The following is a 72,089-nucleotide window of genomic DNA, read 5'->3' as shown; positions in this document are numbered from 1 at the left end:
CCCATACCAAACCCGAACCTCTGATGGTATGAGCTAGATACTACACAATTAGATAAGTGCCATTCCTTTTTAATCTGTCTGAGTATGGTATAATAAGATTCAAGACTGTGCTCAATCCTTCACCATTCTAAACTTGTGGCTACAATCTAAAAGTAAGTGCTATCTATATTTCGGTCCAACTGTTAGGATTTACACTAGTTTACTTCAAGCATAACAAAAGACAAAATACAATAAAAGAAAAGATATTGTGAAATTCAGAACAATCCCTTTCCACATGTAGGACACAATATATTTTATTCTGTAACAAAATTGCATCCAGTAACTTAAATAATAAATGAGATACAATATTAAATCTGAACCTCCGATGCTATGAGCTAGCGGCTACAGTCCAACAAAAATGTATGAAACACCCTACGTACATTAAGTCCATATTCGGCACATTTCAAAGTATCTATTAATTTCGTTTCTCATTTTCTTCGAGTCTGAATCTTGTCCCTCCTCTCCTACCAGTTTTGATTTGTTCGATACCAGAAAGGTTTATTTTGCTTCTGACTTTGCTCTCATGGTGCAACCAAAAATGCTTTACAACAGGATTTAAATCATCCTTCCTGATTAAGGCTGATATGTGTTCTTTCTATTTAGTTTTAAAAGCCCTTGTAAAGGAACCTAAACAAAATTTACTAGACACAATAGGTTGAATTACATTTCATGAAACTTGAATTGAAAGCCTTATTTTATTAAAGAAATAATGACATTTTTTACATTTATCCATAACATACAACATGTGTAGGATGCACATTTGTAAAAACCAATACGCGATGCAGGGAACCAATTTCTTTTAATCTGTTTCTGATATCATATTGTGTGACTCAGGATAATCTCACTTGAATGTCGTTTTATAGAAGACATTTTAGGCTTTACCATTATCAATTACTTGATAATAGGGTCTAATTTAATCAAATTCCAATACTTTTTCAAAATATTGGGGAGTTTTCTACTCTCCATCGAAAAGGTTGTTTTAAATTACCTAAGTTGTTCTTTTATTGCACTGGTTCTGAGTTTGTCAATTAGGAAAAATTGCTGTCAATTTTATCTGCTCTACCTTTTGCATCTACAAGCACTTTTTAAGGCTACCCAATGAATTTGTTTTTGTGGATTTGTCTTCATATGTCTCGCTACGGTTGCAATTTGTTTTCATCTGTTTGAAGTTCTCCATATGGAATATTAGTAATTTGGTGACAAGGGTGAAAGGCAGTAGCATGAAACATACAAGCAGTAGGTTTCCCGAAAATCCTACTTTGTAATCGCTCATTTTCTACAAAAAGTTCGATATCAATAAAAATAACAGTTGCATTGTTTTACAGTGTTAATTTGATATTGTAGTCATTGGCATTAAGAAATCCATGATAATCCAATAACTCAGCTGTGGTGCCATTCCATATTAAAAAAATAGTGTCAATATATCATCACCATAGGGCAATGTTCTAATCCATGTAGATCTTCATTCCAAGCATATGTTTTGTAAAAAAAAAATAGAGAAATTTTGCGAATGTAGGGGCAAATTAAGGCCCCATCACCGTTCCTCTATTCTTGTAATCCATTTGTTCTTAAAATAGAAAATAATTTCCTTGTTCATGACTAATAATGGTGTACAGAGCTAATACACCCATAGTAGCTAACACATAATTGGAATTCCAATAAATATATTATATCTTTTTGAATAAATATTTTGTGTCTATTATAAATGAAGGTAACTGCACAAAAGGAGCTAGATATGCGTCAATATATTCTGAGACCGTTTCTGTACTAGACCAGATTTCTGAAATGATGGGCCTATATTGTTGTAATTTCTTTGCTTTGTGAACTTTTGGCAAAAAGTAAATAATCTGAGTTTTTTTATCTTTTACACATAGATATTTATATTCATCATCATCTAACCAGTCTCATACTACTCCTTCAGTTGTCCACAGGTATGCTACTAAAATGTGAACTCCTCTGTTTGGCTACTCTTTCATAATCAGTATCAACACACAATTGTTTCAATGCTTCTTTTTCATGGCCCACAAAGTCCATAAGAACTATGTTAATCTCTTTATCTGCTTTCCAATTGATTACATTATTACCAGCCTTTAAATCACATAAAGATTTCATTTCAAATGTATTCAATGTTATTTCTTTGTTTAGATGGCTCAATATCTTTAGACGCAGCCTCAAATAATTTATCTATGATATCCAATTTCAAAATGGGAATAAAGCAGATTTTTTTTATATTTTTACTCAAAAGAAACAGAATTTTGAATTTCCCAGATCCTGAATGATGTCTTCAACATCAATTATATACCCTTCAGATAAACTGCCAAGCAGTTGAAAGTCCACAAGATCCTGTATTCTGGCATTAGAGGTTTCGAATTCCTTATGAACAGTGAGTGGTTTAGCTGTATTGCTTGAAAATATTTTTTTTTCCTATGAACTTTACGTATAAATGATAGAGTACCAATCAATGTTTTCAAATTAGCTATGTGTTAACTTGGACAAAATGAGAAACCCTTTTGTAGACCATGCATCTCATCATCTGGCAGGAACCTGGAGAATAAATTAATCACTGTTTTCTCTGATCCTCGATGTCTTGTTTTGATTGTGATCATGTCCGCACCCCTTCCTCCTTTTTGTTATTTTAGTTTTTTTCTATCAGTATCTCCTCTTTTTCCCCTTCTTTTGCTAAATCCCATTCCCATTTCCTACTTCTGAATGTCCACGAGTTTCATTTGTTTTAATTCTGCTAAAAGAGATGACGCTAGTCTTTATTTGATATTATCCCCTCCTTCACTACTAGCACCGTTTCTGAGCCTCATACTTCAGACTCAGAAAAAACAGAAGTGATGCTTTCAGATTTTTCGAGCATACAATTAAATTCATCCCTTCCTGTAGTCAAGTTCATCTCTCTTGAATGTATGAATTTTTTTATTTTTCAATTTATCCTGGTATTTAGAAAGAACTTCTTAAATTATATCATAGTTCTTCTCTGTATCCTCTTCATGTTTTAGGTCAGTAATCTACCCTTGTGTTTTATCTAGTTTAGTTTGTAGTTCTTTCATCTGGTCCTTAAAGGACATCATACTTTTTTTGGTAAGTATGAGGAACTGGGATACACTTTATATTCTATTCTCTTGCTAATTGACTAAAACTGATGAATTCCGGTTTTCCTATATCTTAGAGACCCTGTATCCTTAGCAAGGGATTTAAGGACTTTGTGGAGAGATTATCCCGGCCCCTGGAGCTTGAAGACTGTTATGTTTAGGATTCATATAGCGTTTTTACGGAAGTAATTGTTAAGTAAGGGGTCTCTTTGATTATATATCATCTAGTTATGGTCACACTGGGGACATACGTGGTCTACTGTAGCAAGACGTTAAGATAATCTTGTTATAATAATTTTTTTGACTTGTAATGTAAGGTCATAACTTTGGTTGTATGTCCTCTCAGCACAGTCACATATCATGTATGTTGAATCCATTTCTTGTGTTTTTCCTTATTTTGACTTCTGGGTTGCTTACTTTTTACTCTCACTTTTCATGCTACATTTCTCGTTTGACTCACTTCCTCTTTTCACAGGCGAATAAATATTTTATCACACTGTAAGTACTATCCTTTTACAGTGGAAGTAATAATGGACGATACCGACAATGTTTCTATTTGCTAGATAGCTCTTAGACTTGACATTATGGACAAATCTATGGGATAAATTATGGTAACTGAGAATGATAGTTAATAATCGTTAGAAATGGGGGTCTCTAGTTGGCAATGGTATACACCTTTATCCAAATAGGGGCCCTTGCTTCTAGTCAGGGAAAGGGGGGATACACTCCTGAATAACCCCTGCTCACCCCTTGGTAGCTTGGCACGAGCAGACAGGCTTATCTCAGAGGCAGTGTATAAAGCATTTGTGAACACAAATATTAATACAGTGAAAACACTACAAATAGACACCACACCAGTTTAGAAAAATAAGTAATCTTTACTAGACTTAACACAAGACCAAACGACAAAAATCCACAAAACACTATCAAGAATATGACTTTAAAATGGTTGAAATAGCTTAGTTCAATGTAGATGGTAAATGCAACACTTTACTCCCAAAGTACCTTGGATGCGTCACGTAAAACAAACAAAAGGGTTGCAGGGAATGCGATGCGTCAGTTCCTTGCTTCTGGGGAGCTGGTACACCTGTTCCTTACCGCAGCGCAGGGGGGGCGATGCACCTGTTCCTTACCGGAGAGGAGGCAAAGCGTCTGTTTCTTACCGTGATCCAGTGTGATGCGACAAGATGGCACCTCGATGCAACGATCCGGTGTGATGCGACAAAATGGCATCTTGGATGCGATGCGACAACGTTGGATGCGATGCGTGCACGCCCTGCGGCAAAATCGATGAACTTTGGAGCCGCAACAGGCCCTGCGATATGCTTCTCAAGTGGCGGCACGCTTCTTCGGCGATGCAACGGCAACTGCTGTGGAGGCGACACGCTTCTCCTCTTTGCGTCGCGCTTCCAGCTCCCAAAGACACACAGTCTCTCAAAGGGCCCAATCAACAGCAGGCACCTCAATGCATGTAGAATTCCCAGGAAGGGAATTCAGGGGGAGCTGGTGATGAAGTTTTTGTGTCCCTGAGACTTCAGAACAGGAGGCAAGTTCAGCTTCAAGCCCTTGGAGCTCTTCCTCAAGATGGTGAAAGTAAACACAGAGTTCCTTTTCTCCTTTATTTGGCAATAAGTAACCACTGAAGGCCAACCTTCAAACAGTCCCCAGCGCAGGGGCAGTCTCCTCCTTCAGCTTCCTTGGTTTCTCTCCTCAGCAAAGGTTTGTCTTGATTCCCAGAAGTGATCTAAAGTTCTGGGCCCCAATGCTTATACTGCAAAATCCTTTGTTCTCTGAAGGCAGAGAGTGGCTGTACCTAGTCAAAACCAGTTCTGCCCTCCTGGGTGCAGCTTCTTGGCAGGAGGTGGAGACAGCATTGTTTGAGAGCAGACCTGGCCCAGGTAGCTGAAAAGAAACCTCCTCCCCCCTACTCTCTATTTTATGAGGGCTCAGGTCAGTGAAAGGAAATCTCTGCCCCCTACTCTCTATTCTGTGAAGGCTCAGGGCAGTGAAAGAAAATCACCTCCCCCTACTCTCTATTGAATGCGGGTCCTATTCAGCCCAGCCCTGACCCATCAGAATGCTGGAGCCAAGGGCCTCTCCAGCCCCCTGTCACTCACAAACTAGACATGTAATACACAAACCCAGCAGAGACATACTGGATAGATAGACAAGAAAATACCTACTTTCTAAAAGTGGTATTTTCAAACACAGAATGTAAAAATCACCTTCACTATAAGGTGTATTTTAACATTCTGAGTTCAGGCACGCTAAACTCGAATTTCTACCTTGTTCCCTGGGTCAGTTAGGATTATAAGATGTTATAATCAAACTGCCCATTCTGGCCTATGGGTACAGGTAGCCTTGCAATATTGAAAAACAAAATTGGCTGTAATTCACTATCAGGAGAAGCCACCCACATCAGGGCATGTCCTACCTTTTACATACAATGCACCCTGCCCATGGGGGCACCTTGGGCCTACCTTAGGGGCGACTAACATGTAGAAAAGGGTAGGTTTAGAGACTGGAAAGTGTGTGCACTTGCCGTGTAGACATGGCAGTCCCAGACCGCACACAGGCTCTGCAATGGCAGGCCTGAGCAATATTTTATAAGCTACTTCTGTGGGTGGCACAACCAGTGCTGCAAGCCCACCAGCAGCATTTGATTTACAGGCCCTGGGCACACATGGTGCACTGTACTAGGGTCTGGCAAGTAAATCAAAAATTAAACAAAGAGATTCTACCACTTTTCAATATATCCTTCCTTGTGTTGAAAACCTATAATGAAGGTGGTGGGGAGATTGTGTTTGACCCAAGAGATTGTTATGGTAAACACTATGGGCCCTATTACAATTGTCTGCCCGCCACAGTAATGGTGACTGCCAGATGTGTGGTGGTCCCGCTGTGGCCATTAGGATGTCACCGCCACCGTGGCGGTGGCATCCCCCATTCACAACATTGTGGTGGGCGGTGCTCACAGCACCGCCCGCCACAATGCTGTGAATGCACATTGTGCATTGGTATGCACAGGGTGACAGGCACTGCGCGGTGCCTGCCACCTTGCCCATGCCAATGTAGAGGGTACCATGTACCCCCCAAGTGCACCCCCTATCCCTCTAACTCCCTGGGGGCCAGTGCGGGCCCACTAAGGCAGAAACCGCATGCCGGATGGAAAGGAACGTGTCCGCCATCATCATAATATGGATGGCGGTGTCTTGCTGACACCGCCACCATGTTATGCCCCTTTTCCGCCCGGTCGACGAGTCGACCGGCGGAAAAGCAGCGGACGGTCTTTCTGTCTGCCGCTGACCCCCCCAGCCATACTAATATTGCGGGGGGTCTTTCTGGTATGGATGGCGGGAAGATGTCCCCCGCCTGGCCAGTGGTGGCTACCGCCGGCCCGGCGGTGGCGATCTGCCCGCCATCCTAATGGGCCCCTTTGTGTTTTTAAAATACCCCTCACACACTAAGAATCCCTTAGTGTCATGCTTCATCACGGGGTCTTCCTTTCCCTCTACGGGGTGGGGCGTGCTACAACCTAGAGATGTGTGGGAGCACTTGATAAAGTGAAAAAGGCTATGTGTAGTGCAGAAGTAAGAGTGGTAGGGTCAGGAAAAATTAGTGGTGCAATGTTAAAAGTTGCCTGGCTAGTGAAAAAAATAGACGTGATTCAATTCCCTAGCTGGAAACGTTAAAAAACTTGGGGAATCGTAGGGGGTCTACTGTTATGAGTTGCCTCCTACTTAGTTAATATGTTTCAAAAGCCATCCCCCTGGCTTTCTCTTCAGGACCGTGCGTGATCCCTATTTCACTCACATATTATTTATCTGTAATATATGCACCTAATTTTGTTCACCCACAGAACATGCTCAATTAAGCATGCAAAAATATACCTATTTGGTATCTTTTGTGCCTACCTTCCTGACATTGTGGTGGGCGGTGCTGAGTGCACCGCCCGCCACAATGGTAGAAATGCAGGATGGACCGGGCGGTCCCTCTCACCGGTAGGATGACGGGTGGAGAAAGTCCGCCCGTCATCCTAATGGCCCCCATAGTGTTTCCCATAACAATCTCTTGGGTCACACACAATCGCCCCACCACCTTCATTATAGATTTTCAACACAAGGAAGGATATATTGAAAAGTGGTAGAATCTCTTTGTTTAATTAAAGTTTGTATAGGAGGATGATGCTACTCTTACATCTCTCCAATCCCCCTTTTTGATTTTTTTGCTTAAGTAAATCAAATAGCCAATCATGGAGTCACTAATCCATTTCAAAAATTTACAATAGGAAGCACTTGCCCTTGGGCACTGAATAGCAGTGGCAAAGTGCCAAAGCATCTAGACCAGCAAAAACATAGCAAAAACACAGGAGGCAAACGGCAAAAGATGGAAGGGAGACCCACACCAATGGTGCCAAGTCGAACAATAATGATGATGCCTATTCAGTTATCACAATCATCGAATGAATAGTTCTGCTTTTCAATGGTTGACACCAAGTGGTATGCTTATGTGAAGGACATTTGAAGATATTCACTGTTGCATCATGAAAATACATTATCTCCTTATGTGAGGTATCTCTCTGATGATGTCACATGATCTTTTGGAATTTTTTGTCATAGATGTATAGTAATATAGTTTCTAGTTGTTCACAAAGGTGTAGTTACTTGGTTACCTTTTAGACTTTTTATGTATTCTTTAACCTCCTTCGTGTTTCCCTCCTCTTGGTTTGGTAGAGTGTTTGTGAGAATTACATAATTCAACCTAAACAGTGAGCATATCGTTTCTTCTCTTATGATGATCTGTTGCCTCATCTGTATGACTTATAACTATCAATATTGTCGTCATCATTTATCAGAAGAAGTATCTGGATAGGACCACAACAGGGTGGATAATACAAATTACTGTGACTGCACTAAAGGGTTATTTGAACAACAAACTTTATTGTTAATTTGGTTATGTTAATGCCTTAACTGCTTCAAACGTTTCACACCAGTGCAGAACGTTCTAATAAATGGGCGGGGCCACGTCGGCCAACTGACGTGCGCAGCACTACCGTGGTAGTGCTCGCGACGGCCGTTGGCAGACACCCGCAGCGAACGGGTTAATACAATGATTGTGAATGGTTTTATCAAAATATTCTGCTTCCAACATAAATACATAGCCTGATTGAAATTATTTTGTTCATTCTGGTTGTTATAATCGTAAATAATAAAGTACCTATAGATTAGTGTGGTCTGTTTACATACATAAGTACTGGATACATTTTGTCCAGGTTTCTATTTCTCTATCCGCAAAAAGAAGAGTTATGACATGTTTTAAGAAATGTTGTTGTTCTACCTCAATAAGCTTTCTTATAAAGATAACTATGACATGCGTTATCAACATGCAACATGCTGTTTGTTGTATTGTAAGAGAACATTTGGTAGTACTTGGGATGATGTTTTTTCTCTTGTATTTTTTACAGCCTTGAGAATTTGACCAACGTCTCAAAACATTTGTTGGCTGTTCTGATTCTCAACATATAATCTGTTTGTGTATCACACATATGTTATTTCAATGTTATTTTAACAATTCTTGAATTATCAAGTGATAGTTCTGACACTCAGCATATCATTTTTGTGCATCAAATATATGTTAATTCGATGTTGCTTTAACAATTTTTGAAGTATCTGGGGATTACGTGTAAGAGACTTACCTAATATCATTAATTTATATTGAAGTAGTTTATTGATTATGCAAATATGTACCTGTTTGTAATAAATTGCTGAAGACTTAACTAAAAGAAACTGCATTTTGGATTGTAATTTTTGGGGCCTCTTACATTTATTATAAAACTATAAAAATGTAATCAAACACAAATTTGATGGAAATCAATTCATATTTCAACACTGTGAAGAAAGTGATTGCCTGAATTGTTGTAATGTTTATGTATCCTATCAGCCTGTACAAAATATTTCAGGTTATTTCTCCCTCTTGTATTATTCAGCGTCGAACAATAAGATGTCCTACAGTTAATTTATGATTTTGCATCCTAAAAGGGCGCACAAGCCAGCTTTAGAGCACTGACGACTAAGTCTAATGCCCCTTTGCTTCATTGTCATACTAGTCCAAGCAACCTCTATCATGAGTAATTGGTAGTTCGCAAAATATTGCCTAAATTCTATATTTGAGTTTTAGGGGATTACATGGGATTTAATTTGTTCATAATATTGATGGTGCAGCTCATAAATTTCCTTTCACAGATTATAATAGAAAGGATATGGAACCCTATTGAAGGATAATTCTCAGCTGTTCAATAACATCCCATCATTTAGCTTCTGTATAGTTAATTATTTAAAGAGTAGAAGAAAAACCTCTACAATTCTTCCACATCTTCTGACAACAGAGAAGTATGTCCTCAACCATCATTTTATCTGAAAAACGACTTTCCTCCAAGGCTAACAAATGCATCATGGTGAAAAGAAAAAATGTTTAAAAAAAGCCTCCATTTAATTTCCGCCTGGATTAATTAAAATGATCTACACCTACCCAAACCTAAACGTCTTTTGCACTATAGTTAGTTATTGCAGAGCATTCTTAGGCTAATCTTTAGTCCAGGAAAATAAGGTGCCTACTAATTCAATATGGTCACTTTCACTTAAATAACCTCTTCTTGTAAGGAGTTCACTTAGTTATCTTTTAAAACCTGGTTGAATGGAATATCTTCAAATTAGTAATTACATCCAGAGGAATAACTATTAAAAAAATATATGTTTTGGGCTTACAATTTTTAGATATGTATCTGATGTATACCATAATAAAGTAACTCATGCTTATTAAAATGATATTTTAATCCAGTATATAAAGTTGTAACAGTTAAATATTTGCATATGTAATATTATCTATATTATTTTCTCCATTATGGTGATATTCTCATATATATGCTGATACTTGCTTGTAGCCACTTGTTCAATACTTTTTCATCAATTGTTCTGTTGTTCTTATTTCCCCATTCTTCTTTCTCTTCTTTTTCATCTTCTGTCTTTTCTCTTCTCTTTCCTTACTTCTTTATATATGTTTGTTAGGTATATGTGTTGATTACAGAGTCTCATTGAGGATGCATGTCATTGAGTTTGAATATATTTATATGGTACACAAGGCAGCAGAGTTCTGTTGTTTCTTGAGCACTGGCAGGCAGTTTGCATGTTATACATTGAAGCTGTGTTTTGGAGTGTTTGTTACTTGTATTTATTACTGATGCTTAGGGTCGGTCACTGAGGTTGGTTGTTTTTATATGTTGGGCCCTCTGGCACAATTCTATTGTTTGTTGCTCAATGGGTTGCTTGGGTACTTGTGTTGATTACTGATTTTGATGTTGGTGAATATTGGTATCTAGGCCTGGGAATAGGATGTCCACTGCTCAGTAAAATTAGAGCTGATTTTTGTATTGATCATTAATGCATAGTGTAGATATGTGTATTATTACCAAAGACCGAGTGTGTGACTATGTGTGTTTCTTATTAAGGCATTTTGTTGTTGTGGGTTGGTCACAGAGAAGTAATCATAATGACACAACATGACAAAGTAAACACAAGGAGATTAAACTTTTCAGACACTTACCCCCGTCACAGATCTGGGTTGGATCCATCATCGTTCTTTAGCTCACTTCACCGTCCCAGTTCAGACATGGCCATATGCAAATCAGTCTTGACCTCGTGCCTCATGGGAACAGTCCAGCCTGAACTGCCAAGTCATGTCTTCCCTGGACTGGAAACAAGCATCCTGTGACAAGTTTTGGGGTAACACCCCTCATCAGCCAGGCTAGTTTGAACAGGCGAAGCACTAGAATAGTGCGCGCCGCCCTTATGGCGGTCGAGCCCGTCCCCGGGAGAGGGAGGAGGGGGGGTCCACCCCCCCTCCCCCATTTGCCTATAGTAGGGCGGCTACGGCGCGGGGTGAACCGGAAGCACATTAGTGCTTCCGGTTCACACGGGCGCCCAATAGCAGGGACAGACAGACCAGTTCGGACTGGCCAGTGCCCCCCCTGTTAAAAGGGGGTGTGGGGAGCGGAACGTTCTCTTGTTCCCACGCTCCCCACGGATGCAGCACCCGGGCCCCCAGCGGCCCGTAATTTCTTTTCCCCACCCACCATCCCCTAAGGCAGGTAATTTAAACGCATTGGTCAGTGAGGTAATTTTGACGTTTCGCTAAAGAAGTCTATTACAGAGGTCTAGGGTTATAGCATTTGTGTAAGATTGATGATTAGGTACTTGCTAATGATGTCTGTCAGTAACCGGTTTACTATGTTCACTTACAGTTTATTGCAGGTATCTCAGGAGACGGAAGTAATGTACATAGGATATGTTTGCGTTGTTCTTTTACTTCATTACCGGTATCCCAGGAGTTATTCAATGTCAATGCGATGTTTTGGTGAATTTATAATAAAAGTGTCGATATGTTTGAACTTGTCAAGAACAGAATAATTTAGGACGAAGGTATCTACTTGACGTATGTAATGTTGAATAAAAGTCAGTACATGTTATTTGATACCAGTTAAAATGTCGTATTTAGTTCTGTGTCTCCGGTCAGGCGGTAAGGTCATGATTGGTAAGCATAGTCTTCGGTCCTTAGCGGTCAAACATGTAACTCCAGGGGCAGTGACAGCCGGTAGGTAGGCTGTCGGGGTGCGAGGGCCGGGGGAGTCTTTCTTCCCAGTGGGCCTGGGGCCACCCCCGCACGCGCATGCGCATCAGGGGCAAGTATGCAGAGTTTCTGCAGCCCCTGTTATGGAGTTTAAGGCACTGGGCACAGGGGGGGCCGGTGGAAAATATCTGTCCGATAAGCTGTACCCCCTGCGCAAGCCATGCAGAGTTTCTGCAGCCCCCGTTATGGAGTTTAAGGCACAGGGCGTAGGGGGGGCCTGGTGGAAAAAGATCTGTCCGATAAGCTGTACCCCCTGCGCAAGCCGACTCCGGCATAGTAATTTCTCGTAGTTTGCGGGGATCCGGAGGCTGCCCGTCATTGACCTTGCCGTAGGCTCTAGAGGGGACACGCAGAAAGTGTATATATGCATTGTTAGATTTACAATAGGAGTGTCATATGTATTAGAGTTCAGGGTAGCCATGTGACATCATCGGCCTAACAATGTCTCTGCCCTTTCTGCGTAATTGTAAACAATGTTAATTAATAATGTTTTTTAATTTTGTAATAAATACGGCCGGGGGGGGGTTACTCCCCCCCTACTCCAAAAAATTCCTAAATCGGTGTGGTCTCAATACTTCAAAGAGGGAGGGAGACTTCATCCGGGCAAGGGATGGCCGTAGGTAAAACAAGTATAAGAGGGGACTTGGGGGAGTGCCAGGCCATATGAACCCAGTGACAAAGTGCCATTTGGAATTGGCCTAGCTCCATTAACAGTTAGTGCCAACTATATGTCTGCATGGGTTTCGAGCAAGCAAATCCAAAAACAGGATTTGGTTCATCAAGATTTACAGATGGTGTTCTAATATAGTTTCACAGCTTGGACTATGTGGAACACTAACATTCTCATGCTTATAGGGGTGCCAAAACTCATGCCTGAGACCCTCCATTCACGTACTCTCCCAGAGCTTTTCCCAAAGTTCATACGTTCCATCACCTGCTATTATAATACTACCCCCATGTTATTGAAGGTTCTCTCGCTGTCTGCGTGAGTCAAAAATTGAGGTGAAAACTTCAAAGATGTAAGTAGGAGCAAGTTTGTGACAAGGGTTGAGCAATGGTTTATGCTAACGAGGTTGAGCGCAAGAATGTATGCTGGTCACTGATGATGCGCATAAGTGTGTCTGTGAGCATTAGTAGAGAAGTGCCTGTGGGTCACTATGCCAGTTTATTCTGACATCATCACTGTGTGTGTTTTTGTGATTGTTGAGTCACTGACAATGTGTGGTGCACGTTGCGCTGGTCATTGAGAACGTGGGGAAGGGTTTTGTGTTGGTATATGAGGCTGGGCCTTTAAATGAGTGCTGGTCACTGATGCTTTGGGTGTATATGCCCTGGTCAATGGGGCTATGTTTTAGCATGCATTGGTCACTGATACTGTTTTGGTCTCAAGGCTGCATGTTGGTACATACTGCTTTCTGAGGCTTTTGCTGAGACTTGCTCACTGTGGTGGAGTGTTCATCTGAGTCGCTTGTCATATATGATGCACAGTCTTGGGTGCTGTTCACTGAAACTACTTATTGGTACATGCTGCTCACTGAGGCAGAATCTTGGTCCCTAAGGCTGAGTTCTTACTGAGGCTACATGGTGGTGCATTGCATGCTGCTCACAGAGGCCAAGTCATGGGCTTAATATTCTTGACTGAGATTTTGTCACTAATGTGAATTGTTCTTCACTGAAACTACATTTTGCTCACTGAGATCAAGCCATGATCATTGAGGCGCTGTGTCCTTTACCAAAGTCGCATGTTTTGCCTTTTCTATGCCCAGTCCGCTAGGGGGTGTGGTGACTGGCACCACTGACCCCTGCGGCTGAGACAAATCGCTTGGTGACCAGGAGCCCGCCCGCTAAACATAAGGCCGGTTGTCACCTGCTCTGGCTATCTTAGCACCTGGCACACTAATCAGCAGGCATTTACATGAATCACAACACACTGTAAATATGCAGTAAATCCAATCTTGCTGATCCATGGCCCTCTTAATCTGTGTTTGCTGTGGCCAGCATCATGGCCTGGCATCCAGCTCTTTCAGGGCCATTTTTTTAATAGTTTTTTCTAAGATCCCACTAGAGTTGTGTTTTGTGCTGCCTGCTCTTAACACTGCACTTATACTCAATGACAGAGGAATGTATGACGTTATAACGCATACATTTACAATGCATGCACTTACAACACAGTTTTACATCACAACATCCTCTACAACGCATTCCATTACATCGCATGACAATACATTGCATTTTAAAAAACTACCTTTACAACGCATTCCATTACATCACATACTACCTTTACAACACATACCATTACAACTCATACCATTACATTGCATTTAAGGTAAGTATTGGATTGTATAGGGGTAAAAATTACTATTCAAACTGCAGGGGGTGCAATAACAGGGTAAGTGTTGGATAGTGTAGGGGTACTATGCGTTGTAATGGTAGGCGTTGTAATGCCTGGGTTGTAGTGCATTGCAATGTAGTGTCATGTGTTGTAACGGTATGTGTTGTAATGCCTGCGCTATAGTGACATGTGTTGTGAAGGATGTTGCAATGTAATGGCTGTGTTGTAAGTGTAGTGCGATGTAATGACTGCGTTGTAAAGGTTGTTTCCCATGACAGAGCTGTGTACTAACTCATGGTCCCTTAAGTAATGTGTACTCAATGTTGCACTGTTCAATGGTAGTGCATGGTGTTAGTAATGTTGGTTTTGTCATTCAGTGGCTGTGCTGTGTTGACGGCTCCTGTGTTTTTGTCAGAGCTGTGTGCTCTCTGTTCTATTAGTCAGTGGCAGATGCTGTGTAAAGATGGTTCCCTTATGTGATAGTGCTGTGTGCTCCCAGTTCCATTATTCAATAGCTGTGATATTATCTGACAGCTCCATTATTTAAAGCAAGTAGTGCATTCTATGGGGCATATTGACTATTATTTCACACAATGCAGTGCAGCAAGGGAACTTGATTATGTAGGGTTCCCGCGGCATTCCTAATCGCTGGCTAGAAACTTCTGTTTCCAGTGCCGGACAGGCCTTATATTCCACTGGGCACTTCCCCAGTGGGATGGAGCCCTTGGCTGTCCCTTTTCCCAGCTCCTGGAGGTTAATTGCAGCTTGCACATGGGGCTTCAAGAGAGACAGAAAGAGAGTAAGTTTACCTTTGTGAATCAGGCCCTCGGTATTTTGAAAGAGTGAATGTAGAATCCAGTGAATGCAAATTCTAAAGATCTAGGGGCCAAATTAGCAAGAACTTCATTACAATTATCGCCATTTTAGCGGCAGGAAACTGCTGCTAAAACGGCGATAATGGGCTTGCTAAAATGCGTTATAGATTTCCACATCTAACCTGGGCTTCTATTGGAATTCTATAACACATATTAGCAAGCCCATTATCGCCGTTTTAGCGGCAGTTTCCTGCCGCTAAAACTGCGATACTTTTAACGAGGTTCTTGCTAATATGCCCCTAGGTTCCGATATACAATTAGGAGGGGCAGCTCCTCCATTATGACGGAGGAGTGTCACCCCCTGCTGAAAGCCAGCTGAGGCAAATTAAAAAAGATAATCAAACAATTTTTTTAACATTTTCTTTTTTTTTTCTTCTGCAGGCTTCCAGCCGAGCCGAGGGAGCGGCAGGGCCATCCATACTGACACTGCAGCACCAGGGAGGAGGGGGAAGTGATGGGCAAGGCTAAGTGTGCATGAAGGTTTGTCCCGTCGTCTGGAGCGGCCAAACCGTCATGTGCACTTAGCCTTTATTCAACCTGAGCTGTGTTGTACAGCTGGGTCTAGAACCAAGACAGTCGCTGTCTGAGCGCCGAAACAGAGCGCTCAGACCAATCCCGGCGCTGCTCTCATGCTGGCAAAAGTATTCCCAGAATGAGAGAGGTGCTGGGATTGGCATCTGGAAGCCTGCGCTGTGTGCAGCAGTTCCTAGATGTCCAGTAGGCGAGGACCAGGAGCAAGGAGGCAGCCTTCAGAGCAGCAGGTAAGTGTAATTGTATATATTTTTAATTCTGTCTTCCGTGATTTGTTTGGCTTGTATTCCCCCTTCCTCACCACTTCGCAATGTGAGCGGGCACTACTGAAAATTAAAAATCTCTATCTAGTCACAAACTGGTTTGCAACCGCTAAAATACCATGTTTTTTTTTATACTTTTGACAAAAAACAGTGCTGTTGCAGAAACAGCATTGCAACACAAATAAATAGCGCATCGTTATTTTGTCACGTTTCTTGTTTGTGGTTTCCTGAAAAAACATGTTGCAAATAATATGTACTAATGATTTTCATATTGCAACGAGTTGAAAATGTTTAGACCATTTTGCACTTGTAAATTACCATCATGTTTCAAGTGGTACCCAGTTGGAAGGTATAACTAGGATTTCCAATGCAATAGGTCTCGCTTTTGCGAGTGTTTAATCGATTGGCATGGTAAATGACAATGCCTTTTATTTATGTGTTTTAAACGAAACACATATATAAAAGGCACTGTTATTTTTAATGCCAATAGCTCAAACTCTCGCAAACGCGGGAGCACTTTAATGTTGGCCACTCCCAATTATTTAGACGCTTTTCAGGGTATTTAGGTTACAGTGAGCAATGTCTAAATAAAGGGGCACAGACAATATTAAAGTGAAAGCGCATATGGTGCGCTTTCACACAAAGTAAAAATACATTAATTAAGAAACGTTGCGCAGGGTAGCTGAAGTGAAAGTGTCCAGCACTATTAATTAATAAAATAAATAAGCGTGGCCGCTAATGTGAAAGCGGTCGCCTGTAAAATAATTAATTAAATATGCACGGCCGCTAGACTGAAAGCTGACTGCGCCGTAAATTAAATAAGTGAATAAGTGCAGCCGCTATACTAAAAGCGGACCGCGTGTAGTAATTTAAATAAATACAGTAGTAGGCGTGCTGGAAGTCGTGTGTGGAATAGGGAAAGAACATTAAGGAAAATAGTGCTCACCAACTTATAAATCAGGGCACATAACAACACCAGTAAAAGGTCCAGTTCTTATAGGCGGTAACTAAAGGAGACAAGACGGTACAAAGGAGGGACTAACAAGCCTCATAATGAATCGGAGCCAGCGTTCACGAAGGACAATGGCACAAGCCAATTAAAAATATGGGCGGAGAGAGGGCATGGCTTCTAGTGCATACCCTAATACAACATGCCTCAGAGAGCGAGCAGCGCATGCGCGCTGCCTCCATGCTCGATCTAAAAAAAAGGATCCCAGAATGTATTTTCCTTTTCCACGATGGCTGTGCTGTGTGCTATAGTGAGGAGAATGAGGATTTTTGCTGCCCAGGAAATGAGAAGAAGAAAGGATTTTTAGGCTTAGAGTAACACTTTCTGAACAAACTGAGGAAGACATCTTTGCAAAGAAGAGGCTTTGCACTGAGGTTATGTTTTATTTGATCCAAGTAAGATCCACCACTTGGAAAGATACCTCAAAGAAGCCAAGATATAACTACAAGTGCAGGTTTTATGTTCCCTCTACCCACTTCATTCTGGTAGTTTTCATAGCATGTTTGCAGCAGAGGCAGGGGTGTGAAAGAGTGAACGCTTAAGACTGGTTTATAATTTGTGGATGGTATTCTGAGTTTAATTAACAATTCTATATTTTTTCAACGCACTCTTCAGGAATTACAGAATACCCAACTGCAGTTCTACAGAATTACACATTTCCTCCATGTAACAGGCCGTGTAGATGGGACACATGTGCCTAATTGTCCCCCCTCTCTAAGTGGATTTTTGGATAGGAATAGAATAAAATCAAAACAGCCTTAATTTAGAAGTGGTCTGTAATTTCTATTAGAACATTGGAATGTTGGAAGCTCCATTGAAAACAATGGAGTGCTCTGGGCTTATAATGGCTGGTATAAGCCCGGAGCTCCAACATTCCAATGTTTCTTTGAACAAAGGCTTCAGGGGGCCTGAGGGGATTACAATCCCCTCGCGCTCCCTGAAGGCTTTGTTTTATTTGTTAGAACATTCTGCCCTCTAGTGGCAGAATGTTCTAATAGCCTTATAGCCCTTCGTAGCAGGGCTTTATCGGCGTTTAAAGCCCCGCTGCCTTGTTAAAGTCCCTCTAAAGTCTATTTTTGCAAGGTATCCTGGCAGTACACTCCTCAGACATCTTCAGGCAATGAGTACTTAAAATGTGCCTTGCCAGAGGTGACCTTGGAGATGGTTTCTTATTGGGCAAGTGTTATTTAATTACTAAATCTTATATGATCTTTAACACACAATAATTTAATTAATAACTTATGTTAGAATATTTTTTTAAAGGTGACAGCGGCTATGCCATCCGTCCCCGGCTACTTATACTCTATCTTCACACACGCACTCCAAGACAAAGAAGTACAACACTGCACACAAACACACATGCTTAGTTTTATAGATAACTTTTGGAATTCTAAAGGGAAGCTTCAGATGTCTTCACAAACGTGGCGGAGCACTTCCATGTATACCAGAGACACCATGTAAAATAATAGCCTGCTGTGTAATGTTGCACAATTTAGCAATTAGTAAAAAAGCTTACCATCAGTGGTATTGGATGTAGTCTCAGATGATGATGAAAATCCCCTATCATCACCCCAAATTAACTCGAGTCAGGATGCAGTTCGAACTGCAGAGTGTAATGCACGCGGCATAGAAATCACAGACAACTATTTTTAAGGTAAGTTTAATGCTGTAGTAGATAGTTACTTTTTAAATAATACATTATTACAACTTTTGTTCCGTGTTGTTTCCACAGGCTTTCATTTTTCTTTAGAAGAAAAGTAAAGATTCTTTAGAAAAATATAGAAAGACTGGAAAACGCAAAATAAAATTTTCTTTTCTCAAAGAACTTACTTCATGAAATACAATTAAAAAAATCTAAACTTAATGTCTCTTTTTTCCTTTGCATCCAGTAGCAGGTTCAGTAGTAACTGTTCTGAGTCCTTGAACCTCTGAGCTACTGCTACCATTACTGACTTACTACTTCTTGGGCAGAGAAACAATGGAAGTCCTGAAGTGCAGGGACTCTGGGGGTGCAGTGTCACTCTCATCTGCATTTCCTTTTCCTAAAACTCCTCTTACGTCCCTGCTGATGCCACATCTTGTTGTGTTTCTATGTATGAACTTCATTATCCTTATTTTTTTTAATTTAACAATTAGTCATTATTTTTTTATTGGACTTGCAGATGCAGAGAGCGACTTGTTGGGAAACCCGCCATCAAGTGGACCGGTCTTGCAAATGTGAATCAGAGGTGTTACAAGCATGGAGCACTGAGCGGAGAAAAGTAATTGGTGAGTTTTGTGAAGGTCGTTTCGTAGAATATTGTTAAAAACCAGGTAAATTAACGTACAATGCTTGCATTAAGCATATGTTAAGACTATCATTTCAGAAGCTGTGGGTACCATTATAATAGGGAAAAAACACAAAGGAAATCCTTGACATTGTTTTTGTCGCATTGACTTTACAGTAGTATATCATTTTCATGAGTTTTGAAACAGCTGAGGAATCTAACTTACCCCAATGTCCTTCTCATAACCTCACTCATGACATCACGGGTGACATAATGGATGATATCACTCATGACGTATCATGTGACATCACCGTTTATATCAAGGACGTTAACGGTGGCATAATATTTCACCATACTTTTCAAGCATGGTTCAAACGCTGCCTGTCCCCCGGCACTCCATACCACCCCGTGCGTTTTATGACCTGAAGAGATGTAATGCTGCACGTCTATTTTAGAAGGCCTTCCACTAAATCCCAACAGAAACAAGCATTTACACTGTAATAGGTCTCGCACTGACATTATTTTGAGCTATTGACATTGTGAATGACATTGTTTTTTGGTTTTGTTTTTCTTTAGTAAAACATAAATAAAATGCATTGTAATTTAATATGATTTAATTTAACAATGCCAATTGCTCAAAGTCTCGATACTCGCCTGCCAACTCACAGAATTTCTTCCTAGAAGCATACAAAAATTAAATTAAAAAAATCACCTTAAAGATATTGTGAGCCTGTCAACACGTGTTCACAATTCATTATCCCAATATTAGTATTTATTGAGCAAGCAATTGTGAAAGCGGTGGGAACTATTAAATAAAACCCAAACGACCATTATATTTCGCACCCTTGAGCCAAGTGTTTTTCTCTGTAGTCTATATCAAGATTTGGCATGTCAGAAGTTAACCTGAGAAAAACTGACATTTTAAGACGGATTTTCTTTCTGTATTTTTTCATAAATAATATCGGTCTAATCTATTTTAGTATGGCTGTCGCTTAGCAGTACAGAGAAAGATCCTGTAAAGAAGCTTCACCTACGTGAAAATAAAGTGTTAACTGAAACCCTAGAGACAAAAAAGCGCTAGGTATATAAAACAGGTACAAAAATAGTTCTGTCAAAACCATAGCACCTGAAAGCTAACCTCTGATACTAAAGGCATGAAGAAAACATCTGACGCCAAAGTCCCTTCCTATCAAGCCTATTTGTCATAACAACTAAAGCAATTAATAACTGCTTTGAACAAATAACAACTAAAGCAATTAATAACTGCTTTGAACGAAGGCTCTCTTTAGCTACTGACATCCTTCGAAACTCTGACTTAACAATTAGTGCTTTTACACAAAGGAAATTATAAGATCTCCTTATCATTCATGAGTACATATATGATTCCATTCAGATAATTTCATGATTTCGAGACAGACTCGACTTAAGCACTGCAAGGTAGAACGTTTGTCAGTCCTCTCTGTATTACTACTTCTGAAAACAAAACAAGAGAACTAAAGGGGATTTTAAATGTATAAATATAATATTTTATAATGTGACTTCTTATATGTAGTATGCTTTTATGATAATTGTTTTATCGAATAAAGCAAATTTGAAAAATTTGAAAATTTGTATAGATATAATCACATCCATGTGTATAAGAAAGTTCACATTTATTGCAGATTTCAGTGGTGTGTAATTAGACCAGACCTACCATGTTGCTTTTAAAATGTAACCATGTTGAACGATAGGTATAGAATAAAAGCGGGGTCCTGTTGCTCCCTTCTAAATACATAAACGAAAGGACAACATAGCTAAAATGTCTGAAAAGGGATCTCAAAAAAATTGTATAATAAATAGGGACACGCATTTGATTATAGTGATTTGTTTTGGCAGCCAAAGTTTAAATATAGGATGGTATATCAACTGTTTTTACATCAATCTACAGTATGTGTTACATAGGAGAGCAAGGGTTACAAGGTATAGGAGCCACATGTCCTTCGCAGCTCACTGTGCTATATTAAAAGGATTACAATTTAGAGAGTTGCGAATGGCGAAGTTAACCACTTCCTTTAGGTGTCTCTTAAGATTTAATAGTCCTAGAGCATACCCCTAAGTCAGTGCTCATATACCACATCTAATGGGCGCAAGCAAACATCAGAAGCTATGCAGCAAAGTCTGGGAGATGGCGTCGGCCAAAGGGCTGCATAGCGACTGTGCCAACCACGATCTGGATTTAGCACACCTTGGGCAGGATGACTGGTTGGAATCAGTTGCACTCTTTGGTTATCCCGCTCTATCGTTGTGGCAAAGGTGACCTTCGTATCTCAGAGGCCAGGCTGCCCTCCACCCCGCTTCTAGTGTGGCACCCCACCCTTCCCAATCACCCCTCCCCGGATAAATGCCCCCATCTCATTCACAAGAGAAGAAACTCGCCACTCCCAGTGGAGGACATGCGTTGTTGGAACCACGGAAAGGAGGACACAATAGCGCTACAACTCTCTGACAAAAAACACACACACTTGAACATTCAGCGATACACAACAAAACCAAATCTCAGTCATCCATCACATGCACACAAGCCAAGCATCGACTAACACACAAATACTCAAATATTAGACACCCCAGAAACACATGATCCACGGCCACGTCGCAAACACCTAAACACCGACATCTCCACACGCAAACACAGAAAACACACCATCACGTCCCCCAAGGCATAAATAATTAAATAGGCGTGACACCAATCGGCAAGAGCATCCATTGCGTAGGTGCACTTGATTACTGATTACACAGCCACTATTAATACGTAACAACACAAGAAGTGCAGAATCCCACATAGAATATCTTTCAGCGAGCTGTTCTCATCACACACTGAGGAAAGGGAGAGGAGGGACGAGGGAGGGGTGGGAGCAAAGGCATCACTGTAGCGCTCACGCTTGGAGAAGATTAAGATGAGCATGAAGGGAATGAGCGCATCAGCAGGCAAGCGAGAAACGGTGTGGGACCACAGAATGCAAAAAAAAACAAGCAGTCGAGATTTTGCACTGTAAGGCAGAAATGTGTTAATGAGAGACATACTAGGGAACCAGTTTTGCTACTGATTATTGCATCTTTTGAAGGTTAACAATAAATAGAGGGAAGCTTTGACAGATGGGTTAATCCGAGTAGTACTAACCTTGCACGTTTTGAAGTTTGAAGTAGGTTTACCGCCTCAAGTGCTGGGCTTTTCCCGCCTGGCAAATGTAATTTTCAACAGTTGCACTACGCCTGAGAGCAGGATGTGTGAAATCTGTGGGGGCAAAGAAGCCTGAAGTGGAACAAACTAAGCGGGCTTATCAGCTATCGGTGCATAAAATATTTAGGATTTTAGTCTGTTGCATCAAATGTACAGATCAAAGACGAAACCAAGATTGTTTTCCTTTGAGAGGGCGGGGCAGTGCGCTCCTCCACGCTAATTAGAAACAGATGGCTCCATATAGATAAGAATTTGCTTCACAACAGTCGTGAAGCTGACGACCCAGTCCGGATGGGCCGTCCAAAAGGGAGAAAGGGCAGTGGCCAAAAAGCATCCTTTTCAAAGGGAAGCCAGCGTTTAGCATAAACGCTGACGCAACCCAATGGAAAGGATGGGCGGGGCTTCAAGTCCCCTTCTGAAATCTCCTCTCTCACTACATGTCTCGCCGAGTGACAGCGCATGCACTGCAACGCTAGGCAAGACCTAAAAAGAGGTGGGGGGGACTAACATAGATACTGTAGAAGAACCTGGGATGCAAAATTCTAAGAGCTTTACTGCAACAATATAGGAATTGGAAGCCTATATGGAAAATTGCAGTAAAAATATCAATCTATTATTTTTCAATCCGGGAGGAAAATGAATTTACTTCAAAATTTGCAATTGTGTCATGCTAGATTTCTTTCAAAAAGCACTTATGTGCTGGTGTTTTTGGTGCTATCCTTAAAGACCATAATGAAAGAATTAGTGGAACCCCCAAGACGGTCTACAGCTTTATGTAATTTTTCTAAAACAGCTTCTTTTTACTGATATTTTTCATATTTATTGAAAAAGACACAGCTCATTTACTGCACCTTTATTATCCATAGTTTTATGAATGTCGATCGCATGCACAATGTATTCTAAAAGAGCACTCATCGCGCGCTCTACACTGTCGCACTGCGCGAAGTGGGAATCATTCCCGCCAATTTGCTCCATTAATCCAGGTATTCGAATGTAAGCTCTTATATCCATAAACTTTATTGTTCCAATGTAAGTTTCATCCACTATTTATCTTCATCAAAGCGGAGATAGTGTGATTAACACCTTCACTGCGGCGGCTATTCCGCCGCAGTGCTACTGATTTGGGGCGGCCGCGCCGTGGCCGCATGCTGGTGACGGAACCGCTCCGTCACCAGCGTCGGTTGAGCTGTGCTCGTGACGGAGCGGTTCCGTCACGGCCCGCCCCGCTCAATAGAACGCTCAGCGCAGGCGCGGAATTCGCGCCGCGCATGAGCGTTCTATCGATCTGGGCGGGCCATGACGGAACCGCTCCGTCATCAGCACAGCGCACCCGTAGCTGATGACGGAGCGGTTCCGTCATCAGCACCGAAGGGGCTAAATCTGCAATCTTTATTAAATTCTTCTGATACCAACTGCTCGCCACTCCAGGCTTTATACAATGGTACGTACAGGTTAATCACAGGTTTGAAGTTGACACACTGTGTAAATATCCAATGCATTTATAGCCCTCTAGGCTCTTCGTCAGGGATTACTGAAACAAATACAAAATCAGCTTAGCCACATGTTTCAATGTGAATAATATAAAGCTTTTAACGACCCAACATCAATTATAAAAGTGCATAACCTCCTTCGTGTGCAAAACCCCAGTGAAACTAAATTAGACTACTACTGAATGCTACCCCTACATCTCACCTGTGCCTCTCGAGTCCGATTTTCACCCTGAAAGCACTGTGAAAATAACCAAAGGCCTCATGTCAAGCATTCAACAAAAAGCCATTTAACCCCGCTCTTAATCCTCCCTTTTCGTCCAACCCCTTCACTTTCCAATTCACATGTCCTATATCTCACTGTCCCATGTTTTTACCTTATGTGCAAAGCGTTCACCATCCTTGTGTTATTCGCATGCACAAGCCATTTTTTTTAAATAATACATTAACAATTACAGTTAAAATACCATCTATCAAAAGTAGATTCAGTCATTACATGCACTCATATCTGCCTGAAAATCAGTAAGATAATTACTTTTAGTTGTTATCAACAAGTTTCGGCCTACCATTTCTCAGACTTCATAAGGATTATTAATGATATCACTCAATGTCCTTCCCAGTGCATCTTTCTTGACAAATATCCTCGAGATCTGCATTGACAGAGTAGCCATTTTAGAAGAAACTATATTGGAGTGGCGTGGTTATAATCATGAACGACTCACACAGGCTGATGCGTGATGAAGAGCTTTTAGCGACTCAAGTCAGCATTTGAGAAATCATCAGTCCTTTACTTTCTTAGATAGATCTGGGTGTTATTCATGCTTGTTCTACTGGGCAAAGGTCATTCAAAGGTATGCAGGTTTCCAATTTGTATGAAAAGCGTAACTGAAAATTTGCTTTTGATGTGAAGACCAAGGTTTGGGTGTGATATTCTTTTCTCTTAATACGCCTGACCAAATGTCGGCGAAAGGACCTATGTTTTGGGCGTTTCGGTAATGTTTTGACACAACCACAAATGAAAGCATTTAGAGCATGCCTTGAACATCCATCATATAACAACAGAACTATTGACCTCACTATGCCTCTCAACACTGTGCAACCGCAACAAATGATGGACGGAATGCTGAATGATTCAAACATTCTCCCCCAGTCAAGAGATCTGGGTTGAATCCAGCATCGTTCTTTTGCCCACTGCGCCACCCCAGTTTGGACCCAACCATATGCAAATCAGTTGTGACCCTCTGCCTCATAGGAACAGTCCAGACCGACTGCCAAGCCAGGTCCTCCCTGGACCGGAAACAAGCATCCTGGGACCGGTTTTGGGGTATGCCACCCTTCATCAGCCAGGCTAGCTGGAATCCAGTGGCACAGTGAGCAAGGGATCCACATCTGGGCATACCAGTCCCACGTAGGGCGAAAAGTGTAACTGCAACAAATGATGGACGGAATGCTGAATGATTCAAACATTCTCCCCCATTCAAAAGATCTGGGTGAAATCCATCATTCTTTTGACCACTGCGCGACAACACAGCCGTACACCCCAGTTACATATAAAAATGCAAACTCTTAACAAATATATGCGGCTTTGCACTACTGGACCACTCACAAGTTTTAGGAGGACACATCAATCATTATATAGAAACATTCACACAGTGTAGCATAACAGTGTAATAGCATCCAGCTCACCATTTTTCACAAGTGTTGTTAAGTATAAGTAGACTCACTCATTTGTTTCTTTTAAGTGTAGCTTCGTTTTGTTGGCATATAGGTGATCTGGGATGCACAGGATGTTCATTTTGGCTCCAGGATGCTCCATCGATCAGTGTGGGGACATGCATAGTTGGGGCCGATCTTTAGGGCACACTGTTTAATCTGGAAAGGGTGCCGTTCTTAATTTGAGCTGGGGGGTTTCCCTACTCTGCACCAGCACCTAATTGCCAGCACCAGAGTTTATGACAGTCTGCCACTTGGTGGCACTGTCTGGCTAATTTAGGTACGAGCACAACAGCAGCTGTTTATTAGTTCAGTTCACATTTACAATGAGTAACACCTGCCTCCCAAGCCATTCTTTTAGCTTTGGGAGTCTGACTAGAATAAATTGTAACACTTGTAGGAGTGTGATGGTTAGTAGCTGTGTTTATACGGTCATTGGCAGCAGGCAGGGGCAATGTGTGTACTGTAGTGACCTTCCGACGAGAACCCCAGCACTTATTCTTGTACAAATTAAGCACTGAAAGGGTGGAGTCTGTAGAGATTTCCAGGTTGACTAGCTGAGAGCAGTGTTGCCGGAAGAGGATCTGGACTCTGCGATCACCGTCCACACTGGTCTTTAGGGTACTGAGGAGAATCCTGTGTACAGCTGTGAGAAGCGCTGCTGAGTTGAACCACGAATGTGCTTCTTCACCTGTATATGTGTAGTGCTTTAAATGGGCCGGTACTGTCCGGTACGGAGTACCGGCACTTTTTTATTTTGGGAGTGAGAGTACTGGCACTTCTCAAGAGAAATGCTATTCTTTTAATTGGAGAGTACTGGCACTTCTCAGAAACAAGCAGGTACTCTGGTACAGGGTGCCTGCACTTCTATTTTTCCATTTCAAGCACTGGTGAAGAGTATGGTCGCCATCCAGAAATCTGACAATTGCCAGGCTGTACCCTGGAGCATGCTCAAGTTAAGCTCACTTCTTAGTCAATTGAAGGCTCACAGCTTGATTGATTAGTGACATTGATAACAAGCTCAGTGTCATGCAGTCTCTCGACGCAGGTGTTTTTCACCCTTATCATTCATTTCTTCCCCAGTATCTGCACATTCGCCATCTCACTTCCTTAAACATGCCGACGAACAACTTTGCAAGTCCCTCACCTGCCTTCCATCAGAACAGGGTACCAGAGCATCTGTCGGAAAATTGTCTGATATAAGGGGTTTACCATTCAGGGTATTGCATGTGCCTACTCAATTAACCCGTTCGCTGTGGGTGTCGGCCAACGGCCATCGCGAGCACTACCTCGGTAGTGCTGCGCACGTCCCTTGGCCGACGCGGCCCCGCTCGCTCAACAGAACGCTCCGCACTCCGCACTGGCGCGGAACGTTCGAAGCAGCAAATTAATTGTCCGTTGTGTTTATCTGCCTATCTCTAATCAAAATGACTCCAATCTTCAATGGTGTATAATGTACTCTACCAAGTGTATGACTGAGCATAAAATAATAAAAAGATGTTTAATAAAATATGTCTGATATAAATATTGTGTCCTAAATATCATTGACAAAAATACTGCCCTATCAGAGTTAATGATAGAAAATCTATATCCAACGGGACAATATTTTTGTAAGCGATGTTTAGGGCACAATATATATATGTCACATTATAGTTCTCTATACAACATACAACCCAGATAGTATACTACGGGAACATAGAGTTTTAAATATTGTACAGCAAAAATGTCGTAGACATGTTTTTGACAACCTGTACATCATGATCCTAAGAAGATATATGAAACAAAAAGATTTATTATTTTTAACTCCACATCTAAACACCTTGATAATAGGTGTACTGGCCACATACATAGATAGGTTACGTAGAAGTGGAGTTGGGAATAGTCAACCTATACTTCCCTCTATACGTGCCCTAATGATAGTTTGGTTGTCGCTATTTTTGCTTTGTTAATGTAGCACAATATTTATGTAGTTCATAGTCTGATGTTTAACCATCCAGGCACACCTACAGTAAGAGCACTGGAGCTTTAAACACACACCTACAGTAAGAGGGAGGGAGGCTCATACACACACTTAGGAAAAGGTTGTAAGGTTCAGCAGGTCAGAAACTACCATACAGTGTGATAATGGAAGGTTCACACCCCCCCACAGGAAGAGGATGGGAGGTTCAGACACACCCACAGGAAGAGGATGGGGAGGTTCAGACACACCCACAGGAAGATAACAGAAGGTAAATACACAGCCACCATAAAAGAATGTGAGGTTCAGACGCACACAGGAAGAGGATGGAAGGTCCATAGACAACCATCATAAGCGAATAGGAGGTTCAGACACCCACAGGAAGAGGATAGAAGGTCCATACACAACCATCATAAGCAAATAGGAGGTTCAGACACCCACAGGAAGAGGATGGGAGGTTCAGAAACATCCACAGAAAGAGGACGGAAGGTCCATACACAACCATCATAAGCGAATTGAAGGTTCAGACACACACAGTAAGAGGATGGAAGGTCCATACACAACCATCAGAAGAGAATAGGAGGTTCGGACACCACAGGAAGAGGATGGAAGGTTCAGACACACCCACAGGAAGAAGATGGGAGGTTCAGAAACACACAGGAAGAGGAGGGAGGGTCCTTACACGACCACCATAAGAGAATAGGAGGTTCAGACACACACAGAAAGAGGATAGAAGGTCCATACACAACCATCATAAGCGAATGGGAGGTTCAGACACATCCACAGAAAGAGGACGGAAGGTTCATACACAACCATCATAAGAGAATAGGAGGTTCGGACACCCACAGGAAGAGGATGGAAGGTCCATACAGAACTATCGTAAGTGAATAGGAGGTTCGGACACCCACAGGAAGAGGATGGAAGGTTCAGACACACCCACAAGAAGAGGATCGGAGGTTCAGACACATCCACAGAAAGAGGACGGAAGGTCCATACACAACCATCACAAGCGAATGGGAGGTTCAGATACATCCACAGAAAGAGGACGGAAGGTCCATACACAACCATCATAAGCGAATTGGAGGTTCAGACACACACAGTAAGAGGATGGAAGGTCCATACACAACCATCAGAAGAGAATAGGAGGTTCGGACACCACAGGAAGAGGATGGAAGGTTCAGACACACCCACAGGAAGATAACAGAAGGTAAATACACAGCCACCATAAAAGAATGTGAGGTTCAGACGCACACAGGAAGAGGATGGAAGGTCCATACACAACCATCATAAGCGAATAGGAGGTTCAGACACCCACAGGAAGAGGATGGAAGGTCCATACACAACCATCATAAGCAAATAGGAGGTTCGGACACCCACAGGAAGAGGATGGAAGGTCCATACAGAACCATCATAAGCAAATAGGAGGTTCGGACACCACAGGAAGAGGATGGACGGTTCAGACACACCCACAGGAAGAAGATGGGAGGTTCAGAAACACAGAGGAAGAGGAGGGAGGGTCCTTACACGACCACCATAAGAGAATAGGAGGTTCAGACACACACAGGAAGAGGATAGAAGGTCCATACACAATCATCATAAGCGAATGGGAGGTTCAGACACATCCACAGAAAGAGGACGGAAGGTTCATACACAACCATCATAAGAGAATAGGAGGTTCGGACACCCACAGGAAGAGGATGGAAGGTCCATACAGAACTATCATAAGTGAATAGGAGGTTCGGACACCCACAGGAAGAGGATGGAAGGTCCATACACAACCATTACAAGCGAATGGGAGGTTCAGACACATCCACAGAAAGAGGACGGAAGGTTCATACACAACCATCATAAGAGAATAGGAGGTTCGGACACCCACAGGAAGAGGATGGAAGGTCCATACAGAACTATCATAAGTGAATAGGAGGTTCGGACACCCACAGGAAGAGGATGGAAGGTCCATACACAACCATTACAAGCGAATGGGAGGTTCAGATACAGCCACAGAAAGAGGATGGAAGGTCCATACACAACCATCATGAGCGAATAGGAGGTTCAGACACCCACAGGAAGAGGATGGAAGGTCCATACACAACCATCATAAGCAAATAGGAGGTTCGGACACCCACAGGAAGAGGATGGAAGGTTCAGACACACCCACAAGAAGAGGATCGGAGGTTCAGACACATCCACAGAAAGAGGATGGAAGGTCCATACACAACCATCATAAGCGAATGGGAGGTTCAGATACATCCACAGAAAGAGGATGGAAGGTCCATACACAACCATCAGAAGAGAATAGGAGGTTCGGACACCACAGGAAGAGGATGGAAGGTTCAGAGACACCCACAGGAAGAAGATGGGAGGTTCAGAAACACACAGCAAGAGGAGGGAGGGTCCTTACACAACCACCATAAGAGAATAGGAGGTTCAGACACACACAGGAAGAGGATAGAAGGTCCATACACAACCATCATAAGAGAATGGGAGGTTCAGACACATCCACAGAAAGAGGACGGAAGGTTCATACACAACCATCATAAGAGAATAGGAGGCTCGGACACCCACAGGAAGAGGATGGAAGGTCCATACAGAACCATCATAAGTGAATAGGAGGTTCGGACACCCACAGGAAGAGGATGGAAGGTCCATACACAACCATCATAAGCGAATGGGAGGTTCAGATACAGCCACAGAAAGAGGATGGAAGGTTCATACACAACCATCATAAGAGAATAGGAGGTTCGGACACCCACAGGAAGAGGATGGAAGGTCCATACAGAACTATCGTAAGTGAATAGGAGGTTCGGACACCCACAGGAAGAGGATGGAAGGTTCAGACACACCCACAAGAAGAGGATCGGAGGTTCAGACACATCCACAGAAAGAGGACGGAAGGTCCATACACAACCATCACAAGCGAATGGGAGGTTCAGATACATCCACAGAAAGAGGACGGAAGGTCCATACACAACCATCATAAGCGAATTGGAGGTTCAGACACACACAGTAAGAGGATGGAAGGTCCATACACAACCATCAGAAGAGAATAGGAGGTTCGGACACCACAGGAAGAGGATGGAAGGTTCAGACACACCCACAGGAAGATAACAGAAGGTAAATACACAGCCACCATAAAAGAATGTGAGGTTCAGACGCACACAGGAAGAGGATGGAAGGTCCATACACAACCATCATAAGCGAATAGGAGGTTCAGACACCCACAGGAAGAGGATGGAAGGTCCATACACAACCATCATAAGCAAATAGGAGGTTCGGACACCCACAGGAAGAGGATGGAAGGTCCATACAGAACCATCATAAGCAAATAGGAGGTTCGGACACCACAGGAAGAGGATGGACGGTTCAGACACACCCACAGGAAGAAGATGGGAGGTTCAGAAACACAGAGGAAGAGGAGGGAGGGTCCTTACACGACCACCATAAGAGAATAGGAGGTTCAGACACACACAGGAAGAGGATAGAAGGTCCATACACAATCATCATAAGCGAATGGGAGGTTCAGACACATCCACAGAAAGAGGACGGAAGGTTCATACACAACCATCATAAGAGAATAGGAGGTTCGGACACCCACAGGAAGAGGATGGAAGGTCCATACAGAACTATCATAAGTGAATAGGAGGTTCGGACACCCACAGGAAGAGGATGGAAGGTCCATACACAACCATTACAAGCGAATGGGAGGTTCAGACACATCCACAGAAAGAGGACGGAAGGTTCATACACAACCATCATAAGAGAATAGGAGGTTCGGACACCCACAGGAAGAGGATGGAAGGTCCATACAGAACTATCATAAGTGAATAGGAGGTTCGGACACCCACAGGAAGAGGATGGAAGGTCCATACACAACCATTACAAGCGAATGGGAGGTTCAGATACAGCCACAGAAAGAGGATGGAAGGTCCATACACAACCATCATGAGCGAATAGGAGGTTCAGACACCCACAGGAAGAGGATGGAAGGTCCATACACAACCATCATAAGCAAATAGGAGGTTCGGACACCCACAGGAAGAGGATGGAAGGTTCAGACACACCCACAAGAAGAGGATCGGAGGTTCAGACACATCCACAGAAAGAGGATGGAAGGTCCATACACAACCATCATAAGCGAATGGGAGGTTCAGATACATCCACAGAAAGAGGATGGAAGGTCCATACACACCCATCAGAAGAGAATAGGAGGTTCGGACACCACAGGAAGAGGATGGAAGGTTCAGACACACCCACAGGAAGAAGATGGGAGGTTCAGAAACACACAGCAAGAGGAGGGAGGGTCCTTACACAACCACCATAAGAGAATAGGAGGTTCAGACACACACAGGAAGAGGATAGAAGGTCCATACACAACCATCACAAGAGAATGGGAGGTTCAGACACATCCACAGAAAGAGGACGGAAGGTTCATACACAACCATCATAAGAGAATAGGAGGCTCGGACACCCACAGGAAGAGGATGGAAGGTCCATACAGAACCATCATAAGTGAATAGGAGGTTCGGACACCCACAGGAAGAGGATGGAAGGTCCATACACAACCATCATAAGCGAATGGGAGGTTCAGATACAGCCACAGAAAGAGGATGGAAGGTCCATACACAACCATTATAAGCGAATAGGAGGTTCAGAAACCCACAAGAAGAGGATGGAAAATCCATACACAATCATCATAAGAGAATAGGAGGTTCGGACACCCGCATCAAGATAACGGAAGGTCCATACACAACCATCATAAGAGAATAAGAGGTTCGGACACCCACAGGAAGAGGGTGGAAGGTCCATACACAACCATTATAAGCGAATAGGAGGTTCAGACACCCACAAGAAGAGGATCGGAGGTTTAGACACACCCACATGGAGAGGATGGAAGGTTCAGCCACACTCACAGGAAGTGGGTGGGAGGTTCAGACACACCCACAGGAATAAAATGGGTGAATCAGACACATCTGCAGGAAGAGGATGAGAGGTTCAGACCCATGTATAGGAAGAGGGAATTCGGTTCACATAGACTCAGCTTAAGAGAATGGGGGGTTCAGATACACCTACATGAAGAGGATGGGAGGTTTAGGTACGCCCACAGGGAGAGGATGGGAGGTTTAGGCACGCCCACAAGGAGAGGATGGAAGGTTCATACACACCTCAATGAAAAGGATGGGAGGTTCAGACACACCTAGAATAAGAGGACAGGACAGTCACACTGACCTACTGAAAGGTGATGGAAAGGTCAGACACCAATAGAGTAAGAGAACACAAACTTCAGACATGCCTGTAGTAAGAGAAGAAAGAAAGCAGGCATGGCTACATTAAGCGTCAGAAGGGCTTGAAACAAATCCCAGACTAGGATGATGGAAGGGCCAATAAGTCTGTAAAAAGAGGATGAAAAGTACTCAGTTAACAATCCAAAGGACGGCATAACATAGCATAGAATCCCGTCACAACTGATTGCAGAATGGCATAGCTTTGCATAATGTAACATACCAGGGCATAGCACATCACAGCATAGCATAGTATTGCCCAGAGTTGCATAACATGAAAGGTCATGCTTCCAATAGGAGTTTTATAGGTTCTGCCAGAGCTGTAGTCATTGGCTTATGCAAAGCTTATTTTCCAAAGTAAAGTTTTGCATTGTTCCCTATTATGTGCCTTAGAAAACTCTTCAATGTTTCCTGCCTTACCTTTAGCCGTGCTTGATTTACCTGCGCATTGCTAGATAACTTTCAGTGCACTGTGAGATAATTTTCGCTCTAATCAAACCCAGTCAAGGTGGATGATAAGTGCAGACTATTTGTCTGGATGTTTACCTTTTGCTGACGTTTTCTCTGCACAGTGGTATTGGCAGGAGAAGTTGTCTCTGGCCCCGATTACTAGGTGCCATTTAATTTCAATGTGGCCTCTAAAGGCAGTTACACGCCCCATTGGAATTCCAAGGTCTGAAGTAAATCCGAGGCGGGGGCGTAACTCAGTCAGTGAGATTCGGGGGTTGTGAATCTCAAATTTGCCCACTAGAAAAGCAGTGGGCCACTGGAGGAATGTGTGAGGTGACCAAGACTCGGGATGGACTGTTCCCATGAGGACCAGACTTAGGCGCCTATTAGGATGGCGGACGGACCTGCGTCCGCCCGCCACCCCGAGGTGGAGGGACCATCCGCAGGGGCAGCGGCGGTCCCTCCGGTGAAATTAGGATGTGACTGCCACCCTGGCGGTCACATCCTCTATCTTTAACATTGCGGCGGGTGCCGCTTCAAGCAGCACCCGCCGCAATGTTAAAAATGCATGCATTGCATTTGCATGCACAAAGCGGCAGGCACCACACGGTGCCTGCCGCTTGTGCCTGCCGCTTTGTGCATGCAAATGCAGTATATATGGTACCCCCCATGTGCACCCCCCACCTCCCTTCACCCTGGGGGCCCGCAACGGGCCCCTAAAGAAAAGACTGTATGTTTTTCCGTGGCGGCATTGCCGCCACAGAAAGGCATGTCATGTAGCTCATCCTAATATGGCTGGCGGTGTCTGATAGACACCGCCACCATATTAGAACTTTTCCGCCACGGTCGGATGGCGACCGTGGCGGAAAAGCGGCGGACGGTCTTCCCGTCCGCCGATGACCCCCCAGCCATCCTAATGTGGCGGGGGGTCTTTTCATTTACCGTTGCGGTGAATCCGCATCCTCCGGGCCGGCGGAGGCTTCCGCCGGCCCGGAGGATGCGGATTCACCACAATCCTAATATACCCCATAGTACTGATTTGCATTAGGTGGGCCTTTGGCGCTAATTTAGAGTTTTGTCGGACAGGTACTCTTTTGCAACGGAGTTCCACAAACGCACGGTCTGTCTGCCCAAATAAGTAACATTTACTCTGTCATTGTAAAACTTCCTTTGACAGCCCAACGGAGTAGAAGGCTTCGGAAGTAAGCCATCCGGCTGTCCACTCTATATAGAGTGGATGGTCAAATGCCTTTTTTTTATTGTCCATCACCACAAAGTATATACCATGGGAGAAAACTGGTGTAGGGATCATTAGTTTTTTTTTTATAAACAATCTCTGCTTTGGGAGTTTGTTATTGGCAAAAAAAAACTTTGCAAAAGTTTGATGGCCAGCTGTCATGTTTGACCGAGCCATCTGTTAATTTTTTTCTGCAGTGGCAGGAACCACCATGATGAGGGGTTCTGCCATTTTTTAGAGATGTCCGCAGGGCAGGCAGACATCTCTTAATTTGGCGGAAAGAGTAAAGGCAGAAAAGCCCTCCACCCCGTTATCTGCCTTTACTCTGCTAAATCCTAAATGATGCCCTCCGTCTAGAGTGGAGGAGTGTGGCTCAATGGTTAGAGTGGCAGACCCTGATGCAGAGTTCTGGCCAGGGACCAGGGTTCGATTCCCGCCTCGGTGGGGTCTTGGGCTCAATTCCCTCGGACCTGTTAATTCTCACCTCGGTGCCTATTCTAATCACGGGCCCCACGCTGCAACTCTGGGCAATAGCTTGCTTAGCCTCTACACCGGCTCCAACAGTGGTAAGGATGCCTGGCTTCACCCTGGGGGTGCCCAGGAGTGGACACTTCACAGGGAAAGCCAGGAGGGGTTCCACAGCGGTATGAGTATCAGCGCCAGGAAGCCGAATAGGCGACACCGCAAGGTGACCGTCTGGTGACAGTGCGCTCTATAAGTACCATGACATTTACATTTACATTTAGAGTGGTATAGTGGGCAATAGTATAATGGTTTGCAAAACTACCTCGAGGATTTTTAATGGTTAAGCTATTTGAAAACATTCGTCCTGTCACCGTTTGTGGGGTTGATTGCCGGTACTATGCCAAGAAACCTGAGCTTGGCGTAGCTTTCCAGACATACTCCTGCCAATGTTTGTGAACTCTAAAAAGTAGTACATTTGCATCCATTCAATGAGTACTTTTATGCAGTGCTTGAAATGGGAAAATAGAAGTGCAGGTACTCTGAAGCAGAGTACCTGCTTGTTTTTGAGAAGTGCCAGTACTCTCCAATTAAAAGTGTAGCATTTCTCTTGGGAATTGCTGGTACTCCTCCACTCAAAATGAAAAAAGTGCTGGTACTCAGTACCGGACAGTACCGGCCCATTTAAAGCACTGCTTATATGGCAATGGGTGCAGATTTGCTACATTTTGGTAAACTCGTCATTAAGGGGCACATTTACAAAGAAGGGGTGCAACGCAGTGCAGCAAGCAAAGGTGCTGCAATGTGTTGCTTCACCTGAAGGGAGCAGAGCTGCACCATCTCTGCAAAGAAATGGCGCAGTTCCGCTCTGTCCATGCGATGGGGCACTTTGGGCTGCCTAGCGCCATACTGCAAGGGTGTCTGCATTATGGCCAGAATCGTTTTTGTACAGGAAAGAGTGCCTTCCTGAATAAAAAACTATCCTTTTAGGCTCATTCCTCTTTGTACGCATGCTGCATGCAGCACACATGCAAAGAAGATGTTGGGAGGAGAAATAAAGATTTTTCATTTCATTACGCAGCCTCGGGCAGGTGCACAATTTTGGCGCAAACCCATGTTTACAAAGCTTAGTAAATATAGGTTTGCAACAAAATCTATATGCGGATTCATGGGAATGCCGATGTAGCACCAATGGGACGCCCACTTGACGCAAAGTGACGCACCAGCTCAATGCGCGCCATTACTTTTTCTTACAAGGCTACGTAAGTCGACATTTGCGTGGCTTGGTAAATACTAAAAAAGGAGTTTGCATTGGGCTATATCATAAAAGTTACACAACCCTTATGGTAATTCTTTCTAAATCTGTGACTGAATATATTTAAGTTCCTGATCCAAATTTGAACAAGTTAATACCTCTTAGTGAAAACAGGATGACTGGAAAAAACTGGCATAAACATAGCAGACTCGAATCAGGGCCCCAGACCCAACTACCAAGCTAAGAATGCATTTATTTGGGGTGTCAAGCCCAAATATCCCCTCCCCCTGAAGCTATGACCCTGGTCTGAGGATCTGGTAAATTTCACCTTGGGATCTCTGGGTAAAACTCCAGAGGACAGTAAGAAATTACTGCAGGAATCAAACCGGAATTAGTGATTTCCCAAGTAATTCTTCTTTTCCCAGGGGATTTTCAATGTTCCACCTGTAATCCCTGTTAACTCCGCCTTCCTGGAAATACTGGATTTCCCTGGTACCTGAATGATACTCGGAGGGGAGGAGATTGAAGACTCAAAATACATGGACCTTCTAATGAGGTCCTGTTTACAGTGAAGAGCATCTTATGTGGATCTTGTTAGCGTTAATAAAGAAATACGCAACATTAATTATTCAAAACGTAATACATTTCATGTGAAAGTGGGAAAATGAGAGTCTTTGCAACCTTGACAACTTTGCACACACACCTGTAGTTAGAGTTTGCAAGGTTCTGGAATACCTGTAGCAAAAGAGAACAAAATCACAGGTTATCCAAAATTCAGAGCATGCTCTAACTTCAAATCAATTTCGAAGAGGTGTAAACTCTCAGCCAGTCACGTGATGTCCGGGCTCCCGAAGCCTTTACTGGCTCCTCGCCCCTGGAACTCTTTGTCAACCTTTCTGAAAGGATTCAAACTTCTGTTCTCTGATGCGGCTAAACTCTGCCCTGTAATATGCTCTTTCTCTGAACATCTGATTCTTACGATAGCTTTATTATCGATTTTAGAATGAATATATATGTATGTTAATCTTGCTAGCAGGCTTGCATATCCCTGGCAGCACAAGCTTGTGCATGCATGCATCTTTTACTAAGTAAATCTATAAAAGAATAAATAAAGAGTCATACTGGTGAAAAATCTGCAAAGAATTTGGGGAGGAATGCTGCAATAGATGCCAGGAGCGCCGGTGCCAGAACAATCCCAGCCCTGAGAGAGGCAGCAGTCCTTGCAGGAGATGTGACCTCTAGCTCACTCCAGGAATGCCATCCCTGCCCCCTCCTCTTGGCTCGAATCAGGCGAAATCGCTCAACCCTCGGACTCCCTGATAAGGTTCTTCCACTCGCGTGTGATTGGAGGGTTCCCGCCACCTGTCACAGTTGATGATGAGGGTTTTTTTGGACTTGTTCCAGTCATAACACCTGAAAAGCGCCCTGTGCTCACTGTGCTGCTTCACTCTGCTCCTGGCAGGTGGAGTGGTTGAGTATTCGGACACGCCGTCCAGAGGTAAGGTAGAGAGCCCACCTCAGGTGCGTTGAGCGTTGGCCATCGTCAACTCCAATTGGGGCAAGGACCGCTCTGGGACCCCAGAAACAAGCACTCTAGCAGCGATCACTTCAGCAGCGACCACTCCTGCGGCGACCACTTCAGCAGCGACCACTCCTGCGGCGACCACTCCTGCGGCGACCACTCCTGCGGCGACCACTTCAGCAGCGACCACTCCTGCGGCAACCACTCCAGCAGTAACTTCTGCAACAACACCCACTGCCAAACCAGCCCTACCAGCAGTGCCACTGGTACAGCACCCACCTTGCAGCAACCGCTCCAGCGACATCCACCCAAGCAGCAAGCACACCTGGCAGCGACCGTCCCACGGCGACCACCCTGACACTGACTACCTGGCCAGCCGGAAAGAGAGTGAAGAGGGTGAGTCTCACGAAAATAAGGATCACTCACAAGATATTTTTAGGGGGATGATCCATTATTTCTGGCCCTGAAGTCAATGGAAACTTAGTGGGATAAATGTGTTAGGTGGCTCACTTTGTACTTGTGTATCACGTGTCTTCATGGAAGTCACCCATGTCCCTTAAAAATCTAGCCTTAATATGGTGTCTTTGTACACTCTCTCTCAAAATATGACTGTCTTTGCTGCCCTCATGCTACACCCTCATGAGTAGTAGAGATTGTCTTATTCCCTTGCAGCCAAATAACTAGATGAGAAAAGCGTTGCACTTACATATCTTCTGAATACCACAGCTGCATGTGTGCAGAGTTTCTGTGTCAGTGGTTGTATGTCTGTGTGCATGTGATTGCTGTCCTCTGTCTATGTTCAGTGTTTTTCGATAAAGCTTCCCCCTAGGGTTGACTCAATTGACTCCCCTTGGGTGACCACATAGGTTTAAAAGGCGTCCTTCTTTTGTTTTATTTGTTCCCACCGCTCTCGTTCTGTCTGCCTTTAAGAGAGGCTTGCAGTTTGTACAAGTGGATCTTAAACTCAGAGCACGCAGCACCGGAAGCGGAACATACAGCACCGGAAGCAGAGCATGCAGCACCGGAAGCAGAGCATACAGCGCACTCCATCCTGAGGTTCCCCAGGGCGAAAAAATACCAAACGAGCAGCTAACTCTCTTCCTGTGTAACTTCCAGGAGCAGTTGCTACATTTGTGAAAAATTGCTTTGGCTCACTTAGCGCTGTATTTTTTTTTTATTTCACCAAATTCGCCCACACCAAAAAAGAATGCAAAAAAATTGTGAAAAGCAGAAGAAAAATGCACCAAAACAAGGGATTAGCCAGAAAATTAAAGTACTCCCCACTTGAACCATATTTCTAATCACACTAAGCATTATAAAGTGAGCTAACACCGACCCTCTTAGATATAGTTCCTTTCACTTTAATAATCCTTCCATCCTTTTACCCTTCTGTCTGCTCTTCCATTTACCTGTCCATTCCCATCAATATATACCTACATCCATTCACTCGTCCACCTACCAATACAACCATGTAGCCATCTATCCATCCATCCATTCATCCTTTCACTCTTCCCATCTATTCATTTGTAATGCTTCCATCCATTCACCCTTTCATCTATTGATCCTTTCACTCTGCCATGCATCCTGTCATCTTCCATGCATTCAATCTTTGGTCCTCCTTTCTCCCTTTCGTCCCATCTTCCTCCCTTTCTTTCTTATTTCTTTTCATGCTAGTTTCCTCCCACCCTTCTTTTTTCCTCTTTCCGGTCCTTATTCTATCTACACATCTTTTGTCTTGCATCCATACTTTATTCGTTTTTTATCTTTCTCCTGTTAACTCGTTCTATTTGCCTCCTCTCTTTGTTCTCACAATGTCATAATTTCTCTTTCCCCACTTCCTTTGCTGGGTAGGTTACAGTGCTTGATTTGTAAAAATAATATGTGCAGGGCCCTCATCAGTAGACCACTGCAGCTTGCACCACACATTGCCCCTCCCATGCTGCCAATGATAGTAACAACACAAACGCTGACCATCACACTCCTACAAGCATGACAATTCAGACTATTCCAGGCCCCCAAAGCTATGAGAATGGGTTGAGCAACAGAAAATTGTCATTTTCAATGTATATTGAATTGATGAACAAACGTTGTTGACCTCATCTCTAAATTAGGCAGGTAGCGCCACCATTTGGCAACCTGCCAAAAGCGCCAGAGTTGACAGTTAAGTGCCGGTGTTGGGCACCAGAACCACCGCCTCAAATTAAGCACTGGTAGGTTAGCTCACCTCCCATGCACTGGTCCTGGTATTTGCAGCAGTTTTATGAATGAGCGTTTGACTGCAGACAGAAGAGCCTTATCAGTAGCCAACTGAAGTTTTAGTATGACCCAGCTCCCCACCCCATGGGGCCTATTGGAAGCCCCCGCTTAAGATGCTTAAATTGGGGGTTCTCTACACCATTGCATCACAATGTTAAAATAGGGAGAGGAAAACATACAAAGCTAAGCTTTTTCTGTGGGAATTCAGCCAGAAAAAGAAGTGTCTGCAACAGCGATTTCCCATAAAACCTCTTTTTTGTGAATATTTGCCATTCAGCAAAGATTTGCAAAGTTCACAACTTCAGAAAGTTCTGAACTTCAAACAACGTGGTTGACAACATTTTAATTTCACACAACTTCCCCCATGATAGCATAAGGCTTCTCCCACTAAACCCTCCTTGCCTTGTGAGAGAGATCCTTATGAATATAAAGAAACCTAGTCCTACAAAAACCCCTATCTAACAGCAGGCCCAAGAAAAGAGTACCACTGGGGCTCTCCTTATATGTTCCACTCTCCTTTCAATTATGGTGATACCTCCAACATCTCTCTCTTTCTTTTAATCCGCCACATTGCTCAGGATGGTTTTTTTGCCACCCTCACTATAATATTTCTGGTTATGATTTTGCTGGTATTTTTTTTCAAGATAGTTGGTTTATTGCCCATGGGGTATGGATTCTGACATAATACCTTCCAACCCCAGCTGGAGACATTCCTGTTCAAGAAGCATTTTGTCCTCCCTCAGACCCTGTGCTTCTCCTTCACCCCAAAATCATATTTGCGATGGAGCACATCTGTTGTTAGTTATCTTATTTGTTCTTTTATGCCCTATACCTCTTTCTCTATGTTGTTGCACACTTTCTAAAGCCCTACTTCCACGTATCCTTATAATGCTTAGAAAAGAAAATTCTGAAGAGATTCACTTGTCCTGCCTTAAAAAAGAACTTAAGTGAGGTACAGCTAGTCTTGAAATACAGAAAAACCTTGCGGCAGCATCACAGTGCCAAGCCCGCGACATGTTTCGGCCACTTTGCCCTTCTGCAGGAGGAGCAAACAATGTGAAACGCAAACTTTCTGAAAAATATCAATATGTCTTCTACAATAACAAGGCTAGTGCTACTAGTACTAGTACCAATAGCACTAGTGGTTGTGCTACTCCAAAAATGACCACCACTACTGTAGCTACAGTATTGCTACACATAGTAGCCTTACTGGGCAGAAAGGTTATGCCTACCTTCCTATAATACCTATGTTCATTGTTTTTCATTATATTGTTTTTGACCCTGAAGAACTCTTAATAGGCAGCAAAAATCACCAGTGTTTTGTGTTTGGTGCCACCTTGCACCTATGATGTGCAAAATAGGAAGACTGGACAGAGCTAGAAATCAAAAATAGGCGAGAACATAACATTGTGAAAAGCGGTCAAGTCTGCGTAATCTAAGACAGGGTTGGGCAAAGGTGTGGGGTAGGTTATATAAATGTGTATGTGTTGGGGCGGAGGGCTTTAAAAAAATGCAAATGAAGATGAAAACATCTCGCCACAGCTGTCAACAACCATAAACCGTGTTTTACATTCCCCTTGGCTATAGTGAGCAAACACAACTGTTTCGCACCAAAAAAAAAAAAAAATCCTCGAGTTTCTCAAAGTTGCAAGGAAACCAGTAATAAAGTTACCTAGTGATAAGGCGTCACGTCCATGTTCACTGACGCCGTACCTGGGGTGAAATATTGCCAGGGAATAGATATTGAAAATGCAGCAAACTCTGGGGGCCACAGTAGCCACCATGAGGGATCTACGCGAAACTTCCTTCGCGTCATAGAAACTTCGCAACCGGTAGAATGTGGGAGATGTGAGCGTCCAGCTCAGCCCAGCTGTGGTAACAAGCATCTGTGTGTCTGCAGGGTTCTGAACATTTAATTATGCATGGCCCTTCCCTAAAGGGCATGGGACGTGTTAGGAACAATACAACTATTCTGATGTGCTACATTTGGACTCAGTTCTCGCCAGGAATAGGGATGTTGGTTTGTGCATAGCAACCACCTTATCTGCATCGCCTCCTGGGCACGTCTGTCAGTTTTGGTGCCCACGACAATAATTCTCCGTGTATTGCCTGGAGTGAATGTGAAGGGAACCCCGTGAGAGGTCACGGACTCGCAGCCCTGAAGAAGACATGGCGCAATCCTGCGGTTTAGCATTTATAGCGCAATCCTGTGTTTAGTGTTTACATCATTGATTATTTGACTAGGAAATCTGTATTATAATCTGGTTGCCTCGCTCTGTCACAATGTGTGATCCTGGGAAAGTCGCCATATCGCTCTGTGCTCCGATTCTTTCTCTTTCAACAAACTGAGAGTTGTTCAAAGCCGTGGGACCCTAGAAGCTGCTAAGTCTGTGCGTTACAGGTGCCATGGGTTGGAACGTAGAACGAACAGACCTGGGAGACAGATTTACAAGCCCCTTGCGCCACTTTTGCGTCACTTGTTCCCATGTTAAAAATGACGCCAAAGTGGCGCAAGGGGCTTGTAAATCTGCCCCCTGGTATGTGCTCAATCCCGCCTCAGAAGAGTGTGAGCCCTGTGATCTTCGACACATTAACACGCCTCTGCTTCTCTGCCGCGTATCACGGTCCCTATGACCCCTCCCTGGGTGCAAATACTTACAGTAAATGGCTGCAGAGAGGCCCGGAGTGTCACAGCAGCGTCCTCCCCCACCCTCCAAAGCGCCGCACCTGGACCCCGTGCCTGCTGACAGCTGCACGGTTCCCGGCTCGATACCCCGGGGCACCTCGCCAAGTGTGGCACGGGTGAGCCCGGCGCGGCTTGTGCAATGATGCCCGGTGGGGGTCGAAATCCGACCCGACTTCAAAGGGAGCGACCGTGACCGCGGCGGACTGTACAAGATACGCCTGATACGGTATCACTGGGTGCGGGGGCGGGGGCTGGATGCGAGATTGGGAGGATACTATACGGAGAGAGAGAGTGGGGAGGCGGGGGCGCGAGCTGGACGATCCGCGCGGACGCACAAGCCAAGATTAGACACTCACAGAACGCGCAGGTGCCCAAGATCACACGGCCGTCTCCCGGGCAGTCTCCAGTTCTAAGGACTTGCTCGTTGTTAAGACTGGATAGTTTCAAAAGTTGGTTAAAATGTGTAAATTCTGCGGGCTGGCTAGTATAACTGGTCTCTCTCTGCCCCCTGAGAGTTTCAGTTTGAATAACTCATATTTCCGTGACTTTCTGGGCGCTCTGGGCCACTGTTGCAGGGTTAATCTATTCGAACAGGATTTCCATCAATTACACACCCCAGCGGGATTTAAAGAGCGGTATTAGCTTGTATTATCAGATTATGCCAATGAGATTAATGTGGTTCCCGTGGGCAGCTGGGTCAGGCTCGCGCTGCTGTGGCGAGACTGCTCTGAGAACTAATAACCCTGAACGGGAGGTAGATCGGTGGTTGAGCGCCTGCTGCAGAGATCTGAGTGCAATCTGCATATTAAGGTTATGGTCCCCCAAAAGCCCCATCGCTGCCTTTCATCCTTCCGAGGTTTGTTAAATGGGCACTAGTTTCTTACGCAAGTGCAACCAGATAAGCGCTATGTAGTATTTCAGGTCTGGGAATGAAGGGCTACATTTATCAACATCTCGAAACAGGTGGAAAGTGACCAAAAGTGAAGCACAATAGTGCACAATGTGATTAAGGATGTACTTTTAGTGTACACACTTTTTTGGGTTTGGGAAGCTGCCCTAAAATCACGCAAAGCAGCATTTTGTACTACGTTGCGTCAAGGGGAGTCCCGTACACCTCTCTGCGGCAGGAGCAAAGTTGGAGAAAAGTGTTATTATCTCCAAAATGTCAAACTTTACATGTGAGCTGTACAACACCGCACACATATCAAGTAGGATATATTTAAAACTATACTTTAGTGTAGAAATGTGTACTGGACGGACATCCTTCATACAAAACCTATGCGAGTCCCACGCGCGCGCACGCATATATATATATATATAGAGTCAGAGTCAAAATCTTTATTCGATTGTAGGTTTTACAATCATAAAAGTGCAATTTTTAAACACACGATAAAAATAACATTAAAAACAATTCATATCAGTTGGCAAATAGAGACACAGTATACAGTACAATATATTAGGCAGTACGAGCATGGGCAACATATGATTAAAAATATAAATAACTGTAGTATTAAAAACGCCTAAAAGAGATGCAGTGTGATTAGCCATCCATGCTTTTTCTAAAGCTGATGGCTTTTTTAAGAAAGTTACAAACAAATAAAGTGCAATCACTGTTCAGTAGTTGTAAGTAATAAAGTGCAGGTTTAATTTGTGAAAAACTCAGCTTTTTGAGGCACGGTTTAAGGTATAATTTCCGTGGGATCAAATAATAGGGGCAAATAAAAAGGAAGTGTGCCAGATCTTGTGGAGACTTTCCGTCGCAGCCACAAGCTGGCAACACTTCTCCCCGTTGAGCCCCACTAGGGACAGCCAATAAAAGATGGAAGAGGTCGAAGCGGAACCTTATTAACAGAAATCTTTCATAACTGGACATGGGCCAAGTCAGGTAAGGTTCCGTTTGCAAGCAGGTTTTTAATAGAAAATGTTTCCTGACACTGGCCTTCTGCATCTCAACCTCTTCTCTGTCGGTACCTCTTAACAATAATATAGCGTTCTTAACCGAGCTAACATCTGTTTTTGTAATTAAATTTGGGGCATAAAACAGATCCCGTCGGTCAATTGCTGTTAGGCTGTCCTTTATGTACTTCACCCACGGTATTTTGATATATATATATATATATATATATATATATATATATATATACACACACACACACACACACACACACACACACACACACACACACACACACACACACACACACACACACACACACACACACACACACACACACACACACACACACACACACACACACACACACACACACACACACACACACACACACACACACACACACACACACACACACACACACACACACACACACACACACACACACACACACACACACACACACACACACACACACACACACACACACACACACACACACACACACACACACACACACACACACACACACACACACACACACACACACACACACACACACACACACACACACACACACACACACACACACACACACACACACACACACACACACACACACACACACACACTTTTGCACTATGATGCAATGCGTGTGAGGCGCTAGGTAGCCAGAAAACGCTCCATTGCAGGGGAACAGAGTTTAGCAGACATGGCGCTGTCATGCTTTCTTCCATTCAAGCAACTTTGGTGCTTGCACTGCCTGAAAAATAGTACATTTGTCACGAAGTGCTATGAAGCACAGCGCAGCAGATCTATGAGCTATCTGGTGGAGCTGCTGGTTTGTGTCATATTACTGCTGTGTCGTTCACACTGAGGGGTTTCCATCCTGTCTCTCGGCGACAATCCCCGTGGTGCAGCCCTGTGTACTGCTTCCCTCCGACCCTAGTGTTACAGCAGCCATGCCCGGGGCGTGTTCCTGCCGCACCGCCGGCTCATTCTGCCTCCGGCATACAGGCGTAGCTGCCTCCAGGGTGGACCTGCCATGCTGCTGAGTTTATACGACCTGAGACACCTGTGGGACACTCCCGCTGCAAGCATAGCTGTGTAACTAGAGGGATAGCTCTGCTGTCTGACGAACGGGGCTTGAATTATGCAACATCCAAGACAGTCCTCTAGTGCTTCTGAATAAACCGGTAACATCTTTGTAACTTGAGAGATAGTAGGGGTGGCGTGCAAAATGTATGTAATTCGAGGGATAGTTATGCTGTTCAAGGGATGAGTAAACTTGAGTAAGCAGGCTCTGACAAGCATAAGAGGGCGCGCTCTTGTGGGCAGTAATAGGCCTGTAACTTCCGTGTAACTTGAGGGATAGCCATATTGTTTGAGAAATACCATCTATGTAATTTAAGGGATAGTTGTGCTGCTCAAGGAACAAGCCTGCTAGCTCTGTAAAACAACAATGTGTAGAGTTCGGGGATGCAGGCTTGAGCCTGTAACATCTGTGTACCTTGAGGGGTAGCACTGCTGTTAAAAGAACGAGCCTGTAAGTTCTCTGTAACTGAGGCGATATCCCTGCTGAGCTGGGGAGGTCTGTAGAATAACCTGTGTGTGATACAACTATTGAGTAAGGGGCGCCACTTGAGACACAACTCTGGTGTGCAAGGAGTGCGCCTAGAAGCGCTCTGTGCCGTGAGGGCCAGCACTGCAGTGTTTACATTTAGCCTGTAGATTATGTGGCCCCTCAGATGCAGCTGTGCTGTCCAAGGAAGGACCCTGCACACTCTCTATAACTGGGGGGACATCTCTGGCTTGGAAGGAATTATTAGCCTGTAACATGAGGGATAGCTCCGCTGTCGAGCAAGAACGCGTAAGAGGCGTAAACCCTGAAGAATAATGTGTCTTCTGTGGAAAAATATAACCCTGTGGCATCATTTGAGTGACCCAGCCCACAGTCTGGAGGATCTCTGTAACGCGAGGGATAGCACTGCTGTACAAGCCTTCAACCTGTAAAATCTGTACAACCACAGAGCTAATGTTCCTCCTATGTGAACATGTACACCTATATATTATAGGTTATGTATATATTGAAGACAATTGAGTGATCCTTAAGGAGATTCCAAGTGATTCGATGATCACTCATTCACCATAAATGAGGATCTACGTACAGTGCCTCACACATCTACTGTGCTGGTCCCACCCCCACCCCCCATCACAATGACGTATCACGCAGAGCACCCCTTGTTTGTGGGCAGTTCTGCTCGAAAGGTCAGTCATGGCAACTACATAGTCCATGAGGGCCTGGTGTGAGATTCTGACAGCGGCTCACTCTAACCTATAAGGATTGAGCCTGTAAAACTTGAGTAATGTGCGGCCCAGCACCCCTGTCAAAGGTCTGAACCGAGGATGTCTGTGTAATTTAAGAGATAGCTCTGCTGACCAATGACTGAGCCTGTAAAACCTGTGAAAGTACGGCCCAGCACCCCTGTCAAAGGTCTGAACCGAGGATGTCTGTGTAATTTAAGAGATAGCTCTGGTGTCCAAGGACTGAGCCTGTAAAACCTGTGAAAGTACGGCCCAGCACCCCTGTCAAAGGTCTGAACCGAGGATGTCTGTGTAATTTAAGAGATAGCTCTGGTGTCCAAGGACTGAGCCTGTAAAACCTGTGCAATGTGCGGCTCAGCACCCCTGTCAAAGGTCTGAACCGGGGACGTCTGTGTAATTTAAGAGATAGCTCTGCTGTCCACGGACTGAGCCTGCAAAACCTGTGGAAGTGCGGCCCAGCACCCCTGTCAAAGGTCTGAACCGAGGATGTCTGTGTAATTTAAGAGATAGCTCTGCTGGTCACGGACTGAGCCTGTAAAACCCGTGAAAGTGCGGCCCAGCACCCCTGTCAAAGGTCTGAACCGAGGATGTCTGTGTAATTTAAGAGATAGCTCTGCTGACCAATGACTGAGCCTGTAAAACCTGTGAAAGTACGGCCCAGCACCCCTGTCAAAGGTCTGAACCGAGGATGTCTGTGTAATTTAAGAGATAGCTCTGGTGTCCAAGGACTGAGCCTGTAAAACCTGTGAAAGTACGGCCCAGCACCCCTGTCAAAGGTCTGAACCGAGGATGTCTGTGTAATTTAAGAGATAGCTCTGGTGTCCAAGGACTGAGCCTGTAAAACCTGTGCAATGTGCGGCTCAGCACCCCTGTCAAAGGTCTGAACCGGGGACGTCTGTGTAATTTAAGAGATAGCTCTGCTGTCCACGGACTGAGCCTGCAAAACCTGTGGAAGTGCGGCCCAGCACCCCTGTCAAAGGTCTGAACCGAGGATGTCTGTGTAATTTAAGAGATAGCTCTGCTGTCCAAGGACTGTGCCTGTAAAACCTGTGAAAGTGCGGCCCTACACTCCTGTCAAAGGTCTGAACCGAGGATGTCTGTGTAATTTAAGAGATAGCTCTGCTGTCCAAGGACTGAGCCTGTAAACCCTGTGCAATGTGCGGCCCAGCACCCCTGTCAAAGGTCTGAACCGAGGATGTCTGTGTAATTTAAGAGATGGCTCTGCTGGCCACGGGCTGAGCCTGTAAAACCTGTGAAAGTGCGGCCCAGCACCCCTGTCAAAGGTCTGAACCGAGGATGTCTGTGTAATTTAAGAGATAGCTCTGCTGTCCAAGGACTGTGCCTGTAAAACCTGTGAAAGTGCGGCCCTACACTCCTGTCAAAGGTCTGAACCGAGGATGTCTGTGTAATTTAAGAGATAGCTCTGCTGGTCACGGACTGAGCCTGTAAAACCTGTGAAAGTGCGGCCCAGCACCCCTGTCAAAGGTCTGAACCGAGGATGTCTGTGTAATTTAAGAGATAGCTCTGCTGTCCAAGGACTGTGCCTGTAAAACCTGTGAAAGTGCGGCCCTACACTCCTGTCAAAGGTCTGAACCGAGGATGTCTGTGTAATTTAAGAGATAGCTCTGCTGGTCACGGACTGAGCCTGTAAAACCTGTGAAAGTGCGGCCCAGCACCCCTGTCAAAGGTCTGAACCGGGGATGTCTGTGTAATTTAAGAGATAGCTCTGCTGTCCAAGGACTGAGCCTGTAAAACCTGTGCAATGTGCGGCCCAGCACCCCTGTCAAAGGTCTGAACCGAGGATGTCTGTGTAATTTAAGAGATAGCTCTGCTGTCCAAGGACTGAGCCTGTAAAACCTGCGCAATGTGCGGCCCAGGACCCCTGTCAAAGGTCTGAACCGAGGATGTCTGTGTAATTTAAGAGATAGCTCTGCTGTCCAAGGACTGAGCCTGTAAAACCTGTGAAAGTGCGGCCCAGCACCCCTGTCAAAGGTCTGAACCGAGGATGTCTGTGTAATTTAAGAGATAGCTCTGCTGTCCAAGGACTGAGCCTGTAAAACCTGCGCAATGTGCGGCCCAGCACCCCTGTCAAAGGTCTGAACCGAGGATGTCTGTGTAATTTAAGAGATAGCTCTGCTGTCCAAGGACTGAGCCTGTAAAACCTGTGAAAGTGCGGCCCAGCACCCCTGTCAAAGGTCTGAACCGAGGATGTCTGTGTAATTTAAGAGATAGCTCTGCTGTCCAAGGACTGAGCCTGTAAAACCTGTGAAAGTGCGGCCCTACACTCCTGTCAAAGGTCTGAACCGAGGATGTCTGTGTAATTTAAGAGATAGCTCTGCTGTCCAAGGACTGTGCCTGTAAAACCTGTGAAAGTGCGGCCCTACACTCCTGTCAAAGGTCTGAACCGAGGATGTCTGTGTAATTTAAGAGATAGCTCTGCTGGTCACGGACTGAGCCTGTAAAACCTGTGAAAGTGCGGCCCAGCACCCCTGTCAAAGGTCTGAACCGGGGATGTCTGTGTAATTTAAGAGATAGCTCTGCTGTCCAAGGACTGAGCCTGTAAAACCTGTGCAATGTGCGGCCCAGCACCCCTGTCAAAGGTCTGAACCGAGGATATATGTGTAATTTAAGAGATAGCTCTGCTGTCCAAGGACTGAGCCTGTAAAACCTGTGAAAGTGCGGCCCTACACCCCTGTCAAAGGTCTGAACCGAGAATATGTGTGTAATTTAAGAGATAGCTCTGCTGTCCAAGGACTGAGCCTGTAAAACCTGTGCAATGTGCGGCCCAGCACCCTTGTCAAAGGTCTGAACCGAGGATGTCTGTGTAATTTAAGATATGACCCTGTGTTTGAAGAACTGAGATTATATCTGTGTAACCTGAGGGATAACTTTCCAGTCTGTATCCAGAGCCTGTAAGGGCTGCACACATGGAGTGGTAGCTCTGCTGTCCAAGGTAGGAGCTTGTTTGATCTCTCTTACCTGAGAGGTAGTCCTGTTAAGGCCTCAACCTTTAAAATATGGGTACTTTTAAGGAGTTTTCCTGTAGGCTCTGTGTGTCCCGAGGGACAACTATGTAGTTTCGGCCAGAGCCTGTAAGGTCTGTGTAACCTCTCCAGTTTAGGGGTAGAACCTGTAAGAGCTGTGTAGCCTTGGGGCTGCTGTCTTATATGAACATGTAACACCTGTGCCATCTGAGAGACAGCCCTGCTCTCTTAGCTTCGCGTCTTCCTCTGCCTTTAAGGTTCACAGGTTCCACATTTTAAGCCATACCATCTCCCCCTTTCATCATTCGAAAAATATTTGTATTTGTGATTCAATAAATGCACTTCTCTTGTGCAAGGCGCCTGGCACCTCGCCGTTTAAGACACAAGAAAAAAGTAGGTCCCTAAAAGTGAGCAGCAGAAGGACACAAGTAAAGGGACACTACTCAAGGGGAGGGGCAGACACCTTATGGACAAGGAAAGCCATCCAATAAGATGCAAGCTTATGAGAGTGACCGGAAAGCCAATCAGTGGTAAGCAATAGGTAGGCTGCAAGCCCATGTATGTTCTTGGTAAGGCCACAGTATGTCTTGCTTCAGAAGGCCCATGCGCTGCCTATTAGGGTGGACCTAAAAATGGCCCATGGGACAAAATAAATGACCCACACAGTGGACTCACAGCGCTAGATTGCCTGGCAGGCCTGTCAATGCCCCAATTTATGACAGGCGAATATAACATTTTTAGTGCACTGAACAGTGCTTGGAAATCCATGAGAGAAGGGAGCAGAAGTAAGGAAATGATAGAGTTAAGTGGATGTATGTCATTACCACGCATGCTTTTACAACGCATGCCTTTACCACGCAACTTTCACAACGCAAGGCGTTACAACGACTTGCGTTGGGGGGTTCTGGATAGTGAATAGTTCAATTTACAATTCCAACTCCAGTCCCCGTGGATAGTAGGGAAGGTTTTGGATAGTAAATTAACTATTCCCTATCCTAGAGCGCCCCCCAGCGCAAGTCATTGTAACGACTTGCGTTGTAAAAGTTGCGTGGTAAAGGTACTGTGTTGTAAAAGTTACGCTGTAAACGCTGTTCCCGAGTTAAGTATGAAGGGAACACAATAGGACAAGGACAAGAGATAAGGGCCTTGGTATAATATGGAGATTTCAAATTAAAAGGAAGCAGAGTAGAGAAGAACAAAACTTCAAATGTATTTTCCAACTTTCTTTTGTACACGCATTTTATTTTACGTCTTCCTTTCGTCCTGTTCAGAGTGTTTTTTACCCGGAAAAGACAGAGAAGTAGAACATTAATAGCAGAATTTTGGAAAGCAGGTGGAATGGTTTGACTTGTTCCTCATACAGTGGTATTGACTATGGATTGATGGGGTTCTTGTTTGTTCCTCATTGTTTTCATGTATATCCATCTTGCTTCTCCAGGGCACGCCGGATGTCGGACGCAGAGTTTGGCCGCATGTCCATCAAAGATGGCGACTCGGACCACAAGCCGATCTCCAGATGGTCGCACTGGTTCGAGGCGTACGTGCAGCCCTGCATCGCAGAGGTCATCGGCACCACCATGTTCCTCTTCATCGGCATCATGGCGGTGGCGAGCAACACGGACGGCACTGGCAGGCTCCAGCCCGCCCTGGCACACGGCCTGGCCTTGGGGCTAAGCATCGCCGTCCTTGGGGGCATCAGGTAGGCAGCAAGATACCCTTCCGTTACAGTGTTGGATGGCCACAGCGCAGTCCCCTCCACATGAGGTGGGGACATGGGCGTATCTCCAGAGGGGGAGTTTGGGGTGTTACACCCCACTAAAAAATGCATTCTGTAGTAAGTAGTACAGTACAAGGGCTTTCAGGTGGGTAATGTGCAGTATCTGTCAGATTTTTTACATGCCAAGAGTGACAAAAACACACACTCTTGTCTATGTTTAGAAGGCCTTAAAAATTGTTGATTTGTTTGACAAGTATTATGTTTTAAGTACCCCTAACAATCAGCACTCTTTCTTTCCACTCCCCCTTCAGCCCCTCATGTCCCTCTTCTCATTCAGGGGTAAATTATCAAGGACAGCGTTAAAATTATCGCCGGTTTAGCGGCAGAAAACTGCCAGCAGAACATGCACTTCTATTGGAATTCTCAAGGGTCTTGATAATATGCCCCATAATGTTTTAACAAGATATCCCAGCATGACTCTTAGGAAATACCCTTGTCCTTCTCCAATGATCACAGTGCACATGCTGATGCTAGAAACATAAACCTAGTCGACTTTCTATGTTTGCAGTGCAAGATCGCATAATTATTCTTGTGCTGTAATTTATTTCTTTTTTTTAGGTCTGTCCTTTGAGACAGATTTAGATGTCTATTATTTTTAACCCCTTCGATGCATTCCGTCATCAGTCACGGCTGAGCTGTGCTGATGACGGAATGGTTCCGTCACGACCGCACCCTGTTCTGGAATGTCCAGCACAGGGGCGGAATCGGCGCCGCACGGAAGCGGGTAATCATACATACTATACATGTACAGAGTGGCCTTTGGTCAGCAGGCTTCACCTACTGTAAACCACATTTTTCTCCTGCCCACCGCATCATACAGAGTTTGGTATTAAGTCAGCTAACACTATCCATTGGCTTCCTTCAGTTTGAAAGACTGCACAACGCCTTTGCACTTTGTTCACATTCGCCTAAATCGTTCCTTTCCCTTTAGTGATAAAACTAGTTCAAAAAGCACAATTAATTTTTTTTAAATAACTGCTATTCATTTCAACTGCAGTTTGAGTGCCCAGATTAATGGTGGTTTATTGTCCATCCCTTTTTAAAGTTGATGTTATAAAGTGTCTAAATGACTTTGTAACATGCAGCTGCCTGTAATATGATTATTAATAAGAGTAAAACGCATGGCCCACCCGAAACACTTGCAGTTTCAAAAACATTATTAGTAAAAATGAAGATTTTTTTTTAGGTCCAATTCTTGTAATCATATGTCAGCCACATTTAGGTGAAAGGATGTTTTTTCTTTTTGTGGCGTTTGCTTGCACTATATATATATCTATATATAAGGGTTACAGGGACATTGAAGTTGGTAAATAGATTTTTTTAAAAACCTTAGAAATTCACTGAAAAAAGCAAAGGTTACAGGGACGTTTAAGTTAGGCTCAGATTTCACTCGTACAAAACCAGTGAAATGCAGCAGTTAGTTACGTGAGCTAATATAACTTAAGCCCCCGCACTGCGCTGATTATGACCTCACATATTACATCACTCATGACTTGGTCATTGACATCACTCATGACATTACTGATGACATCTCAAATGGCATCACTAATGACATCACTGATGACATCTCAAATGACATCACTGATGACATCATCCAGTGAGTGTAAGTGTTTCATAATAATTTCTGAGACTTTAGGATATATACTAAGCTACAGCATAAGCTAAATTACTATTCTTTCTGTACATGTAATTAGTCATACTATTTCTAACATATCTCATCCGAGTGGCTGTGTGACTGTCTTTATCAGTGTGTGAGTGGATGTCTGAATGGCTGTGTGAGTGAGAATGAGTGTGTGAGTAGCTATATGGTTGTGGTGCTAGTGGGTATGTGAGTAGCTGTATGGGTGAGTGAGTGGCAATGTGAGTGGCTGTATTGGAGAGTGAGTGGCTGCATAAGTGTGTGAGTGGCTATGGTTGACTGAGTGGCTGTATGAGTGAGGGAGTGGGTGTGTGAGTGGCTGTAATTGAGAGTGAATGCCTGTGTGGGTAGCTGTATGGCTGAGTGAGTGGGTGTATGGATGTGTGAAATTATATGTAAGTGATTATGTGGGTGTGTGAGTGGTTGTATGGGTGAGTAAGTGGCTGTGTCAGTGGCTGTATCGGTAAGTGAGTGGATGTGTGAATAGCTGTATTGATGAGTGAGCAACAGTGTGAGTGACTGTATGAGTGAGTGTGTGGGTGTTTGAATACCTGTATGGGTAAGGGGATGTGTGAGTGGCTATAAGGATGTATGAGTGGGTGTGTAAGTGTCTATATGACTGGATGTGTGAGTGGCTGTATTGGTGAGTGAGTGAGGGCATGAGTGGCTATATGGGTGAGTTAGTGGGTGTGTGAGTGGGTGTATGGATGTGTGAATGGGTATGTAAGTGAATCTGTGTGTGTGTGGGTGGTTGTATGTATGGGTGAGTGAGTGGCTGTATGGGAATGTGAGTGGGTGTGTGAGTAGCTGTATTGGTGAGTGAGTGCGGGTGTGAGTGGCTGTATGGGTGTGTGAGTACCTGTATGGGCAAGTGAGTGGCTGTGTCAGTGGCTATACAGATGTATGAGTGGGTGTGTAAGTGTCTGTATGACTGGATGTGTGAGTGGATGTATGGGTGAGTTAGTGTGTGTGTGAGTGGCCGTATGAATGAGTGGATGTATGAGTGACCCTATGGTTAGTGGTTGTAAGAGTACTGGTATGGGTCTGTGAAAGGGTATGTGAGGGGCTGTGTGAGTAGTTCTGTGGATGATGTCATTTGAGATGTCATCATTGATGTCACTGACCATGCCATGACTGATGTAATATGATATGTGAAGTCATAAGCAGTGGATTGCGAGGGCGTAAGTTATAGTTAGCTCAGGTAACTATAACTGCTGAATTTCAATAATCTTGTAAAAGTGAAGTCTGAGCCTAACTAGAACGTCCCTGTAACCTTTGTTTTTTTCAGTGAATATATATATATTACAAAGCAAAGATGATGAACGGAATGCTGAACAGTGTATACTATAAACTCCAGTGCAGGCTGGGACTAGATCCATAGATTTTTTGGTTGCCACACCATTCCAGTTTAGACCCAGCCATTTGCAAATCAACCTTGACCCTACCCCTCATGAGAACAGTCCAGCCCAAACTGCCAGGCCAGGCCAGGAAACAAGCATCCTGGGACCAGTTTCGGGGTATCACCCCTCATCAGAAAGGCTAGGTTGAATACAGTGGCGTAGCGAGCACAGGACCCAAGTCTGGGCATACCCTTGCCACTCAGGGAGAAAATTGTAAAGCAAAGATGATGGATGGAATGCTGAATAGTGTCAAACATTTCCCCCAGTCCAATTTAGGTCTAAATATATCGTTTTTGTATTTGCCACACCATTCCAGTTTGGACCTATCCTTATGCAAATCATTCTTGATTCACATCATCTATGTTTTGCTATGTTTTTTGTTTGTTGCTGGTTTGTTTGTCTTCATTGTTTCACATTAAGTCTCATGTTTTTCAGTGGCGGCCATTTTAACCCGGCAGTGTCACTGGGGGCCACAATCATGGGCGGACTGAATATTTTCATGCTGATTCCATATTGGATCTCGCAGCTGTGTGGAGGGTTGATAGCAGCAGGACTGGCCAAGGTGAGTCACACATATTTTCCATAATTGCCAGAGTACTCACATTGTGGAAGGCAAATTTTAAAAACCTTATTGGGTTGAACTATCTTCAATAAATGAACAAACTATATGCTGCCTGCTCAGCTCTGAGTTCTGTGCTTCTCGTCCCAAACCCATTGTGTTTCGCCTTCCTTTCTTCTGCTTCTGTGTTACACTACTAGGGTTCCCTTGGAGCCCACTTATTTGCCATTGAGGTTCCTTATATTTTGCAAAAATGAGAACTGATTGAGTAAGGGTCTTTACAAAGAGTCAAGGGAATGGGACCCAGCTTGGTTCAGAAAGTTTGATCATTATCCAATATTTCAATTCTTTGGAGTGTTGTAATTAACCCTGAGCAAAGCACTACGCTACACCTGAATAGTTTGCGAAGTTTGCGCTACTTCGCACTACGCGAACTGCACGTAGCACAGTGTAAACACACATAGCGTAGTGTAGCATAGTGCGGCAGTCATTTTTTGCTTGCTCGCGGTCCTCAACATCAAGTTGGCGACCGCGAGCAAGCAAAATGACATCCTGGCGAGACTTTTTCCTCGTTCGTGATCACCAACATCAAGTTGCCGATCGCAAGCGTGGAAAATAAACCTCCCGGCGAGATTCTCAACGTGGGGAGGTCAGGTTTCTCATTGCGAGTGGTCGCGTATGCTCACGACAACTCGCGATGAGAAACTACCAGTCTGCGTTCTGAAAGCTGCAGCTCGAGTAAAAATCTACTCGAGCGGCAGAAAACTACAGCGCGCACTGTGAAGATGCCGTTTTCAATGATTGAGCGAATATCCAAGACCAGGAGGGAAGAAAGACCACAATCAAATCATTCTTTATGGAGGATATATATTCTTTTTATTAAATTGTTTTATTTAGTTTGATGCAATTAGTCATCTTAGCAAGATAATCAGAATATAGTAGGTACAAAAATTCATAAAATCAGCAGTACTGTTAATCATTTCATGGGCGGGAATTCATAGGAAATAATACATGGGAAAATACAGTGTTCCACTCACTCCAGGGGGTAAAGGTGGGGGGCTCAACAGGCACTCACATCTAACACAAATCATTCATGCTTTAAACATATTCAGTCACTTCATACGGGAACTTCACATTTGGCCTGCAACAAGAAAAAATGGAATTATGGTTGCATGGACGCGGGTGCAGCTTGGGAAAGGCAAGAAGTTGGAAAATTGTTGCCGTTCCTGATAGTAACGCCGTAATAACGCCAACGCGCGTTTCGGTGTGAGGCACCTTCGTCAGGGCTGGCAAAGATGAGGGGGGAGGGGAACACACAGGCTGCAATAAAGGAAAATCGTAGATTTAAATAGGAAGGTCCTTTCTCGGGGGTCGTGAGGTCAGAAGGCGAGAGTTCCAGGTAGGGGAGGGAACGGCCACGCTGGGTGGCTAATCAGTGAAGGATCGCCAGCGAGATTTTAGTGGATTTATTCAGGCCGGGTTTTAAGAATGGAGGCTTCCATTAATGGAGAGGCTCTGGAGATGCTAACATGGGAGCATCCTGATATTGCGAGCCCCTTCCTGACTCTATCGTCCCGCGTCGTGGATTCGAACCCTTCAGACAACAACTGAGATCCTGTTATCTGTCTTGAGCCGATATGCACTAAGACTCTAAACGTGTGCCCTGTGACGAGTCTCATGCCACCCTCCTATCCCCTATTTGGCATCGTGAACTTCACTTTCTTTTGAGCCCTCATCTCATTGACCTACCCAGTACTTAGACCTGCTTGTATGTTGGCTCCCTTGCTGATCGAGTATCCAGACGCGGCAGCTCCCATGTTAGCATCTCCAGAGCCTCTCCATTAATGGAAGCCTCCATTCTTAAAACCCGGCCTGAATAAATCCACTAAAATCTCGCTGGCCATCCTTCACTGATTAGCCACCCAGCGTGGCCGTTCCCTCCCCTACCTGGAACTCTCGCCTTCTGACCTCACGACCCCCGAGAAAGGACCTTCCTATTTAAATCTACGATTTTCCTTTATTGCAGCCTGTTTGTTTCCCTCCCCCCTCATCTTTGCCAGCCCTGACGAAGGTGCCTCACACCGAAACGCGCGTTGGCGTTATTACGGCGTTACTATTAGGAACGGCAACAATTTTCCAACTTCTTACCTTTCCCAAGCTGCACCCGCGTCCATGCAACCATAATTCCATTTTTTCTTGTTGCAGGCCAAATGTGAAGTTCCCGTATGAAGTGACTGAATATGTTTAAAGCATGAATGATTTGTGTTAGATGTGAGTGCCTGTTGAGCTGCCCACCTTTACCCCCTGGAGTGAGTGGAACACTGTATTTTCCCATGTATTATTTCCTATGAATTCCCGCCCATGAAATGATTAACAGTACTGCTGATTTTATTAATTTTTGTACCTACTATATTCTGATTATCTTGCTAAGATGACTAATTGCATCAAACTAAATAAAACAATTTAATAAAAAGAATATATATCCTCCATAAAGAATGATTTGATTGTGGTCTTTCTTCCCCCCTGGTCTTGGATATTCACTGGATATTGCTCCCCCCTAATCTGAACTGAATCCCACCTGGGACCACCATTTATCGATTTTGGCAGGGTGATCTTCTCTATTTGCTCTTGTGTTTTTCCCCTTCGTTCCTGCATACATCACACATTCGCCCTGGGGAACCCCCTTCTATTGCATATCGTTTTCAATGATTGCACAGTGCCAGATGCTTGTCTGCACTGTGCAATCATTGAAAACAGCATCTTGCACAGTGCGAGCAGGGTACTACGCAGTTCGCGAAGTGCTACGCGTAGCTCGCGTAGTGCGAAGTGCACTTTGCGTAGCTATGCGTAGCGCTACTTGGCGAACTACGCCCAGGGTTAGTTGTAATCCTGATGTGCATGTTAGAGTGACTCTCATTACCATCTGGTATCATTAGACTTTTAAGCTGCCTCTTGGTCTGTGCTGGCCTGATTTTTAACCAAGTTGTCTCTGCTGCAGGCCATGACCCCAGAAGACCAGTTCAACAATGTCAGTGGAGCTGCCTTCACCACCATCCAATTCGATGAGCAGATAGGCCCTGCTATTGGCGCTGAAATCATCATGACGTTCTATTTGGTGCTCGCGGTCTGCATGGGAGCCATCAATGAAAAGACCAAGACCCCCCTGGCTCCGTTCGCCATCGGCTTCACCGTTACCGTTGGTGTCTTAGCTGGGTAAGACGACTGGAACGACTTTCAGGGCTTTATATCGATTTATCTTGTTTGCTTAAGCCGTCAACAGAAAATGCTCAAGGACTAGGGGTCTCCTAGCCTGGTGTGGAAAGACAGTTCAATGCACACCCTGTACTCAAAACCAAGTCCCGGAGACCTCTTACACTGGAAAACAAGCACACTTAGACAAAGCAGTCAAAACATCTGGTTATACCTTTCTTAAACTTGATCCCCATATTGCTGTGGGCCCAAACTATGTCCAGGTTAGTTAAAATGTGTTTAAAGCTTTCCCCAGAGCAGGTGACTATTCTGGACATGTTAAGTGGTATCACTCTAAAGATATACTGTGAGGCTCTTGAGAAGCAGGCCTCCTCAGCCATGATAGATCAGTAAGGTATTTGTGCTTACTACCCTCTATTATATTATTGGTCCATATTGAAGCCTTCTTGTGTCGGTCTTGTTCATTTCTCTCTTTTCAGTTCATGAAGGTGGGAGTTTAGATTCAGAAAAGTTGTCTTAAAGTTCATACACAGCTGAAATCCTGTATTTGAATGATAATCAGGGCTCCCAAGAATACTGAAGACAGGGATCTCGGAAAGAATTTTACCCAATATTTGCTTGTTCAAAAGGTACTGAAGGAACATATCAGGGCATTGTTTCCTCTTTGTTACTCATTGATGGTCCTGCACTACTGCTTAGGACAACTCCCCATATTGACCCTAGGAGATTTTTTATCACTTTCACTTAAAACAGCCCTTTGATTGTGTGATGGGTTCTCACCATCCTCATGAGCTGTTGGTTGTGTTTCTCTTGTTGGATTGTTCTCAAGTGGCCACTGACCCTGTGCCTCTCCTTCCCTTGCAGCGGAGACGTCTCAGGAGCCTGTATGAATCCTGCACGCGCCTTTGGGCCCGCCGTGGTGGCTGACTACTGGGACTACCACTGGGTGTATTGGGTGGGCCCCATGGTGGCTGGAGTCCTGGTCGGGACCATAATACGGTAAGGCCCTTGGAGCATAACATGCAGATGCTGAGAACCTGGCTCTCTGTGTTGCAGTATAACCCAGGGTAACGCTGATCATAAGGGCACAGCGCAGTGCAGTATTTCCAAGGTGTGAGTGGGTATTCAGAACATTAACGTGTGGCATGGTAGTGTTACTACTGTGAGCCTTTCAAACTGTAGTGCTTTCCCAATATTAACCCCTTTGCTGCGGCGGCTATTCCGCCGCAGTGCTAAGGGGCGGGGGGCCGCGTGGCGCTCCGACGCTTATGACGGAACAGCTCCGTCACGCCCCTCGGGCGGGCTGTGCTTGTGATGGAGCGGTTCCGTCATGGCCCCACCCGCTCAATAGAACGCGCCGCGCAGGCGCAAAATCATCGCCGTGCAGGCGCGGCGAGCGGGCCATGATGGAACCGCTCCGTCACCAGCACAGCCCACCCAAGGGGCGTGATGGAGCGGTTCCGTCATAAGCGCGGGAGGGGTTAAAGCAATGAATCTGACACTTCTCAATACTATTGCTCCATAGTAATGCTGCAAGTCTGGCACATAATAGTGCAGTGCTTGTGGAGTTATGTTTTGGATGTTTTACTGCATAGTGAGGTATTCCAAAAGTAATGTTGAAAAGGTACTGCTCTATAGTGCAGTTCACCTGAAGTAGTGCTGGGGATTTAGTACCTTGTAGTGCAGTATTCCTAAAGTAATGTTGTCAGCCTAGCACTGTATAGTGCAGTATTCCACTCTGTAGTAGTGTAGTAGAGTATTCTCTAAGTAATGTTGTATTACAGCATTGTATAGTGAAGTATTCCCACACTAGCATTGGGGATCTTACACTCTATAGGGCAAAATTTCCAAAGTAATGCTGGGGATCTACTACTCTGCAGTGCAGTATTCCCAAAGTGATGTTGTGAGCCTAGCATTGCACAGTGCAGTATTCACATAGTAACGCAATATCTCTACACACTCAATAGTACAGAATTCCTGAAGTAATGAAGATCTACCAACCTGTAGTGCAGTATTCCCCAAGTCATGCTGTTAATCTAGCACTGTATAGTGCAGTATTCCCGAAGTAATGCTAGTAATCTATCACTCTGTAGTGCAGTATTCCCAAAGTAATGCTGGATATCTACTAATCTATAGTGCAGTGTTCCCAAAGTAATGTTGTGAGCATAGCATTTTATGGTGCAGATGCTGGGATGGAAAAATCCCCTCCTTGGTAATGTACGTGCAGCCCTGCCCTGAGTGTCAGCTGTACTGATGTCTGGATTCGTAATGCTGATTTTTGGTGTCATAGGTAAACATGAATCATGTTTATGCACCATGACGTAGGCCTGTCTCACGGATTGTGTTCTATTGGACCTGGAGGGGAGCTTAAAGCAATAATCTCATAGTGGTGGAAGTCATCTGCCTTCGCCGGGAGGTAGGCAGCATGGGCACGGTGGTGACAGCATACCATGTAGTGATCAGGTCCTTCTTACCCTGTGCCACTGGAATGAGGCCTACAGGCTGCTGGAGGCTTAACTCTCCACTTGACCTTCATTGGTTTGGTGTCAAATGCTGAGCTGTGTGTGTGTGTGTGCTTGTGTATTGTATAATATACTGGATAATGCAGTACTGTGCAGTGTGTACACGTTAAATGCATGTGCCGGGTGTATGTGCACCTGTGTGGTACAGTACATGAAGGATATAGTGCTGTACAATGTGTGCATGTTGAATGCATGTGCTGGGTGTTTGTGTGCCTGTGAGTGGTACAAAACATGAAGGATGTAGTGCTGTGCATGTTAAATGCATGTACTGGGTGTTATTGTGCATGTGAGTGGTACAGTACTTGATGGATACAGTGCTCTGCAGTGCATGTATATTAAATACATGTGCTTGGGTGTATGTGTGCTTGTGAGTGGCACAGTACATGAAGGATACAGTGCTGTGCAGTGCGGTATATGAAATGCATGTGCTGGGTGTATGTGTGTTTGTGGATGGTACAGTACATAGCAGACTATGGGTTCCATTTTGGGAGACCCAGGCCTGTCTGGTGAAACAGGAAGTGGAGGTAGAGAGATTCCCCAGGAGAGATTTGTGTATTGCATCATTCCTGTAAGCTGGGTGAGACAACCACTGGGGAGGGGAGGATCAGGCATCCACTGTACACTTTAAAGGGTGCTTTTTGATTCCGAGAGAGGCCACAAGCAAGGGGCCTAGACACATCTCAGGAAGGTGATGGGGCTGAGAAGAAAATCTTAAAGGGTAAGGCTGGGAGCCTGGGCTAACCTTTTGGCACACACAACACTGTCACTGGCATTCAGGCGTGAACTCTAGTCACTCCCATGGCCTATCATGTGGTTATCAGCTTTGGGGTTGCTCCTGCTGTGACAGACTGCTTTCGAGAGGAAGAGATGGAAGAGGAGTGGGTTCTTCAAAAGGAAGAAATCCCACCCCTAATGTAAACTTCAAAGACTCAGACTCTAATTCACATTTGATTTCTGGAACTGGACTTTAAGACAGGGAGCTTCAGACCCCAAAAACTGTCATCTGCCAAGCAGCCAGACGGGTTGTGTGAGGAGGAGGAGCTCTGGCGAGTTTCCCCTCTATAGCGCAGTATTCCTAATGTAATGCCGGGGATCTGCCACTCCGTAGTGCAGCATTGCTACAGCAACGATGGGGATATGGCTCTCCTTACTGCAGCATTCAGTAAAATAATGCTGTGGACCAAGTGCATTGCAGTGTGCTATCCCTGCACTCATGTTTTGAGTGCAGCACCCCCTTGTTCAGTATTCCTAAAATAATGCTATGCTCTAGCATGCTTTATGGCAGTATACCTACAAGAAAGCTGTGGCTCTAAGTCAGTATTCTCGTGTGAAAGCTGTGGGAGGGGCACATTTTGGTGCACTAACCCTCTTTGAATGGTGTGGGGCTGATGCACTATACTGACAAATTGCAGTGAGGGTGGGTTGGGGACAAAGATGGAGGGGAAGAGAGAGACCAGATGAGAGAGAAAGATGGATGGATTGAGGGGGAGGGAGAGCTGGACGGGGAGAGTGAGAGCAGTAGAGCTGTTACACATTTTTCTTGTGCTTCACGTATCGTGTCAGGCCTTGAAGCACTGTGTTCATGAGGTTTGATGTGTAGAGTGCTATGGGTGAGTGGTGATATGTTATGGAAGTGTAAAATATGTCAATCTAGGTTGCCTTTGCTGATCATTTGGGTTATTTCTCGAATTTACTACCCTGCATTCATTCCTTAGCTTTCAAACTAAAATTCGGATTTGCTGTAGCACTTATTTATTCATTCGTAGGGTTTGTGGTTTTGTTTTTGTTAGCGCAATTTGGATATACGTGTATATGTATTAAATTTGCATACTATTTAGTATGATATAATGAATCTCATAAATGATAATAAAAAAGTATTAAAAAAAAATCTATAAATAGTTTGGCTATAAACCCCCCAAAAGGTAGCGGATGCGGCCTCTGGGGGAAGTAGGGTCGGCAGACCAGTCTTCCCCCAGGGTGTTCGCGCGAGACCAGGGACAGGGCTGAGTTAGGGTTAGGGGGTTGGGTTAGGGGTGGGGTTAGGAGTAGGGTATAAGGAGGGCAGGGCAGGAGTTTTCAGCCTCTTCCTGTCCTCAGGGTCACAGTTTAAAATGTATCCACCCTCCCACCCTACATGTTACAGGAGTGGGAACCGGGTTAAGGTCCCGGAATAGCATGCCAGTTTTAGGAAGGGTTGAAGTTGGGTTAGCAGGACTGTGGAGGGGTGGGGGGTCTATGACGGGCATACTCACCCCCCCTGGGGAGGGGGATACAGTTGCATGATGGGGGTGCGGGATGCAAGAGTGGGATGGCTGGAGATGCTGGAGGAGGTTCAAAGATAAGTGTGGAAGGACTGGAGGAAGGGAGGAGATCGCTGAGTGAAGCGGGAGAGAGTAACTGGAGTATGGGAATGGATGATGGATGAAAGACATGACGTTGGGGATTGTTGATAAGTTATTGATGTTTTGGTTAATTGTTGTTGTCAACCCTGTCCTAATAAATGGCCTTTTACGCTAACATTTAGCGTTGGAGTGGTTATTGCGCGAAGGTTACCATCTAAAAATACATTCTTGACGGCTAATCCTGAACTCTTGTCTATGCAGGCTCCTCATTGGCGACCGAAAAACGCGCCTATTCTTGAAGGGAACCTAACTGGCGCCCGAAGATGAGTCCACGCGCCCCAAATAATGGACTTTGCATAGTTCGCTGAGAGCGTGGCTGCTGCGGACATGACCCGCAATAAGTAAGGAGACTCGAGCCAGAAGGAAACTCCTCCAGACTCCCTGGCGCTGGCGGGCTGTAATATCCCATAATCCACTGCCGTTCGGTGGGCACCTGACGTCATCACTAAAGGAAAACCAAAGGTGATGATGGACGGAGCGTTGACACTAAAGGACTCTGGGAAGGAACACGACCCCCTCGTGGCGAGGTTAGAACGTCCACGAGGCTGCAAAGTGAACCTACCGACAAAATGGCGCCCAAACACAACAAACAGCATTTACTCGCACTGGCCTCTCACGAGAGGCCCTTCGGTCATGTTCCTGCTAACTAGTTTTCAGGTAAAAAAAAATGACCTTTGACTAGAATGGGGAGAGTCGGTGTTATCGTATAGGTGCAGATATAGGCGAGGATGGAGAGGAGAGCAGACGTAGAATGGCGGGAGGAATGGATGGGGGCAGGGGGTTGGAGAAGAAGAAAAGAAGGAAAAGTAGGGAGGGGAGGTAAGAAGAAAGGCTTGAATTAATCAATGCGTTAAGAATAGAAATCAGGGAGGGAAGGGGAAGAAAGGTGGATGGAAGAATTGAACCGAATAAGGAAGGGAGGAACGCAAGTGACGAGGGAAGGGAGAGGGAGGGGGCGATGGAAGGAGGGGGAAGCAAGTGACGAGGAAAAGGGTGGGTGACTGAATGAAAGGAGGGAGTGGAAGAAGGAAAGAAAGATGGGATGGATGGAAGGGGTATGGTTTGAGGGAAGCAGAAAGTATAAGGAAAGAAGTGGTGAAGGCAGGAAGATAGGTATTTACGATAAGACTTTCTTCACAGAGGAGGATAAAATGCTGAAATAATGCATTAAGAGATCAGAGGAAGTAATGGGGAAGGAAGGGAGAGGGAAGACATGGAATAAAGGTAGAACAGCCCGTCCAATCTAACTCAAACCTGACAACCTTTAAAGAACACCTGTAGGCTCGAGCCCACGGCCAGAATTGCTTCATTACAAAGAACCTCCTCTTCTGTGGCTAAATATAAGTATGACTGGATATGACAAATGACAAACGCCCGCACAAGCCAAAAAAGAACTGATGTAAGATATATAAATAATTGTAAATATATAAATACAACATTTTTACAGAAATAAATATTGTTACAAAAATAAGCATTGTTCATTATTGGGTGGGTGAATGCCCACTCAGTTTGGGCCGGGGTGGATGGATGAGTGAAGAGTGGTGACGCTATCTGTTGGCATGTTATCACCACTGTCGGTCGCTTTGTATAATCACAAGTGTTATTGAACCTCTCCGGCCGAATCCACATCAGTCCTGTTGACCCACTGGAGTAAATTGAGTATTGAACCTATTTGAAGGGAACCATGTTGAAATCAGCAGTAGCCCTATCATGGGCTTTGGCACTTAAAACAACTAAAAACAACGATATTGGCCAAAAAGACTCAGCACGTGTGTGCTGATAAGAGGTTTGATGAGAGTGAACGTTTTGGGACATCTTACACAGAAAAGCATTGGCAAAGCCAATCGGTCTCGCCTACAAAAGAGCTAATGGCTTTGCCAACTTTTTTTGTTCATGTACACCAGCATGGCTGCGGTTCAGCATGGCTGGTGGCATAAATGAGATTGATGTGGAGTGTCGCAAAGTGGAGTGTCGTAGAGTAGAGCAGAATGTTATGGAGTGGCATAGACAGTTGTGGAGTGGAGGGGAGTAGAGTTGCATTGTGATGATATGATATGATATGATATGATAAAGGAACTTATACAGCGCACATTCACCAACGGTTTCTTGGCGCCTTAAGGATAGGCAGGGGACAGGACTGCAAGAAAGCGACATTTGTCATAGGCTTGGGCAAAAAGCCAAGTCTTCAGAGCTCTCCTAAATGAGTGGTATGAGGAGATAAGACAAAGATCAGAGGGGAGGGCATTCCAAAGAGGGGCTTGAGAGGCGAATCTTAGTCCCCCGAACTTTTTGCGCTTAAAAGGGCAGGCAGACAGCAGATTAAAGCCTGAAGAGCGAAGAACTTGAGAAGGAATGTAACGGTGGAGACAAGCAGCAATGAAAGCCAGGCCTTGATGGGAGAGGGCCTGGTAAATCAAGCAGCCCACCTTGAAGAGGCTGCGATGGACTACAGGGAGCCAGTGCAGGCTCCTCAAAAGAGGCTTAGCGGAACTGGTCCTAGGTTGTCGAATGATCAATCTGGCTGCTTGATTTTGGATGAGTTGAAGTTGGTGGGACTGGTAGGCAGGCATACCAATATACAGTGAATTCACGTAGTCGATACGAGAAATCACTAAACCCAGCTCAACTTGGACTAGGGCATCATGAGTAAGGAATCTACTGATCTTTCTGATGCGGCGAAAATGGAAAAAACATGCCGACATCACAGATTTGATTTGAGGTCTCATGGAAAGATCCGTACTGATGGTAGCTCCTAGACTCTTAACCGAGTTGACCGGGCAAGGAGCACTGCCCAGTGAATGCGGCCAGAAAGTAGAGTTCCAGGGGTTACCCGGGCGCCCAGTGAGAACCAGCTCAGTCTTATCCGGGTTTAACTTGAGCTGGTTCGCGTTCATCCAACTGCTGATATACGTCATGGTCGACTGAAAGTTCTCAATGGATTTGGGAGAGGAATCAATATTAAAGATAAGCTGGAGATCATCCGTGTAGTTGAAGATGACCACCGGTCTTTTCCGCAGTTCAGAAATGAGGGGAAGGATGTAAAGATTAAATAATAACGGGGAAAGGGAGGAGCCCTGAGGGACCCCACAGGTAAGGCCCTTGGCTTCAGACATGAAGGTAGCAAGATGAACCGCTTGCTTACGATCTTGTAGAAATGAAGCTAGCCACCTGAGCGGGGTGCCCCGTATGCCGGCGTTCTCGACCCGTTTAAGAAGGATGGAATGATCAACGGTGTCGAACGCCGCCGACAAATCGAGGAGCACCAGGGCTTGAGAAATGTTTTGATCAGCCCCCTTTCGGAGTTCGTCGTGAACTGCCACGATCACAGATTCGGTGGAGTGCTGGGGCCTCAATCCCACCTGATGTGAATTCAGGAACTGTGAACTTTCTACAAAAGAACCAAGGCAGCTGGAAACATGGGGCTCTAAGAGTTTGCCCAGGAAAGGGAGCAGGGATATTGGGCATGGAGTAGAGTTGTGTGGCATGGAGTGGCGTAGAGTGTGGTGGAGTGTTGTTTAGGGAGTAGAAGGTTGTAGAGTTGAGTTGCATAGAGTGGAGTAGCATAGAGTCTGTTAGAGTGTCATAAATTGGAATAGAGTGTTGTAGAGTGGCATTGAGAGTTGTGGAGTGGCATAGAGCAGAGTCGAGCAGAGGGTGTTGCATAGAGTGGAGTAGAGTGTTTTATAGTGGAGTGGCTTAGAGCGAAGTAGATTACTGTTGAGTGGAGTGGCATAGGGTGGAGTAGTGTAGAATAGTGGAATGGCATACAATGGAGTAGAGTGGAGTAGAGTGTCATAGGGTTGCGTATAGTTTAATGGAGTAGAGTGTCATAGAGTGTAGTGTAGTGTTGAGAGTGTAGTGTCTTAGAGTGTAGTAGGGTAGCCTAAAATGAAGTGGCATAAAGTACAGCGGTGCAGAGTAGACTGGCATTGAGTGCATTGGTTTTGAGTAAAGTGGTGTAGAGTGCGGTGGCCTAGAGTAGAGTGGTGCAGAGTAGAATAGAGTGGCATAGAGTGCTGTGAAGTAGAGTGCAATGGTGTAGCATACAGTGATGTAGAGTGTAGTTTCTTAGAGTGCAGTAGTGCAGAGTAGTTTTGTAGAGTGCAGTGGGATAGAGTGCATTGGTTTTACGTAAAGTGGGGTAGAGTGCACTGGTGTAGAGCTCAGTGGTTAAGAGTAGAGTTGCGTAGAGCGCAGTGGAGTAAAGTAGAGTGCCATAGAGTGGCACAGCATAGATTGCAGTGGCATAGAGTGCAGGGGAATAGGGTATGGTGGCGTAGAGTAGATTGTTTCAGAGTAGAGTGAAGTGCCGTATGGTGGAGTGGTGCAGGGAAAAGTGAAGTAGTGCAGGGTAGAGTGCAGTGGCATAGAGTAGGGGCGTTAGACTGCACTGGCATAGAGCGGAGTGACACAGAGTAGGGTGCATTGACTTAGAGTGCAGTGTTATCGAGTGGGGTAGAGTGCACTGACATACAGAAGAGTGGTTTAGTTTAGAGAGGCATAGAGTGAAGTGGCATAGACTGTCGTGCCAGAGTGCAGTGATCCACAATAGATTATAGTGGCGAAGAGTGGACCGGCTTAGAGTGCAGTGGTGTAGAGTGGTTTTGCGTATAGTGCAGTGGGATAGAGTGTAGTGAGGCAGAGTGCACTGGTGTAGAGTGTAGAGTGTAGAGTGTAGTAGAGTGGCAAAGTGGTGTAGAGTAGAGTACAGTGGCTAACAGTAGAGTGGCGTCGAGTATAATGGCACAGAGTAGAGTGGAATAGAGTTAAGTGGCGGAGAGTGCAGAGTTGCAGAATAGAGTGTCGTAGAGTGCCGTGGTGTAGAGTAGAGTGGTGTGAAGAGAATTGGTGCATAATTACAGTAGTGTACAGTGGAGTAGTGCAGAGTAAAGTGGCGTAAAGAGCTGTGGCATAGAGTACAGTGGTGCAGAGTAGAATAGAGTGGCGTAGAGATCAGCAATGTAGAGTGCAATGGCGTAGCATACAGTGACGTAGAATGCACTGGTATGGAATAGAGTGTTGCAGAGTTGAGTATAGTGACCTACAGTGCAATGGTGCCTTAGAATAGAGTGTCATAGATTGCAGTGGCGTAGAGTAGAGTGGAGGGGCGAAGGATAGATTGCATTGGAGTAGAGTGGAGTTGTGTAGAGTGGAATGGCACAGAGGGCAATAGAGTGGTGTAAAATAGATCGTTTCAAAGTAGAGTGAAATGGCATACAATGCAGTGACAGAGTGTCGTAGAGTTCAATATAGAGTGCAGTGGTGAGGAGTAGATTAGAGTGGATTGGCATAGAGTGCTGTCACTTAGAGTGGAGCGATGCAGAGTAGAGTGGTGTAGAGTGTAGTGGTATACAATGCATTGGCATGGAGTGTAGTAGAGTTACGTAGAGCATAGCACAGTAAAATCGATTGCAGTGGTGTAGAGTAGAGTTATGTAGAGTTCAGTGGTGGAGAGTACATTTTTGCAGAGTAGAGTGGTGTAGAGTGAAGTGGTGTATAGTGGAGTGGTGCAGAATAGAGTGTAGTGGTACAGGGTAGAGTGCAGTAGCATAGAGTGGGGTGATGCAGAGTAGAGTGCAGTATCGTAGAGTGATTGGCATAGACTGGTATAGAGTTGAGTGGTGCAGTTGCCTCAAGTGCAGTGGTGTAGAGTGCAGTGGCATAGAGTAGTGTGATATAGAGTAGAGTGGTGTAGAGTTTAGTGTCCGAGAGTGCAGTGTTGCATAGAGGACTGTCGTAGAGTGCATTGGTGTATAGTAGAGTGGCGTTGAATGCAGTGGCGTAAAATACAGTGGTGTATAATAGAGTGGTTCAGAGTAGAGGAGCATAGAGAGCAGTGTCTTAGTGTATAATGGTGTAGAGTGCAGTGGCATAGAGTGTTGCAGAGTAGAATATAGTGGCGTAGAGTGCAGTGGTATGATGTAGATTGGCATAGAATGCAGTGATTTTGAGTAAAGTGGTGTAGAGTGCATTGGCATATAGTGCAGTGGTTAGACTAGAATGCAGTGGCATAGAATAGAGTGGTGCAGAGTAGAACAGTGTGATGCAGAGTGAAGGGATGCAGTGTAGATTACAGTGGTGTAGAGTGCAGTGGTGTAGAGTACAGTGGAGTGGCACAGAGTGGAATTGCGCTGAGTGCAGTGGTGTAGAGTAGATTGTTTCAGAGTAGAGTGAAGTGGCACAGAGAGGAGTGGTGCACAGTATAGTGGCATGGTGCAGGGTAGTGTGCAGCAGCATAGAGTGCAGTGGGGTAGAGTAAGGTGGCGTGGAATGCAGTGGTGCAGAAAGAATTAGAGTTGCATAGAGTGGGTCAGCATATACTGCACTGGATGAAAAGTGGAGTGGTACAGAGTCAAGTGTACAGGTGTAGAGTGCAGTGGTAAAGCAGAGAGGCATAGAGGGAAGTGGCATACAGTGGAGGGATACAGAATAAATTGCAGTGGTGTGGAGTGGTGTAGAATAGTGTCGAGTGGGGTAAAGTGGAGTATTTATGGTGTGGTAACACACTGCTGTTACAGACAACACATCTTCAATTAAAAAGACCATTACATTTGCACAGATATATACAATTTTACTGATAAAAGCATTCAGCACACAAACGATGAGTGGCAGTGTCATAACCTAATATATTGATTCGTTTTGATCTTATTAAAATATTTGTTTCCATCACATTTCAGAATTACCAAACACTTGCTTAGTTTGTGCTTTTCAACTTTGTTTTTTTTATGCATTTTATTGAGTTTTGGTATAACATAAGTTCTTATGCTGTCATCACCTTAGGTTACATGGCATACATTGCATAGATATCTGTAGTTAAATTACATTCAGCATGTCATAATAACCCAGTTAAAGTCTTGGTATCATCACATTGGCTATGCTCATTCAAACTCCCCCCAACATCCCCAAACTCCCTCCCCTCTCCCACACTGCAGGCTATCACAAGCCTTGAATTCCAGTGTTTGTCACTTTTCCCTACTAATCATTAGTGGCCAGTTTAGTTTTCATGTTTACACCTCCATGTTTGGTCCAGTGTGCTGTGCTAATTCTATGGGTCAATCCCCCCAGGTCCCGGGTCCCAGCTCTGGGTCAATTTCAGGGCCCTGTTTTTGGGGGCTCCCTTGTCTAGATCCCGCCACTGGGGAGGTATTGCCGTATTCTTGACCATTGCGTTTCATCTCCTCCACCAGTGTCCCCCATGCTTGGGCCCTCTCTATTCTGCCTATGCCTCGTCTCGCATTCCTCATCAGGACCCTGCTCTTGCAGCCCACCCATTTCTCCAGCTCTCGCTTCCACCTAAAGATGCTAGGGCCATCTGATGCCTTCCACCTACTGGTGATTTCCCGCTTGGCTAATATGAAAGCCAGGTCCTGAAACCTGGCTATGACTTTGGTCTTGGCCATGTGCGGGAACATGTTGAGCAAGCAGTGTGCTGGTGTACATGGTACTTTTCTATCAGTGATTCGGGCCGCCTCCCTCGTTACCTCCTGTCAGTAATGCGTCAATGCTCGGAAGTTCCACATCATGTGGATGACATTCGCTCCTACTTTCTTGCATCTGGGGCATTCCGCATCTTCCCTGTGAAAGTATTGATTTATTCGGTCCAGGGTAATGTATGCTTGATGTAATGTGTAAAAACTTATGAGCCTGAATCGTGTGTTTCTAGACACCTTTGATGCCCTTTGCAATATGTTTTCCCAGGCTTGTCCTCCAGGGGGCGTCCTATATCTACCGCCCAGCGGTTCCTTATCCCTTCTAGAGGCCTAGCAGAGTCTCCTCCAATCACCCTGTACAAGCAAATGACTGCCTTTATAACCCCTCCGGCTATCCCAATATATTCACATGTGGCATGTTGTGGTGGTTCTATTGTACCCCTCTGCCAGTGCCATCTCATCGCCTGCGGGATGTCCCAATCAGTACTGAATTCCTCGAATGGGAGCAGTTCTCCATCTCTGTAGAGATCCCCTATCCTTGTCGCCCCTGCCTGTACCCGGTCGTCTATGCCTCCCCATTGTCTCCCATGTGGCACTGCCATCAGCAGCAGTTCCGGTGAGTATGAGAGTTTCGTCTGGGACTTCCGGAGGCACCTATTCCAGCACCTCTGTATCACTCTATGCTCATTGGGGTGTATGTGTTGTGGCTTTGCGGTTCTCATTAGTGTTCGGAGCAGTTCATCCCTCCCCGGGGTAAAAGGGAGCACCCCCCCTCTCTGGTGTGATCCTCCCTGCTAAACATTGAGTGAGTCTCTGCAGTTGCCCTGCCAAGTAGTATGCTTTGAAGTCTGGGGTTGCCAGCCCTAACTCCGTCGAAGGCCACTTTAATGTGGCTAGGGCCACTCGTCGCCTCCCAGTTCCTCAATAGTTTCTGCTTTTCTAATTCATATATAGACTGCATTGAACCTCTGTCTTTGAATGCACAGCAAATGTGACAAGATAAGAACAGGATTTAAAGGCCTGTTTGTAGAATTGAACACTGGTGTAAGGATACAGTAACTAAGACTTGGCTCATGGAAGGGACAGACTGAAGCTGGACAGCCTATAACAAATAAAGTCAGCAAATAGAAAGCAAGCAAATGTGATTTGCAAACCACAAAGCCAATGGTAAACAATGGGCGGAATGCATTCCGATGGAAGCTTTCTGAATGTCTCCAAATGTGGTTAGCAAACCAGACAACTGTGCTGTCTGATAGTCATCAACCTAAAACGGAATGTAATAAGAAACTCTGGATTATGTTATATGGGTTGAATTTGTGATACTAATTTA

The 72,089-nt window shown here is 44.6% G+C and overlaps 1 protein-coding gene across 1 annotated transcript; it reads left to right on the top strand.

Annotated features, from left to right (window-relative positions):
* The first annotated feature begins 37,567 nt into the window (after window positions 1-37,567).
* On the top strand, window positions 37,568-64,797 carry AQP8 (aquaporin 8). The gene is made up of 6 exons (XM_078664822.1): window positions 37,568-38,071; window positions 51,259-51,519; window positions 55,072-55,198; window positions 58,194-58,408; window positions 59,270-59,404; window positions 63,531-64,797. Exons 2-6 carry the CDS (start codon window positions 51,269-51,271, stop codon window positions 63,577-63,579), a joined length of 777 nt encoding a protein of 258 aa, XP_078520948.1. The 5' UTR covers window positions 37,568-38,071; window positions 51,259-51,268; the 3' UTR covers window positions 63,580-64,797.
* The last annotated feature ends 7,292 nt before the right edge of the window (window positions 64,798-72,089 follow it).

The sequence above is a fragment of the Lissotriton helveticus genome, chromosome 10, assembly GCF_964261635.1.
Source record: "Lissotriton helveticus chromosome 10, aLisHel1.1, whole genome shotgun sequence".
Lineage (NCBI taxonomy): Eukaryota > Metazoa > Chordata > Amphibia > Caudata > Salamandridae > Lissotriton > Lissotriton helveticus.
Note: the sequence above shows the minus strand (reverse complement) of the source record. Positions and strands in the feature narration are given on the sequence as shown.

What these genes read in the sequence shown, in the direction of transcription:
- AQP8 (XM_078664822.1), top strand. Translation starts at nt 51,269, where the DNA reads ATGTCGGACGCAGAGTTTGGCCGCATGTCCATCAAAGATGGCGACTCG. An exon ending in TAGCAGCAGGACTGGCCAAG is followed by an intron (nt 55,199 to 58,193) that starts GTGAGTCACACA and finishes TCTCTGCTGCAG; the next exon opens with GCCATGACCCCAGAAGACCA. An exon ending in CTGGTCGGGACCATAATACG is followed by an intron (nt 59,405 to 63,530) that starts GTAAGGCCCTTG and finishes TTGTCTATGCAG; the next exon opens with GCTCCTCATTGGCGACCGAA.